Source organism: Cinclus cinclus, chromosome 1 (genome assembly GCF_963662255.1).
Source record: "Cinclus cinclus chromosome 1, bCinCin1.1, whole genome shotgun sequence".
Classification (NCBI taxonomy): Eukaryota; Metazoa; Chordata; class Aves; order Passeriformes; family Cinclidae; genus Cinclus; species Cinclus cinclus.
The window spans coordinates 2,492,253-2,545,976 of NC_085046.1; the positions used below are offsets into that span (position 1 = coordinate 2,492,253).

A 53,724-nucleotide genomic window follows, 5' to 3' on the forward strand; every position below is an offset into this window, starting at 1 on the left:
ATGGATCAGTCCTCAAGCCCTCACATCTGCTGCTATGGACTAATAGCACAGCTGTATCTTTACATATATATAAATATATATGTTTATATATATTTCCTCAGCACCAAGATGCTGAGGAAATGATCTGGGAATGGATTCTTGGGGAAGAAGGTTTAGCAGAGTGGATAAGCTCAGCCTTTTCCCAGATTTCTGCAGAGATCTGTTAAGTGTTTCTTTTCACCAAGGAGAGGAACATTTTATAGATCTTGAGGAAATGGCAAGACCTCAAATCACTTGGAAATTTCAAAATATTTGTTCCTCCAATGACTATTATGTAAACGCAGAGTCCTGCTGAGGAATCGCTCCCCTATGTAGGTCAGGAAAAGGAAAAGCAACTTTGTGTCTCGGTCTTGCAAGGGACAAAAGCAGATTCTGAAAGTGTATTTTTAATTTTCCTGCCTGCTTCCTTCAAGCAGCACCGTGGATTTTCCCAGATGTAGAGAAAACAGCATTTGCAGATATGTACAAAAGTTTATTTTACAAACAGCAACTACTTTGGAATAACAAAATTGCAAAAACATAGAGCAGCGTTAGAAAACCAGCTCAGGGGGACCTTTTCTATCTGAAGCACAATTTAACAGACTTCACTAAGTAAAAATACCCCCAACCCTTCCCCTCAACCCCTCCCCAACCATTCTCTACCTGATGGAATTTCTTTACAAACCTTTGACTAAGGATATGAAAGACTTGAGTGACAGTGCAGTAATTTTTGATAATTACAGTTAATTGTTTGACTGTATTTCTAGTTAACTTTTCCTGGCCTTAAAAAGCCAAATCAGATCTGAAATATGATTAAAATCTGATCCTGGAGCAATATTTTCACTAACAGGTATTGAACAGTAATGGTTATATTTGTATATTTTGTAACATTGTGAACCCTCTAATTCTATTTTCTTAGTAAGGGAAAAGAGTTACAGTTGAACTGAAAATGATGAAACTACAACAAATTTCACTGAAATACTCTTCCAAGACTCTGAGATGGCTGCTGCTGTTAGAAACACATCTGTAAATGTATCCTGACTTGGCTATTAAATGTACTTAATGCTAAAAAGTGTAAGAAGTTTACCAAAGGGTGGAAAGGTTACGTGCACACACTTTGTCACTAAACTCTAAGTGTAGGAAAGGGCTAAGAGCAGAGTTTTGGGTACCTCTAGGAAAGTGAAAAACCTCCATGGCCAATTCAGGTTCAGGAATGGGTGGACAGAAAATGGAGGGAATCATCACCATCTCCCTCTGAACTTGCATTTCGTAATTGTGCCAAAAAAATCATTGAATTTGGGGGAACTTAGTCAAATCAAAGAGAGAAGGAATTGATGCCTCAGCAACAAATTGCCACTTTTAATTTTCAAAGCTACTGGGTCCTGATGAGATTAAGAAAAATCATTTCCAGTATGTGAAAATGAGGAAATGAAAGCATCTGCAGATATTACAGAAAGTTAATAATGGAAACTGTTATGGTACAACAGTGCTCGTTAGCTCTAATCAAACCACGGTTGTTTTGTCACTACAGACCTTAATTTTCAAGTTACATTATGCCATTAAAAAGTCTGGTTCTCAGTACACAACTTTCTAAACCCACCAAAAAAGCTTTACAGATTATTCTAATCAATCAGGATATTGTAAGATTTACTCAATGGTCTGCAGCTTGAATCTATTTTTTTTTTTTTGCAAACCATTTACCTGTAACCCAAGAGTAATTTTTGGTACTAAACTTTACTTTGAAAATATTGTCCATGCTTTTTATGAGGCATCCCAGTGTTTCTGTAGTCCTACGAAAAGTTTAACAACATATACTTCAATATCTGCAATACCAGTATCTGATCTTCCCTGTGGTGAATGGGATACAGAGCTATTATAAAGGAGGTTTCATAAAGGAACCTTTATGGCTGGTTTTCTCAAAAAATTATCATCATGTCACTTTTTGAAAGAGTGCTTTGGACAAACTCATGATACACTCATGGTTTACAACATTCCAAATGTGTTGAAGGATGCCAAGCACTGCAATAGGAACTGAAATCAAAATCAGGAAGTGTTCAGAAACACTTCTTTTAGTCTCTGAAGGACATTGCTGTTTATCACAAAATTCCTCTTTTAAAACATAAGAAGTTTAGACAAGTTGGATATTAAGCTCCAAACTCATTCATCACACTTTTGCTCACTGCTTGTCAGTTTGACAATTCCCCCTGTGCATCAGCTCACCTTTGCCAGCAGAATTCCAGAACATCACAGTTCAGGAGGGATTAAGACAGAGTGTCAGGTTTTGTTTTGCTCACCTATATTCTGTGTAGAATGAAATAATCAACAAACAAGACAGCATGGAAACAGCTTCCAGCAATAAAAAAGCATTTTCATCAACTAGAAATGGCAGCCTTTTTAAGAAATTGACTTCACAGTTTAATAGTTGCTAGCACATCTTTCCTAAGGTGTTTATAAACAGACTTGAAGACAGTCCTGACTGCTGCACCCAAAAAGTGGTGGCAGCAATTCACCTAAGTGTCATTCATGGCTTGGAAAAGCTGATTCAGGGAAACCAAACTGGGTTTTTTAATTATTATTTTGTAAAAGTTGCATTTGACATTAAAAAACATAAAAAATAACATCAGCTGTCGTGCTCAGTCCTCCCCTCTGTAAGCAGAGAGTCGAGTTCACTGTTAAACAGGAAAGTCTCAGCTAATTCAGCAAACAACCTTCACTTGTGACACTGTCAGAAGTTTTTTTTGACTATAACACTGAAAAAAATCTGGAATAGAGTTTCCATCCTCAAAGGAACATTCTCAGCTGTATCTGCTGCTCTCACTGGGGCTCCTGTTGTTGGAGTAGCTGCGATCGCTGTCGCTGTCGGAGCCGTAGGACCTGCAAGGAGAAAAAAAGATTTCAGTGTCTCAAATCTGCAGTTTGAGCTTCAAATTTAAAATTGCATCGTGTCAAAAAATTGCCACAGATAAGAAAACACACCGTTTTTTTTTACAGGATTGTATTTCTTCTAAGTGAAGGATTCATTAAAGGATACTCAAAATGGAAATAATCATTAACTCCATATGATGAAATTTCTGTAACTCAAATCAAACTGTTGGTAACTTCTTGCTTTCTCTGTTACAGCTAAAAACCATCCAAAATTAATGTTTTTATAAAAGCTAATTGAGCTGAGTGAGAAGTGTATTCTAACAAATGGAATTTGACACTGCAAGCAATTCTCAACTACGGTAATTTCACAAATCCTTGATTTATACATTTCATTTTCTTGTTTGAAGGAGGGTCTTAAAATTAGGCCCCATAACTGCAACAGAGGTGTGTTTGTGTGTCTGCAGTGTGGAAATTGTATTTAAAATGTTTTGGCTCTTCCAGACAAATTCCAAGCTCAGCACCTGGCCAAAAGTCAACACAGAGCCCAGATGGCTTCAGACAAGCCACAGGACACGTTCAAATTACACAGAACAAGCTTTCAGAGAATTTCCAGCCTCCTGCCTGCAAGGGAAGCTTTCTAAGTGAAAGGTGAGCATTTCCTAATCCCACACTGAAGCACCTCAACATAATAAAGCAATGGTTTTTAAGTTTATTTCCACATTCTTCATTAAATCTCATTAATTTTCCCTCCAACACAAGATGAAAGTTGTCTTGTGCAAATGGGTGAGAGCAAAGTCCATTAAGAGTTGGTACAAAGCTGTGAAAAAATTCATGAGGACAGGATGAAAATGTAGAGTAGTCTTAAAACCTGATTAATGACTAATAAGGGGCATATTAAAAGGTATAAAACAAATAATCAGAGATATTAAATGTATCTACAACTCTCAATATCTGATCTCTGTGAAATGTGCTCACACTTACATAAATCCTCTGGACTGAGAATAAAATTTATTCTAAACTCATCAGATTTGCAGGTAAAAATCTTCTTTCAAAATACATTCTACAAAGTTAAAAATTAGATGCGGATTGCAGCACAACTTTCAGTTTCCCTTCCAGATTTTTAAGTCCACTTCTCCAGCACAAGCAAGAAGAATTTACCATCCAGTAGAATTCTCTGTATAGCAGGCGGCTTTTAATCCGTAACAGCTTTTAACCCATGAATCTTGAGAGCTATGTGGGGCTTAAGAAACATTAGATATTATTAGAAAAACCCAAATCACACAATCATTAAGGTTGGCAAAGACCTCTGAGATCACCAAGTCCAATGGTTAACCCAGCCCCACTGTCTCCACTATTAAACCATGTCCTCAGTGCCATTTCCATAAGTTTTTAACACTTCCAGGGATGGGCAGTTCATCACTTCCCCTGGAAAAGGTGCTAATTTTGAATACATGGATACAATGAACTGGAAATCAAGTTTTCTTATCCTGGCTGTTTCCCCATCCTCACATTTGGAATGTCAGAACTTCCCACTTCCTCGCTCACACGCACGCTGTGATTTCAATTAGAATTTGGTTTGAATTATGACTTTTGCTGAGTGTATTTCTTGTTTTTATGGGGGAAAGCCAGCACTGTGGCCTTGTTAAACATCCTCTGTTTGTGTTCAACAAATCCTTGTGCACCAAAGCTGGGTAAGACCCACCTGGATCTCCGGTCGTAACTCCGAGATCTCCGGTAGCTGTCACTCCTCTTGCTCCTGCTCCGACTCCTGCTGTAGTAACTGTCATAGGTGTAGGACCTGCTTTAAAGGGGGGAAAATGTAATTGTGAATTCACCATTTCTGGTCTAAAATGCTGTTTTTAAATGCTGGTTTAAAGGATATTTATATAGAGATATGAGGGGCTGTATAGAAATTACTTTCGAGGATGTGGCAAACAATTCTACTCTTCATAAAGGTTTCCACACAAGAACAAATCTTCAAAATAACAGTAAAATTCTCAAATTTTATTAGGAAGACCACACTAAGCATTTATAAAGCTTTGTGCTCTCCCTCTCTCTTTTCTAGTAAAATTCTTGTTTGCTGATACTTCTGAAAAGCAATCAAAGTGATTCCACTTCTAACTCAATTTTATTTAAGAACAAAAAAAAAAAACAAATGTGCTCACTACTACTACTACTTATAGCATTACCTGCAACTGTAATGCCAGGATGGTTTAGTTATTTTCAGCTTTTCAAAGGGTCTTGTGTTCATTTTGCTTTGATTCAAGTTGTCATCATGGTACTGTAATAATAGCTTTAAGTACTACATATCCCTGGTAGGGTCCAAGGCCAGGTTGGATGGGGTTTGGAGCACTCTGGTCTAGGGAAAAGTGCCTCTGCCCATGGCTGGGAGTTGGAACTGGACCATCTTTAAGGCCCTGTCTAACCCAAACCATTCAGGGATTCTGTGAGATAAAAGTAATCTTAATTTTTTTTTAATAAAAAAACATCTATTAATATGTTAAAAATATGTATTACAGTACGCATAATAAAATAGGTAGTACGTATGATATATAATAGTATCATATACAACAATTACAAAATAAAGTCTACTTGAAAGAAATGCAAATAAAAGTACACTCGTACTAAGATGACTTGATGGGCAGCACATTTCCTGTAGAGTTTGTATAAAAGGAAAGTCCATACCTGGATCGACTGTGGTGACCATAGGAACTGCTCCTGGATCGGCTCCTGCTATAGCTCCGACTGACAAAATCCAAACCACACGGGGGTTTTTAGTGAACAGAAAGCAAAAGTGCTGAAGAGGGCAGGGCAGAGGGGGAACAAGAGGAGGAGAGCATGCCTGGCAGAGTGTCCAGCTGGCTGGACTCACCTGCGGCTCTTGTAGCTGTGGTAGGAGCTGCTCCGGCTCCGCGAGCGATCCCTGCTGTACCAGCCCCGGCTCCGGCTCCTCGAATAGCTCCTGGACCTACAAGCAAGGACACAACTGAGGAGAAGAGCAGCAGAAAATGGCAACCAGGAGGAGTTATGAATCTTCAGGTTTCTAGCTAAATGTTTAATCCACACTGGCTAGATGATACAGCCACTGAGTTAATCCAAGGGCTGGAACTCCTCTGCCCTGGAGCCCGGCTGGGAGAGCTCACCTGGAGAGGGGAAGGCTTCAGGGAGAGCTCAGAGCACTTTCCAGGGCCTAAAGGGGCTCCAGGAGAGCTGGAGAGGGGCTTTGGACACGGGATGGAGGGATAGAAAAAGGAGGACACTTCACACTGGCAGAGGGTGCCCAGAATAGCTGTGGCTGCCCCTGAATTCCAGGAAGTGTCCAAAACCAGGCTGGACAGGGCTTGGAGCAGCCTGGGATAGTGGGAGGTGTCCCTGTCCATGGCAGGGGGGTGGAACTGGATGGGCTTTAAGGTGCCTTCCAACCCAAACCACTCTGTAGTTCTGTAAGACAGGACTGCTAAAGAACAAAAACCACAACTTGAAAAGCATTCATTGAAAATATAAGAACATTGAATTGACCAGGGCCAGCTGTGGGAGCAGCACAAGCTTCTCACCTATATGAATATGTAGAACTTCGGGATCGACTTCTCGAGTGGCTGTAGGACATGGACCTTGTTCTGTGTCTGGATTTAGACTCAGATTTACTTCGTGACCTGCTGAGACTCCTGGAAGGGCTGTTGTCATCTCTGCCTGGAGATTCCTCCTCACTGGAACTTTCTTGGTTCCTTGGCCGACGATTTAGCCGGGCTGTTTTCCTCACTTCATCAAAAAGAGACCCAGGCCTTACTTTATTTTTTGCTTTTATTTCAATTCTTAAACCTGCTGGTTTAGGCTCTGGTACTGACACTACATTTTTAACCTCTGTGGCTGTACTAATTGTTGCTGGTTTTAAGTTACCAACACCTTGCAAAGGCTTCCATTTATTGTCAATCATATTGCTTGGTGTATTTTCAGAAATTTCATTTTTAAAACTACAGTCTTTAGCACCAGACACAGGAGCAGAGATATTTTCTTGCCTTCCTGTCTCTTTTTCTTCTTTAATATTAATGAAGTCTCTTATGCTGTTTCCCAGTTTGACAGCATCTTGCTCAGGGGTCTCAACCTGTAACTCTTTTTTTACAGCAGCACTTAAAGGTTTAGCAGTGAGAACGATAGGAGACAAAACATCCACATCCACCTTCCCCGGCGAGTTACGATCCGGAGTACAAATCTCCATGTTGTCATCTGTCTGAATAACATCTTCCAGCCCATTCTGGTTATTTTCTTCAGCTTGTTTAATCTCACTCTTGCAGGCAGCCACGTTTATTCCTGAGTTTAAAATACCAGCTGAAGTGCTTGTTTCAATGGGCTCTTTATTAAGGTTGCTGCGATCTGGCGAGGCCCCACATGTGGTGGTTTTATCTAAAAGGTTTTCATTCGCACACGACTTTTCACCATTTCCCATTTTATCTGTGACTATTTCATCCTTTTCATAAACTTGTTTTTTATCCTTTATGTCCCTGCTAAGCTGCTTTTCTTTTTTATCATCCTTGGTAACCGGCTTGTCATTTATCTCATCGTCCTCTTCTTCCCCAAACTCAAGGGGGGGCTGCCAATGAAACATTTCTTTTCTTTTCTGAACTTTGTGTTTTTTCTCCTTTTTGCCTTTCGATTTTTCTTTTGCTTTTTTGGAATGTGATTTTTTAGGAGTCTTCTTCAAGCCACGTTTGTGTTTTTTTGACTTGCCTCGAGTGTCTGCTGAGCTGGAACAAGAACTCTCAGATTCAGAAGATGACAACTGTTTGCTTGTCTTCCATGCACAGTCAGAGCTCAAGACAGCCTCTGAGGAATTCGACTGTTTTTTTATCCTTTTGGTAACGTTAAGCTCCGTGTCAGACCCTGAGGTGGCCTCTCCTTCTTCTTTCCCAGAGGAGGGTCTGGAGTCTCCCCTGTTACGCTTTGCCTCTCCTCTTTCGGAATTCGACTCCGAGTCCCATTTGCTACCTGAGTAGGATTTACGTTTCGTTTTTGCACCACCTCTGGGCTGCTCCGAGCATTTCTCCTTAGCTGCTTTCATTTTAGAGTGATCAGAATCCTGCTCACCCTTGGCTTTCTCCTCCCCTCTCTCAGAACTTAAGCTGTTTTTATCCTGTTTCTCAGCATCCCCTTCTGATGGAAAGCGGCCTTCTTTTTCTTGGACCGCTTTGGCTTTGGCAGAGCGCTCGCTGTCGGAGGAGAAGTCTGAGGATGACAAACTGTCACTCTCCTTCAACCCTTGGGAAGACTCGTCATAGTCCTTTGGATGCTTGTAAGGCAAAGTGCTCTCAGAGCTCGTTTCCTGCCTCAGTTTGAGGTCCCGAGCTTTGGGATCACTGGATGTGGATTTCCTTTTGCTCCTGCGCCTGTCCTCATCGCTGAGGGAATAGTCGGACGTGGACTCGCTGTACCCCGACCTGTCACTGCGGTACTTACTCGGGGATGGTGACCTGCCAGAAGAAGGAGATTTTGTCCTCGAGCTCGACGGGCTTCTAGACCTTGAGTAAGATCTTGAGTATGAGCGGCTTCGAGAGGATCTGCTCCTGGACCTCGGCCAGCTCTCCGAGCTCCTGTCACTGCGGCCTTTGGAGTAACCGCTCCGATCGCTCTCGGAGCTCCTCTCCTGCTTGCGGTAGGACGAAGAAGTGTTGGCCTCCTTAACGACCACTAAATTGTAATTAGTTTGGGTGGGAATTAAGTGGGTTGTTTTAGCTTTCATCTCCTGAATTCGCTCGTACGATGGCTTCCAAGGCTTCTGCCCAGGTTTCCACCTTGAAGGTGGGGGACTGTCACTTAAGGGTATGACAGGGAGGTTTTCTGGGACAACTGGTGGCACAATAACCTTGTCACTGGGCAGTACCACTGCTCGGACAGGCTCAGCAGTCTTGGTCAGCTTGGCGTCATTTAACCGCGCTGAAATATTTCGTGGAGAATTTGGAACAGTCTTTTGCTGCCTGGGGTTAGAACTTGACCGTGACCTACTTCGAGATCGCGATGATTTAGAGGCTGATCTTGATCTAGAACTTCTTCTGGAGTAAGATCTCGATTTAGATCTAGACCTGGATCTGGACCTGTAGTACGATCGAGACCCTCTGCTTGATGAAGATGACAAGCTCTGGTCTTCCTTATCAGATTTAGACCAGTCTCTCCTGGATGAACGCCTGGAAGACAATGAGGAAGAACGAGTTTTCCTCTCACGATCACAAGAGGATTTTGTCCTCCTGTGGAAAGAATGAGAGGATTCTACATCTGAGGAGGCTGATGTTTTCTTTCTCTTTGTTTGCTTGTGCTTCTTGAAATGCTTCTGCCTTTTAGATTTCTTTTTATGCTTCACCTTCTTCTTCTCTTTCCTGTGCTTCTTGTGATGGCTAGAGTATCTCACAGTGCTTAGATCAGCATAACCATTATGGGACCAGGACCTGGATCTCCGGGATGCACTTCTCTCATCCCATCTGCTTGTACAGGGATCACTCAACCTGGAAAACAAACAGATAAACCCCAGACTAAATACAAATTCTATAAAAAACTTCAGATAAAATTAAGTATTTTTAAACTTACTTAAAATTAAGTTTACATAAACCCTAGCACACCCATTAATAGCAGAGAATTGCTTTGGGGTCCTTACACTCATTTTAAGATATAGAATTGCATCACTTCCAAGAGTTGCTTCTCCCTAAGAAATAAATCAGCCTACACCAGCAAGTTTTGCATATTTTAGGACCTGTGTAAAGAGATTTAAGGTCTTAATTACCAAAGTCTGCAGGACTTTGACCTCTACAACTACAGGATCCTTAAACCACATTTAAACACAAGTTTTAAAACAACTCAGCATGTAAAAATGAATAATCAGAAATATTTTCAATTACTCACTAATAGTTACATATAACATATTTAAGTTTTCCTTTTAAGATTTCTCTCTTGTAATTTGATAAAAACTCATTTAGTATCAAGCCATCAGGAATTTTGGAGAGCTGACTTCCATCCATCACACAGTTTGCAACTGTTGAAAGAACATACAACTAAAACAATAAGGGCTTAGCGGATTCGACTGTTTTACTCCAAAGAAACTGTGTAATCCACTTTGAGGATAAGGAAATCACTGATCCTTAAGGTTGGAAAAGACCTTTGAGATCACAAAGTCCAACCACCAGCAGCACCACCACCTCGTTCAGCACTAAACCATGCCCTCAAGTGCCACATATCCACACGTTTTCTGAACTCTTCCAGGGATGGTGATTCCACATTTCCCTGGGCAGCTTTGTTCCAGTGTTTTCTGTGAAAAAATACCCCATTCCTAATATCCAATCTGAACCTCCCCGGCACAACCTGAGGCGGTTTCCTCTCATCCTGGTAATGACATGGTACATCCATACAATCCATCAGGGTTTGCCAAAGGCCAGGACATTTCAAAGCTGTGTCAGGCTCATCTTACTTGTCTCCTTTGCTCCATTTCTCCCCGCTGGGCGCTCGGTAGGTGCGCAGCCTCTGCATCTCCTCCTTCCAGTGGGGAGGGGTCTCGCTGCTCTCCTCCTCGTCGGACTCGGAGCAGGAGCGGGAGCGCGGCGGGGTGTGATAGCGCTGGGACAGCAAACACACACAGCTGCAGGGAGTGCTCATACACAGCTACTGCTGCTCTGCACACTCAGAGCATTCTGCAAAGCCTGAGAGAGAGGCCAGCAGCTCACCCGGCTTTTTGAAACATGAACGGAAGAATCGAGGAAGAGGCCATGGATTCCTTTTTGGAATAACACCATTACTGCATATAACCACTCTCGTTTCTTTAAGCACAGATGTTTCACTTTAGTCAGACACTTCATGGTTTGTAGGAGTAAAGACAAAAACCCCTTTTCAAAAGTTACTGCTGTTCAACTCTTCAGAAATGGGAATCCAGATTAAGTCAGTTTAAAGCAATTTAAAAAATAGAAAACTGAACACAAAAACTCACAAAAAGCCTCAAAACTCTTTCACAAAAAAAGAGCAATGAAGCCTCACATTTAAAAAATTATGCTTAGGCAGAGCATTTAAGTAGGCAACAAGAGCTACTTGTGCAGCAGAGAAAGAAGTACTCTGCTATTGCTAACTCATTATTTTCCATTACCCAGTGGGATACACACTTAGGTAAATTCTGTGAGGAAATCAGATGCTCCTTGACTCAATAAAAGCACATCTGAATTTGACTCAATTGTTTTGGGTCACTTATGAAAGCAGGAAAAATGGGAGAAAAAATGTGTTGTCCTGCAGAATAAAAATCACAAAGATGCATGTATTTATTTATCCAGGCAATTAGAAAAGTAATTAAGACATCGTTCTTATCTGGGGGGGAAAAAAAAAAAAAAAACCAAGATAACCTGACGTTCCCTACTGTTTCACCTGAAGCAATGACTACTTAAAAACCAGCTTTTACAGAAGAATGGCCTAAAAGATTACAGGGTGTCATGGACCTTCCTAATTCTCACACTTGATAGATACTCTGGAGTCTCGTGGAACCTACAAAGAAGTATTTTGAAAACATCAATGAACTTCACCTGGATAGCAACTGTGCTAATAAAGACTATTCGAGATGGAAGAAAAATGTATTTCTCCAACTGCCAGCCCTAAATGACATCTTTTTTCATTCTTAATTTTGCTGAGAGGGTGCCAAAATGATGGGGAAAAAAAAACAAACAAAAACAAAACAGAAATCTCAGTATCTGGCAGAAGCCAATTCCACTCAGCTTTTTTTCCCTAGGTCTTTATTTACATAGCTATTTCCAAACATTCCATTTAGGCAATTTTTTTTTTTCTCCAAACAATCTTTAAGTAAAAAGACAGCAAGGGGAAGGATGGAAACAAAATGTTACAAAATCAGCCACCTGACATGACTTCAATGCTTTCTAAACTGGATCCTGGAACACGTAAATAAAGTGTCATACAAAACCCTCCAGGGAAATTCAAAGCTCAGAGTCAGGGAAGATACTCTGGGTGAAAGGAAATAAAGAAATAAATAAAATTGTCACATACTATTGTGCCTCTTCCTTTAATTTTTCGTCCAGATTTAGAGACTGATGGTTTCTGGTCAGTCAGAACTGGTGCAGCATCAAGAAGCTTCCTACATAAATTAATGAAGAATGAAGTTACACAGCAAAAAAAAAACCAATTAACTAACAATTAGTTTAAGTTAAAAGTGAGAAATATTCATTGTCTTATTCATTTATTTTCAGACAGAATTCAGTGTTTTTTTCAAGAAACAAAGCAAGAGAGCTCTGCAACAAAAGGCAAACCAACATGTATTTGTTTTCAACCAAATGTGCAGCCTGGTCTCTTGACACAGAAATTAATGCTAACAATGAACTTGCAAAACACTGTCACAAGTGGTTAACTTGGGTTTGGGGCACAAATCCTGAAGACAACATGGACAGAAGTGTTTCAGGATCTCAGCTCAGAATAGGTCACAGGTTCTAAAGCTTTGCTTCTTTCAGCTTGCATAATATTCCCAAAAGTAGTTAGCAAATCTTTGGGAACATGAGTGATGATCCAAGAAAAGACTTACAGGAATCTGTACCATTAAGGGGAACTAAAAAACCCAACACCAAACAAACCCAACACTGATTTTAGAAGTATCTGGCACTGTAATGGGTTACAAAAGCAAGGAAATTTGACAGTGGAGGTACAAAACACACTGAAAATATCTTGTGAACTTGTGACTTCCTTTGTAGCAAAAGAGGATTTTTTTTCTTATTCTCAAACACCAGTAAGTTACAAAATTCCAGGTGATTGATTCAGAACCAGAGTTTCTTCATCAGCTGAAGAAAGACGAAAAATCACCTCTCCCAATCCCAAGTTTCCCTTGCAATCAACCATTTCCTGTGGTTTGCATTGCATGACTACTTCTGAAATGATTCATTAATTGTTTTTAATTGAGTTTAACATCTTTAAACATCAACGAAATCATCTCGAGATTTCACTGAAAACCCCTGGCCCAGGTCCCAAGGAATATCACAAAGGAAACTGTAAAAAGGACAATTAAATAACCTCACGCAGCAATTCTGACACTGCAGTCAGCAGCACCAGGAACAGAATGTTAACAGGAATATTTCATGCACAGTTTTTTCAGCAAGTCAGAATAAAAAGCTCGGAGTTCCTTACGGTTCAGGCTCTACATTGACAACAGGCACATCTCTTCTGAGCAAAAATCTATTTTCAGGCACTGGGGGGATTTCTTCAGGACGTACCACGGGCTTGTCCCGCTTTGTGCTGAGGTCGACTTTGTCGGCGACATCGCTCTTGTCAGAAAGGCTGCTAAGGGAAAGAGCAGGCTGAGAAATCACAGTTAGCAGGAAAAAAAATCCCTTTTCCAACTGGATTCCGAGACAAGATGCAGCAAACTTAAAGCTGGTTTAACAACCAAAATGTGCTCTACAACCCGTTTTATGCTAAAGGGAGGATGGGCTGCTATTACTGGAGAGAAAGTTCAGTTCTTGCTTTACAGCAAATAATTCTGCTTTTCATTTACGACTTGTGAAATATTTTAAAAATCTAATCAAATGTACGTATGAAGTCCTGCAATTTGCCTAAAGTCTCACTTTTACACAGGAATGCTGAGCCCTGAATAGTTTCACGTGCTGGGATTTAGTTATTTCAGCATCACTCTTGCTTCTATCTACAATGATCTTCAATTTCATGGAAAACTCAACGAGCTCAGCTTTAGGGTTTTTTGTTTGTTTACGGAATCACGCACCAAACCCCAAACTTAAAAGCATTTTCATATTTACTGTTTGAGCATTTCATGAAAACAAAGCAGAATTCCCCAGATTTCACTGCAATTGTTGAATTTAAGAGACCAGTCACCGTCTTTGGCTTGAGGTTCGCTTGCACCTTGGATCCTCTTTCTTCCTCTCCTCCTTCCTTCGCTTCCTGGACTGTTTGGTTTTAGCTCTTCTTCTCCTCTTTCTCCTTCTGCTCCTTTCATTCTCAGCCTCGCTCTCAGATGAGGATTCTGAAGAGCTGGATGTACTGGAGGAGGACTCAGAGGCTTCTGAGTCAGAGCAAACTTTCTTCTTCTTCTCCAGAGCTTGAACAGATATTTTCAATTTACACTGTGCACATGTGTGAGCACGTAAAATCACAAAGCACACAATTTTATAGCTGTATAAATACACAAATGGGCCTTTTTAGAGAAGCTCTGAACTTTTTCACAATATTAAATAATCATAATAAAAAGTAATCTGATTGTGCCCAGTCTAAATCCATTTTCCAGCACAGACAGAACACACAAGACAAGCAAAGACCGCTTATAGTAAAAAAAATTAGGTGCTTTTCAAAACAATGCGCAGTTGCAAATCAAAGATTAAAACAAAGAAGTTGCCACCTCAGCTGTGTATTTTTTATTTTTAAAACCTTGTCATTTTCTCTTTTCTGCCTCCTCACACTATTACACTATGGCTCCTCTTGAGCTTCTCTAAAGGACATAAACAACCACTTTATCCTTATGGAAAATCAGAAATTGGGTAGAAAATGCAAACTTTCAACACTCCACTAATTCACAGAAACTGTCCAGACATATATTTAAGATCATTTATTCTCTATGAATCTCCATGAAAAGGAAAATAAGCTTGACCACATATATTGCATATATTAACTTCACAGAATCTTAAAATAAACCTTTGGAAAGTACACAAAATCCAACTTTGTGTCTCCCTCTTTCAAACACAGAAAAATAACTTTGCATTCCTTTTTGTCATGTCAACCTCTAACAGGGGACACACGTTGAGGGCAGAAAATATTTTTTTGTTGCTGTGCCTTCCTCTCCTACAGCAAGATTTATGTTTTACAGGCTTGCAAGAATTAATTAAGATTCTACAGTTTGCCATAATGACTTTTAGCTGTTGGTGGAATTTCTGTACTGTCTGAGAACATGAACATCAGTAATTTTGGGAATGCTGGCACTCACCATCTTTAGCTGACCTGGTGACCAGCACCCCACAGTCAATGACTCGGACATCTGCGTAGGGCCTGCTTGCAGTATCAGTTTTGAGATTTTCTATCTGTTCTATGACTTCAAACCCAGAAATAACCAGTCCAAAGACAACGTGCACACTGCAGAAATAAAGTGTTCACAAAGCACAAAACATCCATGAATCACTGTCATTAATTTCACATTTTAAAAGTCAGTCTCAGGTAGAAACGCTGAGCTCTTAATGCATTAAATAAGATTTTTTCAAATGATTTTAAATTCAACATTGACAACAATGCTGAGGTTTTATGCAATGAGGAACAAAGATCCACTCTGACATCAAGAATTTCCCTCAAATTGAAGCAGTCTCCTCTCCTCTACAAGGGCAGGGTAAACAGCTTATAATTCCTAACCCACCCTTCTATTTTTGCAGTTTTGTGCAACAGGGATCAAAAGCCCATCTATAAACATGACAAAAATCCTCCCCAGAGAAGAAGAATTTATAGATCTCTACAAACCCAGGATAAAATTCCCCCCGGCACTGTAGGGACAGTTAAAATAAAGGAATCCTCGGTTTTGTTCTATGGTACCACATTTCTCTTTTTGTCTTCCATTTGCCCCATGAATTGTAGGCATAAAACATGCCCCAAAAGAGATGACTGCTCAAATATATCAAACTTGGCAATTCAACTCCCAGATTTATGGGCTGATGGCAGCAACAAGTTTTAAAGGAATAATCTCAGGATTTAAGACAATTTAAGATTTTGTCCAGCTTTAGGAAATAAGTTGCGACTTGAAATTTTTATAGAACTGAAACTTTTGTTTTCCATCCTGTCCTATTGTATAATCTTCCACAGAATTAAGGATTTGTTTCCCCATTGTTGTCTACTTTCAATATAACCTTCAAACTTCAGCAATCATTTGAGAAATTGGAAAGTATTCTCACCCATCTAGATGAGGAGCAGGTTTTGTTGTTCTGTTGGACAAACAGCAAGATGGGAAGATGGTAAAATAAAATAAAATCAGGGATTCAGATGAAGTAAAAGAAGAGAATGACACAGAAAAAAAAAGATGAAGGTAAGACAAAAATAGTGAAAAAACACAGTTAAATACATGGAATTAACAAATTAAAATTACAGATTATACACACAGGTTTTCTTAAACTTTTACATGGTATTTGTTTGAAGTTTAGCTAAGTGTGCATACTGAAAGCTGTACCAAGTATCATTTCAGGCATGCAGCAAACAATTCCCAAGTGTCTTTAAATACACATTTAATGAAACTTTACCATTTTTAATCACAGAGAGCAGATACAATTTGGTGATAAATATTAGGTGACCAGTGGGATTTAAATGTTTCTGAGCTTGTTAGCTTCTTAGATTGCAAGGTCACTTTAAAGACAGTTTATTAAAAAAAAAAAAAAAAAAAAAAAAAAGAGTTATGATATGTGATAGATTCTCTGCTTTCCCTCACCTCCCACCACTTCTTTCTCACTCACCATTTACCTGCTTGGCCTCCTGACTTGGAATACAAAGCAATATTTCTGTCTTAAATCATCAAACACTTCAGCTCAAAAACTCACAGGCTTCCCAAAATCAACAGCAGACATTCTGTACCACCTACACTTCACTGAAAAATTCAGATTTCCTCCCTATTTTTCAGCTTCTCACGCTGAGCCTGAATGGAAAATGCAACTGCCTTTTGTATAAATCTTTTGGATTCTAATGCTGCGAATCCTTTTCCAAAAGCAAACTAAAGTTACTTCTCCAAGGGAGCCTGAATTCCTGCTGCACAGGGGATCCTGCTATGCAGGACTACTGAGTAAAGAACATCAGAGCCTGCTCAACTATTGGGGAAGAAATAAAATAGAAATCACTTGGGAAGTTATTTTAATATGTGAAAACATTCTACCTCTCTCTCCTTCCAAGCACTATTGTGCTTTTAAAGCCTACTTTCCCTCTCTCAAAATAAGTAATCAATCACAGGTGATTCATTCTAAATTTACAAGGATACAGATTTGATACAAAGAAGTCAGTTTTTCACTGCTAGAATAAAATATTATTTCTTAAACACTTCCCTCGAGTTTTGAACTATTAGGTCACAAAACACTGCAGTGCTGAACACATCCCAAAAGGTGGAACTGTCAATCAGGAGTGTTTACACTCTTGATTTGTTTTTTAAAGCTCCAAATGTCAACCAGCCCATCCACTTCTGTAACACTGAATAATACAGAAAACTTCTCTGGGTTAACGCAGGGGAATAAATGCTGTTAATGCAATTTTAAATTTCTCAATAGCAGTGGGTGTTCTTTGATTTTTTATCTGCTAACACAGCATATTGCTACAAAGAGAAAAATCCTTGTGGCTTTTGAAGCTCTTGAAGCAAGAGTTAACTGCATTAACAACCTGCTGTTAAGTAAACAGTTTAAGTGGGTTTAATTATGAAGCTGATTTAAAGGGGTGAAAAAACCAGAAGTGGGTTACTTCAATGAAACCAATAGCAGTGAAGACTTAGTGTTTAGAATTAGCTGGAAACAGCAACAGGCTCAAACCCAGGGCTAGGGAGGCTGCAGGTGCTCCTGCCATGCTGCAGAGGATTGGAGACTCAGTAAGCAAATTACCTAAGCAGGAGCTGCCTTTAGACTGGTCCTTACTGAGCAGAGAAAGGGGTGCTTGGGGCATTAAAACCCCTGCAGAGGCTTCCCCATTCCCCTGGCAATTTGAGAGATAAAATGGACAGGGTTTCTCTCCTTGTTCACCAAGAGAGAACACGAGGAGAAGCTCTGTCCCAAAGGGAAACCTTTCAGATGCAGCACAAGGATTTGGTCAGAACAACTTCCCATGAGAAGCAGAGCCCCAAATCCTTGTGGTGCCTTTGAAAGCTTCCTCACCTCAGTCTTAGGGCTGTAATCTGACATTTATTCTTCAAAAGTGCACTTTAAAAAAGCATTTCAAGCTTTTCTGCATCAATCCTTGAATATTTGCTTTGGCTTCAGAACTCAACCAGGAACAAACCTACCTCCTTGTCTTGGCACTATGGAAACCTAAAGTCATGATGAGTTCATCTCCCAAAATATTATTTTATTAGAATATTTCTATATAGAGCTCTCCTCAATTAAACCATTCAAAGTCTGCCTTTCAATAGATACTGCTATGCAAGTTATTTACAGAAGGACAAATACCTTGCTTCACTCAAGTTTCAATACTGCTGAAGAGAAAATAATTTGTTTTTATAAAAGCACGTTCTCACCCACCCCCCCAAACAACCTCAGGCCTAACAAAGGGTTCAATGCACATAACAATATGATCAGAAAAACAAGAAAGATAAAAACAGAAAGAAAAGGAAAGGACACAGCCTTAGAGGAATGAGACATTACCTTTGGAGCGCACGATGTAACACTGTTTCTGTAAATTTTACACAAAAATGGCAGAAATAAATTGTAATACATTTTCAGACAAAACTGAGTCTATGTTTTATTAAATACAAGTTTTAAATTAATATTAATCAAGTTGTATGCAGAAAAAAGGATGCCTAAAAGAGGGCTCTAAATTTTCTTTAGAATACAAGGTATACTTTGAAAACAAAAGTTCTCCTCAAAAACAAAAGAAAACTCAAGACAAAACCTGCTTGCAAAACTACAGCAAAAACAGTTAGAAAGAGAATGCCCCCAGTCCCCTCTAAGTCTCACTCCAGCAAAAAATGCCCAACTTGAAGCAGATGAAAAACCAATTTCTGTGGGTTTATTCACATGCTTGCAGTTCCACAGGGGTTCAAAGGTTCTGCTGAATCCATTCCTAAGCAGAAACTTCCCAGGCTGGCACACAAACGTTTGGATTCACAAAGGAAATGTGCACAGCCAGGAAGTTCACAACTTCAAAGATTTAGTAATTAGCTGACATCCTGCTCTTACTATGAAGTTTTTCTACAACTAAGAAAAATCAGTGCTTTCTCTAAAAGATGTGCATTGATTGCTTCTGTTCAGAATTTTAGAACAAAAACTACATTGCAGGTGCAGAAAAGCCCAAACAGCTGCAGCAGCTGACACTGATTTGTCCTCTGGTGTAATTCTGAGCAGCAGCAATGTTTGAAAACTGCATTATCAGCTGAGCTTATCCACAGCCCCCTCCCCCCCCACCCCCCCCCCAATAAACTACCAGTGATTAATTCTCTGCATAGTCACTGAAATGATATTTTGGTCACTGGTTACACACAAAAGTATCCTGGGAATGTTTTAATTTTTCCATAATCTTTTGATCAAGCTTGCGTGAGAAGTGCACACGTACCAATAATGCTCAAAGATAATGCAACATCAGCCCCTTCCATTTGACACTTTTCCATTTTTGTATCGGTCAACTGTTCAATAATTAGCTCAAAAATAATAATAAAAAAAAGGAAATTAAGTGTTGATTAGAAAAATACCTGGGACACCGGAACGATATGAACTACTTTTAGTGAGCTGGTAACATTCAGAAATAATTGGTAAAATCAAAACAAGAGCCCTCTCAATTTTTTTATTCTTCATTTAGTAGATCAAAGTGGTTCCTTTAGTTCAGTTTATGACCTGGGCATGGCACCACATGTTAAAATACTTTTAAAATAAAAAATCCTGTTTAGTTCTGAGCAAGAAAGCAGAGCTTGAGAGACACATTAAACCAACAACACCCTCAATCAAGAAAAAAACCCTGTCAGTAATAGGAAATGAGACTCAAGTTTTAAATAGCTGTGGAGCAGAGAGGCAAGAACTCCAAGCATTTGAACTGATAAGGAACAGAATCCAGGACTCCTCTTTAGGCTGCACTCAGGGCTTACTCCTCAGCAAACTCCACAGCTGAACAAGGCAATAAAATAATTATTACACAAAACTGCCCTCTTTTAACAAAGAGCTTAGCTTGTTTTGCTTCCTATTGTTGCTTTACTATTCCTTCTGCAGGGGAGCTTGTGGTTTGCTACAAATGTAGCTTGGCAGATTTGGTGTGAGAGGGGAACAGAGCTGAGCACCTGGGAAGATCAGGAGTCTCATTAATGATACTTTATTCCCTCCAATTCACCAGAGCTGCACTATTGTGTACTGTGAATCTCCTCCCTGGCAGGTGGGGAACGGCCACAGGAATGATGGAATGGCTCTAAAGAGACAAGATATTCCCAGATGAGCTGGGCTGAGAAAGGAGCACACAGCTCCAAAACATCACCCGAAGGGATCCAGGCACTGAGCTGGAATATCCAGGGAGAGCCCAGGGTATCAGGGCTCTGTCTGGCCAGTGCTCTAGATGTGCTCCCCCAGTAACTACTGCTGATGTTGGCAGCAGCAATTCAAAGCAGCTACTGGAGATCAGAAACAGAAAAGATTCTGGAGTGGTTCCTGTCAATCTCAAATCCCATCCTAGGGATTCTGCATCTCAGGACCCCCATGGAAACAGGACAGGCGCAGATTAACATCCCCAGTGGTTTTAGAACATTTGCAAAATCACTGAGGGTTCTACAGGAAAATCAAATCAGAGTGGGGCTCCCCCAAAAACACAAAGAGCCAATTTCTAACCTGATGCATTGCAAGTCTCTTCAACACATACCTACAATGAACTGCTTTGGGTAATGAAAACTGAAATTGCAGAATTTCACAAATCTAAAGGGATTCTCTCTGGATCCTTTCTACTGGACTGCAAAGTGCTGTGTTCCTCCAGAGTAGGAAACGTTTCTCAGGCACATGAGAGAACAGACCTGGCCTATTTTACAGCACATGTGCATGGAACTCACCATCCTCCCTCAGCTACACATTCTCCTTCCCACCCAACTGTTGCTCCTACTCAGTTAAGGGGAAAAAAAGGGGAGGAAATTAGTCTACAGGCATTAAACCCAGCACATGAAACTCCACAGACACACTTCTGACTCTTTCCTCCTCTGTGGAACTCTGCCACTGTCCACCAGTGCTTTGATCTCAGTCCATGCTTTTCCCTGAAGCTTCCTAACATCACTTCCACTGCCTTTTGCGTGCCCAGTTCTCATTGCTGCCCATAAATCCTCCAAGCTCTTTCATGCCAGGGAAATTCCTGACTAGTCCAACAAAGCTGATGATTTCTTAGGATGGGTCAGATGGCTGTTTACATTAAAATGAGTCTGGAGATTCTATTTCAAGTAAAACTGACCACTTTAAATCAACTTTCAGGCATTGCAGAGTCTTGTGCCTGGCTTGCTGGTGCAATATGCCAAAGAGACATTTGCTGCCTGATTACTTCATGTAAAGACTCATTCCAAATAAAACTGTTCTCTGGAGAACAGGGAAGTCTGACGAATTAACAGAACTCCTATAGTCAGGATCCTTGCTATTATTATAGCCCTACTTGGACAAACTGTTATAGAAAATCACTTATTTGCACTCCTTATTAGATGTGAACAAGATACAGAGTCCTCATCCCTGGAAACAAATGTAGAGCTCTAAAAAAGCTCAGATGAACTCTCTCCCTTTCTGCAAATTTAATCAATGAATTGAAATATATACAAATATTAAAAAAAAACAATCTGAAGGCAACAACTGAATATTGCCTTTCACGCACTTTTCACGTTAAACATTTGAAGAATATTTTTCCTAATGATGAGCTACAGAGAAACTGAGCATTACTGGGAGTATAAAAAAAACCTCCACATTTTAATTTCAGCTTAAAGTATGAAAGAAGAAAATATTTTATTACAGAAAAGCTCTACAGATGCACTGTGTATTCCCTGAAGTAATCAGACAAATGCCACCCAGCAAGACTAACTGCTTTAATAAACTGCATTTTCAAGGGAAGGCACAAACTGCCTAGACAAAACCTTTAGGAGCTGTTTCCCACTTGGAACCCTGATTCTCTTCCCTGGCTCCAGGGCAGGCTGGTGCCTTTTCAGACATTACAGGTACCCCAGAAAACTACATGGGCAGGCAGGTAAGAGCTCCAGAGCACTCTCATGCTGAGGGCCACAGAGAACACCCCAGGAGCCTAAAGCAGCTCTGGATTCCTGCAGGCAGCTCACGTGGAAGTTTTTGTGTCTCTTACTCTGCCCCAATTCCCACTGAACCCACACATCTCCTTACAGTGATTCTATGGAAAAAAACAGAATTTTTCAAGGAATTTTCATATTTCAAAATACTTCTGTACTTGATGAAAGTGACTTTAAATAATCTTCATTAATTGTCCTGTATTAATTATAATTTGGTATCCAACACAACCTTGGGTTGTTTTGGTGTGTGGGGAGAGACAAAAGTATTTAAATCTGATTGAACAAGCTGAGCCTACCAAGCATCAGGGAAAGAAGATGACTTTGGAATCAAATGCAGGAGAGAAAAGAAACTTTAGAGCCCTCAAATGACAGCTGCTTGACTGATGCGACATCATTAGGTTTTCATGTTTAAAGTTCAGATAAGCTTAAAAATGGAAAATTAAGGCAAGAGGAACCCAAAGGCAAGTCATCGAGTGAAAAATAATAAAGCAATGCCTTCAGAGGGCTTATTAAGCCATGGAGTTGTATTTATATAAACTATTTTCCATATTAGTGTGCACACATATCCTTTCAGATTAGCTGTGATGAAGCACCACATCTAAAATTTTCTTTGAAGGGAACACAAAATAAGCTTTTGAAACAATTTTATCTCTATGGAATGCCTGAACAGCAGTAAGCGTGAAAGACTTTCTTTTAGGTTCCTGTGCATCTTCCATTTTTAGGACATTTTTTAGGAAAACACCTAAAAATGTTTCTTATCTGAGCTACATCATATCATACTGAAGATCTTTTTCAGGCAAAGAAAAAAAAAAAAAACAAGATTATTGAGGACAATTTACTCCTTTACTGAAGACAGGGAAGCGCCATTCATTCTTATCCCCCAAGAAAGATGGCAAAGAAAAAAAAAAAGACATTTTCTAGTTAAGTAACTATGCTAAAACTTACTTTTGAAACCCCAGTGCTGTTTCACCAAGTATTTCTAGACTAAAGTCATCAACCTGTTCTTTCCAAATACAAACTGTTAAATATCAACAGGAGGCAATTTTGAAAAGGGAGTTAACAAAAGGAATAATCACATCAAAAGTTTGCAAGCTTAAAAATACTGATACTCAACCTAAAATACACACCTGGCTTTGAGGAAACCCCCAATTATCAGAGCTGAGTGTTGCACTTACGAGGAAAGGTAAATGTGTTGTCTAGAATTTCTACAATTTCACCGAATGTGGTTACTAGCATGGCTTTTTTTTTTTAAAGGTAACGAAGGAAAAATCTAATTATCAGCACATAATTTTACATGGTGTTGGTATATGTACAAGTTAACAGAATTATGCAGAATATGTATTTAAAAAGCATGTCAGGAACAAACACTCAAAAATATTGATAATAGTAATCACCATAATCAAATAAAAAACCCCAATAAACGAAAGCTCCACTCATTCTCCTCCTAAAAAAACAACAAACAAAACATTCTCCCCAAAAGTAAATCATAAATCATAATTTTTTAAAGAGCAAAACCATACAAACCACCTCTAGATCTCACTCTCCCTTACATATAATATTCATCATTGTCATTTGCAGATAATCTGAGATTTGTGCACACACAAAGGCAAAGAATCTATTTTCTGGCCACTAAGAACTGAACATAAATCGTATTTTTAGGGGAAAAAAAAAGCGACAAAGGAACAACATCCATGGAGCACCAGCTTTAATCCAAACGAATGCCACAATGAAATAGTGACCTCTAACATTTCCTACTGCAGGTCCCTCTCACTCCTAGCCAGGATCAGATGGAGAACATGGACATGGATAATTTAGCAATACCATCTTTCTCATGAACAGCGCTTCTCTGTGTAAGAAAAGCTCCACTGTGGGATCACATCTACTCACATGAAAAATTGGGAACCATTGGTATGTTTCCCTCGGTTTGCCATTGACAAAAGGAACGCTCTGTCATGTTTGAGAATAAAGTTTTCATCTGTTTGAAGAAAAAATATGTTTGTCAGATTTTCCCTGGCAAGGGAGGCAGGTTGTTTTCTTAGTAACTTATGGATGCTCTAAGGAGAAATTCTGCTGCTGCTGGAGAAACGGGAACAGGGTGGAGGAAAAACAACGAGGTTTAAACAAGTCTCTTCAAATTACAGCTGAGACAAAGCTTAGCTTCTTAAAGGAAATGGTGCAGTGCAAACATTCCAATTAAAAATAATTCAAGTCATTATGAGTGTCTTCAATAAACATTCCACTGTGGATTTAAATCCTGAATTGTTTAGGTAGGAACAAGGTTGGCTGAATTACTGACGTTCTAAAGCAAGAATTAACATACATGATACTGTTATTTACACTCCAGATGGAAAGATCAGGAGAAAAAGCTGTTTATTTCCCTGCTATGGCACACTAAAAGATGCCACCTCTCCACTCAAAACTGGAAGCCTCAAAGCATAGAAGGAAAAAAAAAAACAAAAAGCAAAAAACCCACACCTCTCTATACTGAATCTAAGTACAAAAAACATTAAGACTAAACTGAACATGCACTTTATATTGCAGTGAATCAAAGAGGAGTTCTGGTTGTACAGCAGAATATAAAAGCAGATCTTCTCAAGGTCATTTCCAAAGATAAAAAATATGAATTTGAATGTACAAAGCTATTAATTTTTAGCTCACGTATGAGAACACAATCCTGCATATTTAGCACTCACCATGAGAAACAAACCCTGAGTAACTTCTTAGTAAATGGATCTGCTGAAGACTTTCCTTGACTAAAAACTTCAATACCCCCACCCACATCAAACTATGACTCTTTTTAAGAGAAACTTGATTTCATGCATCTAACCAGAGCTACTTGCAACACACACAGAACCAGAGGCTGTAAATAGTCAGTCAGTCTTAACACTTGAATATCACAGCAACCATCTGGTTTTTTCAATAAATAATTGCACTTCTCTAAGTAAATAATTTATAAACTCACCATTTTCCTTCCAACAGATTTTTACAAGAGGTAATTGTACATTTATTTACCAATTCTTTGCAAGGAAAATGACTTGTGTAGCATATAAATAAAGTCAGAAATGAACCCTAAGCACACAAACCTTGAGTAGGGAAGAGGAGGAAAAGGGACATTAACAACAGAAGAAATCACTGTTTAGAGCTGGAATTATGTGGATTGTCTCTCAGAATAAGTCATTAACCCTCAGAAAGGTTAGACACAGAACTCTTCATTTCTCCAAGCAACACAGATATCCATCTACAAAGGGACTTAGCAGTTGTCTATGTATTTACTAGGGAGGGGACAAGGGAACAGAGTTTGAATTTGTGTTACTGAGCTTTTGTCTCTTACCTTTTCATTTTGCAAAAGACCACATTCTCTATAAACAAAAGAATATGTTGACAGTTTTAGGCAGGAAGATAGGAGTTTATTCATGAATAAAGTTGCCTAGCCTCCATGCTGAAAGTCATGTTTAACCAATTATGTTAGCCTTAATTAATTGTCAATTTAAGTTAAATATTAACAAAAAAATTATCTGAAAGTCATGCATATAAAAGGATTTCTCATGCAACATTAGTTTCATGCAAAAGGTGATCTATGAGTGGACCTGTTTTCATTAAGTACTTTGGGAATCAAGACTTGTTTATCTCAGAACTGAACAAAGAATCTGCAAAGATGTATTTGCTCTTACCTTTAAAATAGCCACCATAAATAGATTCACCTCCTTTTCCGTTACCTACACATTAAAAAGAAGCAATTAAAACTTTTTGTTTCATTTATATAAAAGCTGTGCATGACATTCCACCAGCACTTGACTCTCAAAATAGGCTATTCCCCCCCTCAGGCTCATTTGATCAGACCCAGGATTTCAGGACACGGTGAAAACAGACATTTTGGTAAGGACAGGTATTTCAGGAAAGGAACAAAAAATCCTGGGAAACTCCTTCTGGAGACTTTTAAAACATTTCTAGCTCATTCAGTGCTTTATTATTCATTTTAAACTTATTCAAACAGTTACACTCCTGTACCAACAGAACACCACCAGTGTTGTCTCTACTGCAGACACACGAAAAGCAGTTAAGACTAGAGTTTGGATTTGAATTGTTTTAATAAGATGGAATATCATAAAAGCCTTCAGTGAAGGTTAACACACTTTCCTAAACTAATTTTACATCCGTTGAAACATTTTAGAACTTAAAAATTAACAATGAAATGGGTGATCTGTGCTATACTTCATAGCAAATGAAGTATTTTTATGGCACTGCAATACCTGCATGGTATTTTCTGAAGTTATATATTATGAACATATAAATGACAACATTACTGTTCCATTTAAAACTTTGCAGTTTTAAAAGCCCATTTTACCTTCGCTGAAGTCCCCACCCTGAATCATGAAGTTTTTAACCACACGATGGAATGTGGTGCCTTTGTAGCACAGCTTCTTTCCAGTTGTTTTGCCAATTCCTTTTTCACCTGCAAGAAGGTGAAAGAAAAAGAATCTACAGATTGTCACTGAACAAATTCCAAGGGTTTTCCCCTCCCTAGTTTTAATGGACATGGGAGCCGTAACTAAAAGATAACACAGTCCTACCTGATGCCTTTTCACCATCCAGAAGGAGGATCTTTACAAGGGGACTGAGGTGAAAATTAAGTTGTTTCTTAAAAAATTTCCTCCCCTCCTCAGGAAGGAGTGTGTAAATCTACTCAGGATAATTTATAAAAAAAATAATGGTGGCCTATCTGTTTTCTGTGGGCAGAGCTACATTCCTATGCAGGTAGCAGTACTCTTTTCAAACCACTCACACATCTGGATGTGCCAGATGATTCTCAGGAGAAAAGCCAGGAAAACAGGTTTCAACTCTGTATCAATGAGAGCCACACTTGGAAAAGTGGGACTGAACTACTCCAAGCTTCCACACCTTCACCAAATCCATGCACAGTGTCAGGCCACCCTTTAACACCAGCTGCAGATCAGGTGGACTGGTGATCTTTGAGTTAGTGGTCCCAGAACCTCAAGTTTCATTAGCACTTCTTCCAAAATTCAGAAGAGAAGCTGCCCTGGGCTTGTGGATGAGGTCCCAAGGACTGGCAGGGCTGAGGTCCTACATGGTTGGTTCATGAGGGATCTATATTAGTCAAGAGACAGTGGCTTGAGCCTCCCAGAAGGGGGGAGCTGGCAGAATGCAGCAATGAACAGGAAAAGGTTATAATAATACTACTATACACTGTGCAACAGTTAAAATCCCACACTATCCACATGTGCAGGAGCTGCTGTGTACTGAAACATGAAGCAACAGGATAAGTAACAGGAAAAATAACCCAATGTTCAGTTTTATCCCATCACTGGTCAGAGAATAGGTATCTGACACTAGGTTAGAGGACATTTCACCAAATATTCTGCACTCTCAGAAATGCAGGTACACTCATTGCTTCAGGGGACTGTTGGCCCTGGGTAATCTATTACTCTGCCACCCCAAATTAACAGCTCAATCATCCCAAATTTGCCATTCCAAGCCCATCACTGCCAGGATGGGGCAAAGGGCAGTTTAAGGCACAAAACTCACTCAGGGCATTGCTGTTTATTATGCTTCACTCATGGAATGCAACTTACTTACCTGGCTCTCCACACCCATAACCCCAACCCGGGCCTCCTCCTACCCCATTTTTGTTTTCCATGAGTTATGCAAGCAAAGCTATTTATTACAGGGAGGGACACACTGCTCCACAAAGCATGGCCCTCTTTGCTATAGCACTGAAAGCATCTCATCAAACACCACCATGGAATATCTGCCTGCATATTTGGTCATGTTTCAGGATGTCCCTCAGGGCTAAGGAAAATCCCCTTAGAGAATGGGATCCTGCATGGCACTTGAGATGGTGGCCAGAAGTCACAGTCCCTTTTCTTACTCCCCTTTAGGTACTGCCAGTACTTTCCCAGTCAGGTGAAAGACACAGCAGTTGTTAAGAGCTGCAGCAGCACCCTGAGCTCAGACACTTTGCCACAACCACCAGTACAATGCCTGTGAGCTCAGCTTCTCTTTTGTTTCAGGCCAAATACCAGCCTTGTTCCTCTTGCCCTAGACATGCACGAATTTTGTCTGGAAAAGAAAAATCATTGTCTTTGAGCCCCATCTACTTACACCCTTCTTGCCTAAGCAGCTCTTTTTCCATGCACTGCAAATCCCTTAGAAATGGGATGGCAGAAAAGCAGCTGCCCTGTTAACACCTGGGCTGGCAGCTCAATGTGATCCACTTGGAATCAGGTGCCAAGTGGTGCCCATTTGAGATCAGAAGGGGTTCAGCTCCTGACAAAGCACCACAGCAGACAGCCCGTGTTTAATCCATAGGTGGACAGCATCTGCAAGTCCAGCTGCTGGAATTTAAAAGCACGAGCCTTTCTGTCTGGGCAGAAAGGACCTTTCCAGGGGCCAAATCTACTTCTGGCAGCAATGCCAGAATCACCCTGTCCTCCTCCATCTGCCAAAAATACCCCAGCTTGATGATGGCTTTATGCAGATTATATAGTCCAGAATGGCACAGCACACCCTCTCCATCATAATTTACCTCCTCATGTAGGCACAGGCCTTGCACATGGCTGTGGTTTGTACTTGTACAAACAAATAATTATTGGAAACAACAATAAAAATCTGAAATATCAGCTACGTACCCGAGCACAAGCAAAGGAAGTTTTTACAAGTCTTCGGACAAATGTCTGAGAAGAGTTGAAACATAATTCGACCAACTAGAAAATAATTTAAAAAAAAAAATTAGACTTTTAGAGCTGTTTGGAATAAGAAAATCTGCATTAAGTCAATCTGTATGTTCTAAAAATGCAATTTTCTGAGAAAAGGCTATTTTATCAAGCAGAATAAGAAGACATCCTGAGTATGCAATGCATATAGCAAAACACACAGGAAGAAAGAAGTACATAATTGTTAAAAAAAAAAGACATTAAGATTATATAATTATATAATTCCATCCAATTCATCCAAAGTCCTCGAGATTCCACTGTGATTTGAACCTGGAAAGCCAAGCTGATTTACTAGAACAGTTTAATCATGTCAGATCTTTTCCATTTTGAAAATGATTTCCCATAAATACAGGTCCTCAGAGAGCTGGAACAATTCCCTCCCCAATTACTGTGTTTATACAAATACATTAATAATCACATTTCCACAGTTTTCCCTGTGATCATTACCTATAAAGTCCAACTGGCTTAGCTCCATATTGTGCTGAGGATTACAGCTGCATTGGCACTCTTGGCCTAAAATCCTTTAGTTTAAAAAAATCCAGATGAACCAAACAGGGGAGATGAAAGGCAGGCAGGACTAAAGCTCCACTTGCCAAGTACTACGAACCAAATGTTTTCTCTCTGCTATTGGTGGTAGTTGTGCTATGCACCCTCTAAATCTATTAAAATATTGCTGAAGTGTGGTTGACTGTAAAGAAAAGAAAACTGTTTTAAAAGTGGTTTATATTTTCTATTTTATTTTAAAAGATACTGAGATGTATAGTATAAAAAAACCCACAACAAACTGGTCCCAAATGTACGAAACCTTTGAAAAATGCATAATTAATAAAGAAAAAATTGGCATGTCTGCAGGTTGCAAAATAATCCATAGAAGCCACACTGTTGGGCAGAACAACAAGGAGACAAATAATAATTTGTCAATGAGCAGTACACTCTAGTGGTGCACACTGGTAAGACTTCATCATTTGAAAAAGGAACTACTCCAGGAATAACTTCTTTCCTTTAAAGAAGATTTTAAAAAAACTTCAAATGTATTTCATTCAATATTTAGTCACCAAAAAAAAAAAAAAATTGAGAGGCTCCTAAGAAACTGCATTCAATTTTAAGGCTCTGTCCAAATATGTACAATTATAAGATGGTGAATAGCTGGTTCAGAAAGGAAGAAATAAAATGATAGCAGCAGTATTTGATAATCTTAGATAAAAATTCAAGATGCCTTGAGCTGCTGAAAGGTTTGTATCTCATCAGCTGCAGTAAGAATGTTCTCTAATCATTCATCTCTACAGTAGGAAAATCCAAAGGAAATGGGTAGGGAGAGGGTCCAAAGAATGAAGAAATAGAGAATATCCAAAGATCCCCCATCAAACAGCAGTTCTGTAACCACCACAATGACAGGATGGCTATCTGCAAACAAAGAAACCATTCTAAATTGTGAGGACTGAGGATTCCCTACAAGGAACACAACAGAGAAGACAGTTTAGTAGAAGAGTTATCAATTTTCACTATAGCCCAGGAATTCAGGAGAACACAAATCCCATTCTTCTGCTGCAAAAGCACCCAAGTGAACAGCGACTGAGTGCTTTAGAGAGCCACACCCAGATATCAGAGACTCATGGAACAGAATCCCAGACTGGTTTGATTTGGATGGGACTTCAAAGCCCATCCAGTTCCAGCTCCACGGCTGTGGGCAGGGACACCTTCCACTGGCCCAGGCTGCTCCAAGACCTGTCCAGCCTGGCCTTGGACACTTCCAGGGATCCAGGGGCAGCCACAGCTACTCTGGGCACCATGTGCCAGGGCCCCAGCACCCTCACAGGGAGGAATTTCTACCTAATATCTCATATAAACCCATCCTCTTTCAGTTTAACAGCACTCCTTGTCCCATTGCTCCATGCCCATGTGAGACCCTCTCCAGCTCTCCTGGGGCCCCTCTAGGCCCTGCAAGAGACTCTAAGCTCTCCCTGGAGCCTTCTCTTCTCCAGGCTGAACAGCCCTAGCTCTCTGTCTCTGCAGAAGATTCCTGCATTCCCTGTGTGAAATAACACACAACGCTTTCCAGGGAAAAAGCTGTCACTACCCCCATTCTGCTCTCCAGCCCAGCTGCTGCTTCTCCAAGGTGCCAGCTACCAAGTAACTGAGGGCTGTTGGTCCCTGCAGGCTCCAGAAGGGACTTTTACCCTGAGGCATAAACTATAGAAGGATTTTGGTTGCAAGTCCTGCTTACAAACCCACCACATTTAGCACCTGAAGCAGCAGACACCACCACTGTGGTGTTCCACTGAAGAACTCTCTGATGTTCTTGCAGATGACAAGATGGAAAGAGACATTCATAACTGAGGTATCAGTTTTAGCAGTATTTTTCAGCAGTGCATTTCAGTCAATAACAAAGTCTGCCAGGTGCTCATAAAATCACAGAATCATTCCTGCTGGAAAGGACCTGAAATCATCCAGTTCCTTCCACTAGATCAGGTTACTCCATGCCCCATCCAGCCTGGTCTTTTAATGCCCTTTCATCCTACACATTGTAATGCACATATATCCAACATCCAAAGATGACAGATCCGGTTGATAAGATAAGGGCTGTCTCCTCCATAAAACCTGGAGCACTGCTTACCCAGCTCCATCCAGCCACAGAAAACGCTGCTGTCTGCTCCTGAAACACAAACCACACACTGTGCATCCATCTGCTGGGTTACTGTCTGCATTTTACTGCAACTGCATGAATACCATTATCACTGAAAGGTTGTATTTTCCACTGACAAACAGGCAATGAAATGTGCCAGAGAAAGATCAAACCCATTTTCACACCTTGGTCAAAGATGCATGAAGAACGGGTGCTAATAAAAAAATTGACAGAAGTATGTATGATTGGCACCTATAAATCTTTCTCTTGCCTCATCCCTCACAAAAAAGGAAAAAAAATCTCATTTTAAACTTGGAGCTGAGGTATATGCTGATATAACACAGATTAAAAAAGGATTTGAGATGCTACTTATTTCCCCAGATTTAGACACCTCTTCCCTGAAATGATCCACCTTCATTGCAGACAATTTCCAACGCTTTCTTCAGCTTCATTTCCCCCATGCAAAGGTTAAGTGATCTGATGAGGGAAGAGGCTTTCTGTGACTAACCATAATATTTGCACAGTAAATTAAAATAAACAAACAAAAAGCTAAGAAGAGCCAGTCAAGCAGGCAAAAGCTGCTCACAAACCTACCCAGAATCTTCAGTTGGCTTTAAGCAAGAAATGAGCCTGCACAGACAAATCAATTCCAGGCTAAAGTAAAAAATGCTGGGATTACCTTTGCCTATTATTTATGAAACTTGATAAAGTATTATTTGTAAGCAGACTCTGAACTATTTTTTTTTTAAATCAGAGTAAATGGTGAAAGAAATATGTACATTACATACAGCAAGTCTATATATATTACATACTGCATGCCCATATAAAATCTAAGCTGTTTGGAAATTTAATAAAGTGCTCCCTGCAGCTAATGAGCTGCACCGACTAGAGAAGCCAGAAGGCAAAATGACCAAAAATAATCCAATCTCAGAACTAAAAGATGACATTTTTTTCTTTTGTTTTTGAACTCCTTAACAGTTTTCCATCTGAGGAAGAACAAGTACTCGATTCAAATTACATGGTAAAAACTTTAATAAACATTGATTTCAAATGTTAGTGTTTCAAAGGTAAAACCTCCAATTTAGCTGCTTAACTTTTTGAAAAAAAACCTTGGGAGCCAAACATACATTGTTTCAAGTTATCTTCCAAGTAAGGTGAACTGTTTTACTAGATTTTATTATGCTGGACCACACAGGTACCACACAGCTGCACACTCCCAAAACAAATCTGGTTTTTCAAAACTGTAGCTACTGGATTTTAACTTTTCTCAATTTCTTAGAGTAAACCAAACGTGAGATACTTTTCCCAGCCTATCAGCAGGAATATCCTGCTGAAGGAGAAAGCAGGGATTACAACCAGTGAGACAATGATGCACAGCCCAGGATGGCTGCCAAGGGCCCATAGGCTCAGACAGATTTGCATACAAGTTTAAATAACAACTCACTAAAAGGACCCTATTTGAATTTCATTAATTTGTTTATCCCTACATCTGTGAACGCTAAGGCATATGAATTTAAAAACAAAAAAAAAATAAAAACAACTCCTTCAAAGTAGAAATGTGGCTTCAGTTTTCAAGGAAATCAAACCTTAGCGTGGAACAAGAATAGATTTTATTTAAAATACGAGTTTGAAGAATGGATGCCCCAGTTCCCCTGAGCAGTGATGTGTAGCCCTGACACATTAACACTTTGTTAACACCTCCGTGCCCCACCTGCACTCTTTGCAAGGAAAACCTCCATAAACTTCTCTCCCCAGCCCTCTAAGCCCATCCTTCCAGAAACAGCACCTGAAGTTCCCCCCATTTCCTTCTTCCGCGGTCTCCACAAAACCAAACTTATTTCAGTCCTGCACACACCAAACATTCCCTGGGATCGGTTTCCCAGGGATATGGAAGTGAGAGGCAGCACTTGGCCTCCCCCTGGCAGAAGAGGCTGAGCAGTTTTTCTTTCATTTACTGATCCAACTTGTTCCAGACTTCAAGGTGAGACTTCAGGGTACTTCATCCTGCACTGACAACCACTCCACATGATTACTCTGAATAAAATTTTTATTGAATCAATTCCTTTCAAATCTCCTTCTTACCACCCCTGTGAGGGGTTTTCTCCATATGGGATCCCCCTTGGCTCCTGCTGCCCCACACACACAGTGGTTGCCCATGGGCTCATGGACACCCAAAGTTCTGAGCTCTATTTTCTGCCAATATATAACTTTTTCCCTTCTAAAGACTAAAAGTTAATGTGGAGCCAGTTGAGAACACTTTCTGTCTTTAGGAAAGGTAACAAGGCATCACTGGGTCTATTACTGGAGACACAACGGTGTGACTATTGCAGGGGAGCTCATTTCACATAAATTCACAGCAGCTGAAATCCCAAAATACCCCAAACTTCGGGCTAAAGCCACTAGGAAGAGAGAAGTAGGGGAAGACCAGACTGGCTGTTATGAGAAGGGACACACCCCTTCTCATATGAATGAAAGAAACTGAAGTGGAACAAAGCAATGTGCCACGGGTCAAACAGTAACAGAAGACAGGAGGGGAAAAGAAAAAAAAAAAAAAAGAAAAGAGAAATTATTCTATGAATAAGAATGAAACAAAGCAAAACTGAGTACATTTACCAAACCTTATGACGGATGAAGCTACTCAGGGAGTGGGGTGGGGAGGGGAGAAGTGGAAAAAAGATCTTGGATGGCCACAGGAACTGCTAGAGCAGCCAACTGCATCTGTGACATCCTAGTGGGACATCTGTTCCAATTACCACAGTACCTGAAAGGCTGCAGCTTCACAAGGATTTTGCCTTACAGAGTAAAGACAGAATTATTTAAATAGGCATCTGCTGCCATCCCAAAATTCTTGGAATACTGTAAAAAGCCTGAGTTATCCTGAGTGCACACTCTATGTCCCCAAATCCACTGGTGAGAGCCCAAAAGAACGGAGAAGCACTGTTTGTGCCAGTATCAAAATAAATGCTTCTTCCTGATTTGTTTTCCATTTGCCCTTTAAAAATCATGAGCCACAACCTGCATTCATTTAAAAAAAAAAAAAAAAAAAGCTTAACAGGCAACTTATTTAAAAGCAGACTAAATTTAGTTTTAAAAAACACCAAGCCAACAAAGTTTGCCCCACTGCAAGAGGCAAGTACAAACTGGCACCGAGTTTTATCCCAGATTCTGTAGCTGCAATAAAATATGGACACAAAGCTGTAATAAAGCTTCTGGAAGCACAGCCAAAGCACAGATATTCGCTCATGTATTTTCCAAGGATCTCATTAGAGTAAAACTGACCTGGCTTTTAATTGCTACAGGTATCCTGGCACACCCTGGGCAAGCAAAGCCTGCAAGGGGAGAGCCAAGATTTGGCAGCTGCGTGGGGGCAATGCTTTTGGACTCACAGCAACCTACAGTGTGAAAAATGACACAGTTTTGTGTTCTGCAGGCAAAAAGATGCTTCCAGTGCTGCAAGAGGCACATCCCCTTCTCTCTGCATTTTGTGGGGATGTTGCTTCAGCTTTTCAGTGCACACAAGGTGGGGGCAAGGCCTTTTTTCTTGGCTAGCAACAAAATGCAGGGCTGTTCTGCTCCCCACTTCTCCCTACATCTCCTAAAATTGAATAAACGTATCAGCTTATTTATTGATGTCAAAATAAGTAAAATGTTCACTTGGAAATCTGCTGGCAGCTTAGAAGTTAAAATTAATACCTGACTAGTGCTAGCAGGAGAGACCATCTCTCAGAATTAGTGCTTGGTGTCATCTGGAAGCACTGATTTACCACTTGATTCAGCTTTTGAAGGTCATCTTAAAGCTAAGAGAGCAACGTTTAAGCTTTTTAACTGTATCCTCAAATCCTGAGACAGAGTTGCACAGTGAATTTATAAACAGGCATCAGAATAAAGCAGCATGACCAGACAGCACACAAGCCCCAACACCAATTTTACAAACTGGCATTTTTCCTGTAAAAACCCAAGCCATGAGTCAGGTGCAATGAAACCAGCAGGGCTCCAAGTTTGACGTGCAGCTGGGAGATTCCTGTTACTTTCAAGAGAAAATAAATGCAGACAGACACAGACAGAGCCAAAGCCCTGGGTCTGCTCCAGGAAACCCAAGCTCTGCACCACCAAGAACACCAACACTGCAATTCCTCCCTGACAGCTCTATCAGTCACCAAACCCAAATAGGTTTGGGGGGAAAACGAGGTAATCCACTTTCACTCAAGATGCATAGCTCAAGGCTGAGGAGGGGACAAGGCAGGAGGAGAGCTTATGAAATGGGAGCAGCAACCTGTGCAGGGAGAGCAGAGAAAACAGTACAGGGAGAGACCCTTCAGATGGAGTCAGAACAAAAAAAAAAACAAAACAAAACAAAAAAAAAAGCACACTAAACCTAAAAAGATTAACAGCAAATGAGATTGAGAATGAATTGTCTTTGCTCTAAATCAATCCCATTAAGCTACCATTCCTAAGTGGAAACCCACCCAACCTGAAGCAGTTTTAGTTGTCTTAATTTGTAGTAAATTCCACCCAAAATTAAAGACATGGAACATGTTAAAACTCCATTTACATCATCACTTATCTCCTTAGAAGTAATCAGAAAACACAGTGTCAATCAAAATAACTCAGAGAGGAGTTACAACAGCAACAGATTTATAGATACACCCTATCAGGTCTCTGAAGTTAGAAAAGCACCTCTCTTCTGAAACTGTGGTGAAAATAAAACGCTGAAAGGGTTTCAGTTGCATCTGAATGAGGTTGAAATTTGGAATATCTGAAACATAAGCTCTTAATTCAAAGGTTTTCAGAAAAACATTGAAGCAGAAAATGAAAGTGAAAGCGTAATGAAGCCACCACATACATTCATTTTTCCAGAGACAAGTGGTAGCAAGATAAAGCACGGAGTATGTGTCAGACAACGAATATGCATTGATAAATGTGTTTGAAGAGATGAGTGAGAAAATCTCCACTCCCATCTTTACAGAGAGGGGGGAAAACACAAGAGGGAACCAAGCTGCTGTTCAGCATTAAAACTCACAGCCTACCGCCTCTGGGCATTACACTTGTATAGGGAAAATATGGGTTAAAAGATGGGTTTATTTTAATTACTGTTGTTTTTGTTTTTTTTTTTTTAACAGGTCAGCTCATGAGGTGTTCTGTGTTTCTATGACTGAATATCCAATTCTTCCTTTACGTTCAGAAGACGCATTTTGAGCAGGACAAGATTTAGCCCAGATTGGGAACCCCTAAATTCCTTCCCAGTTTTAACTACTGTATGATTAAAAATACTTATAGGAGTAAATACCCAGTTTCCTCACAGCCTGCACCGAATTTCCACAGTTTATAGAAGTGGCATAACAAAACTATAACAGAAAAGGTATTAATACATCACCAGCTTTTTCCCTGCAGAACAGCGTTTATCAGCCCTGCCGAACCTTTACGTTCACGTGTGCAAATAAAAATCGATCTCAAGGGAGAACGAGGAGCATCCAGAACCCCAGAAAACATCCTAAGTTATTAAAAAGTAACTCAGAAATAACGCATCGATGGCCAAACTCGCTGCTAGCGGCTTGGGCCCATCATGCAGGTAAAAAACGCGATTTAAATGCCCCAAACACAGCCTTACCTGGCTCCCTGTTGATCTCTATCTCGAAGAAGCACTGGGGCCGGTCCTGCACCCCCATGGCCGCCCCTCGGCCTCGCCACCTGGACACAAAGCAGAGAAGGAGCCCCCGCGGTCCCTCCCTCCCTCCGTCCGTCCCTCCCTCCTCACCCAGGGGTTCAATTACAGCGGGGCGGCTCCGCCTCAGCCCCGAGCCCGGCGGCGGGGGAAACTCGCTCTGAGGGGAAGCGGTTCCTGCCGCCAGCACGAAACCGAGCTCGGCGCCGTCAGCGCGGCCCATCCCCTTCCTTCCAGCCGCTTCCCCGTACCTCCCCATGGCTCCCTTCCCTTCCCTTCCTGTCCCTCGGGGTTTTACCTGGCGGCTCCAGCGCTTTGTCCCCTCACGGCGCGCCCCCCTCAGCCCCCGCTTTCCCCCTCCCGCCCCGCCGCCAGGCGGCGCCGCCGCCCCCGGCCGCCATTACCCGCCCGGCCCCAATGGCCGCGCCAGGCCACGCCCCCAATGGCCGCGCCAGGCCACGCCCCCTGCCCGCCCTGCCCCGCGCCTTCCCGCCCTCTGCGTGAGGGGGGTCAGCTCGGCCGTGCCGCCTTTAAAATGATGGATGCTTAAGTAATTATAATAATTATAATAACGACAATAATAATAATAGCGGTGTGAAAAATAAATGCGACTCTTAGCTCATGCTTTGCCTGGATGCGGAGGAAGGGGAGTGGAAGGGGGCTCCGCTCCCTCCTAGACATGGCGTGAGCGAGGTTCGCCGTTGCCGCGTTTCAAATGACGAATGTTTTAAAATTAATAAAAAAAAAAAAAATCCAACTCTTAACTCGTGCTTTGCTCCCGTGGGAAGTGTAATTGCCTGTAAGTGGTAGGCTGTGAGTTTTAATCCTGGAAATAGCGGCTCGATTCCCTCTGGTGTTTTCCCGTCTCTGTAAAAATGGGAGTGAAAATTTGCTTGCCCACCTCTGAACGCGGCTCGAGGAGCAGAAAGAGGCTTCACAGAATACATAATGAGAATAAATAGCATTATAAATAACCTTTGCAGACTAAACATAGTGAATAAGTAGCAGAATAAATAACCTTTACAGAATAAATAACCCCCGTGGTGGAGGTATCTCACTGCCCTGACCCCTCACCCTTACGGCCTTGCTGAGGGAACCCACCAGTTCCTTCACCCCTTTAATTTAACCTGTCTAAGACAACTCTCCATGCAAGAAAAGTATTTATGTGAGTATAAATAAGCCCTCAGAAGATTATGGATGGAAAATGTTCACTGCAATGTGTTCCTGGAGGAGAATGTGGCTACCAGCCCACGATCATCCTGCCCTTGCCTCAGCCTTGCCACGTCTTAGAAACTCAAATAAATTTAAACCAAATACATTTTAATGGTTGCCACAGGCCGTAGGTTATTTATTCTGCACTGGGGATTTTGGACCATGCTGGAGTGTGGAAATGGTAACGAGAAATTGAAGCGTCAAACTGCTTAGGAAGGAGCATTAAAACTGTAAATCCTCAGCCTAACACATCCTTCAGGCCAAGTTACTTCACACCAAGGATATCCAGAAGCTTAAAACAGCTTGTTTTATTAATTTAATTGATATAAATACTCTTGTAACAATACCTTTAGTAATTCCAGAAAGAAGTGTTGTTTCTTTCTAAGGAGGAAGGACACTCAGCCCTCAGCACTCAAAAAGCAAATTATTTCCAATGTTTCCCAGAAGTTGTACAAACCAGAACTCTGCAGTAATTTTACCTGGCAGCGGTGTCTGCAATTATGTCCTTGTCTGAGGAGAAATTCAGAGGTTTAAGATGAAAAAAAAACCCAAAAAAACCAAACCCTGCTGAGAATAAAGTAGCAATGCTGAAATCACAGGATGTTTTAGCAGTTGGGAATGCAGCAAAGTGGGATTGTTTTAGATGTAATTTATCTATAGTTTAATGGTTGCTGTCACAATAGTGTTTGAGGCTCTCTTGAAGTTTTAACAGCGAGATTCTGTCATTCTTTATTAGGTCTAATAGTACATGATTGTGCAAGGGGTCCCTCAGGAATCCTGTCACTGGAGCTGTCACGCTGGTTTGCTGGTCCTTGGAGGGATTCTTACAAGGGTAAGCTGTCAAAAAATGTGAAAAAAAAAAGTAGCAAGTCTGGTCCTCAATTATTTAGCTGTGAAATGCTCTTATGAAGTAGAAGGGTGTTATTTGCCTCACTTTTCCATGGTAGCTGAGAAACAAAGCTACTGAGAGGTTGAGTTGTAGGAGGTCTGCTGGAATTCCTTGTCAGGATTAAAATTTGAAAGCACATCTCCTTGATTTCCTTAGTGTTCAAGTAGATTATTAATTCCTTTTCACCTGCAGTTTCTTGCTTTTCTGTCCTCAAAACATGAACTTGCTAAAGGCAGATGAGCAAATAAATAAGCAGAAAGTGTCAAAAAAGACATGGAAATGTGCTGCTTGCTCTTGATGAAAATAGCAAAGATTGTGAGCAATGAAAAAAAAAATTATTTCAAGCCCTGATTATTTTAATAAAGAAGCAAGTAGGAAAGAAGTTCTGATCGCCTGGGAGATAAGCTCTTAAGTTCATGTCTAGGACTAGAGCTGATAAATATGCAGCTTGGTGGAAGAAAGAGATACCCAAAAGAAGAGTTTCCAAAGCACATCTGAGGCCGGTCTTTTGAAGGATGAAACACTGAGTTACAAATGAAGATTTTTTTTTTTCACTCGTGTTCCTCTCTGGGAGCTGCTGCAGATGCTGCTCTGGTCACATCCTGTGTCCATTGAAAGCAGTGACAAAGTCCCCTTTGATGGCAGTGATGGGTGTAGGCTGTGTGAGGGGGATCACCCTCAGCCTGGCTATGAATAATTGCTTCTGTGTCGTTCTAGTTTTTGGTAAGTCGTACATCTGTGAAGTTCCCTCTTTTTATAGGCTAAAATTTTCCTGGTTGTTGTCCAGTCCAAGACACAACTTTTGCACACCCCAAGATCAGTGGATCCAACTTTATCCTACCTCAAATCGACTTTAGAGATTTCTTGGTGGTACTGTTCATGCCTAAGAATGCACACTGACAAATCTTGGCTGGAAGCTGCATTCTTCCCTGAGACAGAGCCCTCTTGATGTGGAAGGTTGAAAAGTAGGAGGCTGCAAAGCTCCAGAGCCTGTGGGCACTTTGGGGTAAAACTGCTTGAACTGGGGCACAGACTTTAATTTCCAAAGAGTCATTGATTGCCTTAATAACTATTAGTTTCCATGTGGCCACGAAAGCTTGAACTAAGCAGCTTTTGTTTAAGTATTTTTAGAGGCTTTTCCTTATCTTTTTTTTTAATTTTATTTTTTATTTTGCAAGTTCCATGCATGGAACCTGAGACTGCAGTGGGAAACGAGCTTTTTCTTCTGAGCAACAAGTTGTTGGTAGAGGGCTGGGTGAAAAACCTCGGCTCTGCTCCTTGGTGCTGAGTATTTTCCTACCTAGTTTGTTACTCAAGGAGGAGAAGGAATTTCCCACAAAGCTTTTCATTATCTGGGTCATTTGGGTTTGGGGGCTGGTGCTCAGAATACTTTGGTGAAACAAATTCGTGGCTGTTCGTTCAAAATCTCACTCTTCACTGTCGCATGCAGATTCTGCTTCAGGAGGAATGCAAAGTGTTGACACCAGGAGAAGAACTGACTCAGAGTTGTTCTTGGGGGTCACTGAGGTTTTGAACATTGAAAGATAAAAAAAGAGCCAGAAAATTCTACATTTAAGTTTTAAAAAACATTGTTACTGAAGAACAGACGAGCACCTGGAGTGTTTTCTTCGGTCAGTCACTCTCAAGCCATTTCTTTGCTATTTGTTATTAAGAGTAAATATTGCAGTCTGGGATAACTGAAAAGGGGCTTTAATTATGCCAAGCCTTAGCGCTGAGCACACTGGAAATTAGAAGTGAAAGGCTGATAGGCAGTTTATCTGTTGAACAAATGGGAACAGCAAAAAGAGGCATCATAAAAAAAAATCCCCAGATCAGCATTTGAGCAAAGGGGAGGAAATAGCACATCTCAAGCAAAACTTTTATCCCTGGGCTTTTTCTGGGAAGCAGCACTGATGTGGGGACACACTTGGACAGGGCACAGGGGTATCTGTAACCTCAGACATCCAAACACTGCCTGTGGTTCTCATCACTCAGGCTTCCCTTTCCCCTGAGATTTCCTGTGAACCCACTTAATACCTGAACCACTGACACACTTCCTGAAGGATTACTGAGCATCCCCCCATCCTGCCCTGAAGCTTTAGGAGTGCTTCCATCCCTGGCATGAGTAGGTGGCCCCATCTGCTATCCAGGCAGTAAACAGAATTTGTTAATGACTGCCCCAGCGTGATAGAAATATCAGCAAGCCATTAATCCATTATGTGTGAATTGCTTAATGGGGTGGGGAGTATTCCTGTGCTTGTGGTTTCTTCAGGCCTTGAAATCTGCATTTCATCTGAGCTGCTTCAGGATGATCTCTGCCTCCACAACTTTCCTGTCTACCTACGTGCTTATTTGCTCCTCTGCCTGCATTAGTATGAGTTCTCCCCAAATAATTTTACAAAGACATATCAATTTTTAAAATATTCTTCTGTGTGTAGATAAAGGGGTTGATAATTTTACACTTCCTTAACTAATAAATACCTGATATGTGGGTCGGTGTCTTGTGAATGTCTCAAGATCACACTCGGTCTGATCCCAACCCCGAAGTGATGAATTATTTTTTTCCTTTACTTCAGGGTGTTATAATTCAAAATTACCAAAAAAAAAAAATTAAAAAAAGCGCCCCGATGTCTTGCTAGCACTCAAAACTATTCTTTATGCACAGGCAGAAGTGTATTACCTCTTATCAGACATGATTTACCCACTCAGTAACACTCAAACTAGGTCAGAACCAAGAGGTTCGTTTCTACAGCGTATAATTAACCAGTGAAACGTGGTGCCGTGGGAGACTGCAGAGGTTAATGATACCATGGCTGGTTCTGCATGTGGAGTCTTGTGTGGAAAGCCAGGAAGTGGGACACACTGCAGAACAGCAGCACAAGGGAGTTTTTACCCTTTCCAACAAAATTAGACTGTTTGTGTTACTGTGTTCTTGCCATCTCCCATCTGTCTCCCTGCTCCCCTTGTCTTCTACTAAATCCTGAGCTCTCGGAGTGGGTGACAATGGAGAGCTTTTGGTAGGGACTTTGACAACCTCTATCGGTCTGCTGTCGGTAAAAGGGATAAGACAATTTTGCCTAAAAGCCTGCTCTTGTTCAGAAGTGACACCGAGGCAGAGATTAGAAATAGAAACCAGTACTGAGCAAGTAGAAAAGGAAAATTCATGTGTATTGCTGGAGGCAGCCACAGCATCCTGTAAGAGGCTTGGTATGAAGTGTAATATCCCCAGGATCATTCCGATTCAAACTAATATTTAATTAATAGCTTTTTGAGGGGAACATGGCACGATGATTCCTCTCTCCTACCTACATTTTCCCTTTCCTTTTCCCCCTGAAGTTTAATTTACCTTTTTTGTCTTTGCATTATTAAAGACGTGCAAACCCGGCTCGATATTCTCACCCAGCACCATCTGAGAACACTCTGTTATGCAGCTTGAAACGCTTGAATCTGAGTCAGCTCAGGTGCTTCAGAGCTTGTTAGCTTTAGCTCAGACAGCTTCTGCAGCTCGGTGCCAGCGCCGCGGCTCGCAGGAGGGATTGTTAATTAGCTGAGATGCAAATATACGCAGAGATTCGGGGCCCTGCCTGGGCTGGGGACCATCAAAGCAGCTCTGCAGAGTGGCAGAGATTCATCACTTTGCTGTGCTGAGCCAGAAATGACTTCACTTAGTGCTGGTGGGGCACCTTGTCACTGCTGTCCCAAACTTCCTGCTCCAGGGGTGTGACATGTAGCACAGAGAGCCTGGAGCTGGCTCTAAGCAGAACCAGCTGAGCTCTGCGTCCCTCCGAGACCCAAACTGGCCTCGGAACAAGTGCAGCTCCATTTGTATGCACTGCTGATCCCGAACCATTAAATCATATGGAAACCACGCTGACTCCACACAAAGCCATCTCGGGGATGGATAAATCCATACAGCTGCCAGTGCTTTAAAAAATAAAGAATTCAAGGCACAGCAGGAAGGGAACTGGATGAAATGTAGTGGCCCCTGTGAGCTGGGAGGTCAAACTAATTGATACAGTGCTTTGTTCTGGTGTTAAAGCGGTGAATCTGCAACTGAGGCTCCAGAGCAGAGAGCGAATAACAGCAAGAGCAGTGCCAGTAAGGAAAAGCTGAGCAGCTGGCAGAGCCATGGCTGCAGCGAGGCAGGGAATTCACAGAGGATCTGAGTAGGCAAAAGGGAAACAGCTCCCTGCTCTTGAATGTGAGGAATGAACAGAGGATCCTGGTAACAAACGAGGGCACCGAAAATTTCAGGTCAGCAGGTCAAGGGAGGTGGTTCTACTCTGTCTTCATGAGACCTCCCCTGGGACTGCCCGGTCCAGCTCTGGAGTCCTCAGCACGAGACAGACATGGATCTATTGAAGCTGGTCCAGAAGAGGCCAGGGAGATGCTCCCAGAGCTGGAACACCTCTTCTCTGGAGCCAGGCTGGGAGAGCTGGGTGTGTTCACCTGGAGGAGAAAAAGCTCTGGGGAGACCTCAGAGCCTCTTTCAGTGCCTAAAGGGGCACCAGGAGAGCTGGAGAGGGAATTTGGAGAAGGGCCTGGAGTGACAGTAATAGGGGGAATGGCTTCAAACAGAGAGGGCAGGGTCAGGTGGGATATTGGGAAGAAATTCTTCCCCGTGAGGGAGGTGAGACCCTGGCACAGGGTGCCCAGAGAAGCTGTGGCTGCCCCTGGATCCCTGGAAGTGTGCAAGGCCAGGTTTGGATGGGGCTTGGAGCAACATGGAATAGTGGAAGGTATCACTGCCCATGTCAGGGGGGTTGGAACAAGATGATCTTTCAGGTCCCTTCCTTCCCAAATAATTCTGTGATTCTATGACCCTGTGAAATTCTGGCTTGTGGGTACAAGCAGGATGGGCTCCTGCAGGGAGTTCTGGCAGAGAAGTGGGCGGTTTCTATTGGAGGAGTGAAGGATTGCCAGGACTGGCACAGTGCCTGCAGAGAACAGCAGTAATAAAACACACAGTGCCTCCTGGTAGCAGTGCTGGTAATACCCATCCAGATGAATATTGATGTTGATATAAATAAAGCTCTATGCAATTACTATCAGCTAAGGTTAGGGAGTTATTATTTTTCCGGATTGAACAATTAAGTGCAGTGTGTGCACTTAGGGATAGAGCAGGTTGGAAGGGAAGGATTGATATTGTCTTCTGCAACATTCAACGCTGGCCACTGGCGGAGACAGGAAACTGCATCGATCTGTTTGGGAATCACAATTTCTCTTTCCTGCAGCAGCAGCAAAATAGCTGTGCTGGGAGTCCAGTGCCTCACTTAATTTGATACGAAAAGATATCTTGGTGGACAGAGATATATAAAACTCTGGCATGATGTAGTGAAAATCTTATTTATGACTCTGCATAGGGACAGTTTGGCTTATGATAAGGCAGGAGCTTATAGTAAAACCTGAATTTAAATATGTAAATAAAATGTGAATCAGGAAGCAGCCAACCTCCATCCTGCTTCCTTCCAGTGCATGCCATAAGTTCCCTCTCAGAGGGAGAAATTAGGATTAGCCATGTGAGAAACCACACACAGAGATTTTGAAAATCATAGAATAGTTTGAGTTGGAACAGACCTTTTTAAAGATCATCTTGTTGCAGGTATCATCTTGTGAGGTATCCTGTACCTGCAGTTTGGATGTCCTGATCAAATCATGTGTTCTTGTCAGTCAAAGACAGATAAGTGTTGCTTTTCTGATAGAGGGTTATGGATCAGCTGAGAAATCATTTCTGTTGCATTCTGCATCACCCTATTAGATTTAGTCCTGGTGCTCAAATCTGCCAAGTGTTTGTCCAGGGGATCTGCGTGGCCTTTGGGAGAGGAATAATGAATAACTAAGCCTTTTACCATCACAATAATAATGAAGTTTTAATGGTGAATTAAGGAACAGAATGAGGGAAAATCCAGCCATGAAGCTGTTGCTGCCAGCTGGTGTCTAACTTGACAGTCAGATGTGGAAGGGTTAATGGATGTGCGTAAATAAAGGAGCGATAAAATCACATCATGTCTATAAACATAAATTAGGATCAGTAGAGGAGTGGCTGCACAGATTCAGTCTCAGATTCTGAGGCAAGAAACAGCTGTAAACCTACATATAGGTTTGTATATAAACCCCATGCAACTAGGGCTGTTCAGCCCAGAGAAAAGGAGGCTCAGAGGGGACTTTTGATCTCTACAATTCCCTGATGGGAGGGTGAAGCCAGCTGGGGGTTGGTCACTTCTCCTAGGGAACAGTGACAGAACGAGAGAAAATGGCCTCAAGTTGCACCAGGGGAAGTTTAGACTGGATATTAGGGAAGATTTCTTCATGGAAAGGGTGGTCAGGTATTGGAACAGGATGCCCAGAGAAGTGGGGCAGCCACCATTCCTGGAAGGATTTAAAAGATGTGTAGAGGTAGTGCTTTGAGACACAATTTAGTGCTGGCCTTGGCAGTGTTAATGGTTGATTTTGATTTTTGAAGATGTTAACAACCTAAACGATTCTATGATTCCTTTCTATGACTCTTTATGCCTAGGCTTTTAGATCCTGGCTACAATAGAAAATTTTTCTCCCACATTCTGTGAAGTGCTGGCCACTTCAATGCTACTGACCAACATCTGCAGAGCTGACCAAACTCAAACCCACAGAACAGAAAAAGGTTTTGAGTGTAATTTCTGACCCAGACACTGATGCACCTGGGTCTAGTTAGAACATATGAGCCAAGGAAAATAACTGGAAAACTTCCTTAAAGGGTATTTAATCCCATCTCCATGGCCACATTTTCTCCTGCATCCCTGCTGGCACTGACAAGTAAGGTGTGGCTGAATCAAATTCTCCCGGTGCTGTAAATAGGACTAATGTGCCCTTTAATTCTGAGGTGAAAACAATTCATTTATTGAAGTAAAACTGTGTCTCTGCCTTAATTATTCTTCCTGTTTTCCTGCTAGAGCACCACATCAATCATTTTCCTTCTCTAAAGTCAACCTCAGCCATTGACTTGTCTCAAACAATTGTAGGATGAACCCGCTGTCAGAACCACCTTCTGCTGCTTGGCCTGACTGAGCTGCCACTGACCCCTGGCAGGAACTCGTTCACACCCTCTCTACACCTTTTATTTGCTGTTCTACTTACAGGGAAATGGAGGGGAAAACCATAAACATAACAAGCATGTAAACAACTCTGCCGGTGAGCAAACAGCTCCGAGGAAGAGCCGTGAAAAATCACACAGAGCAGAGAAAGTCTCCAGAGATAAATGGGACTATTTAGGGCAGCCAGACAGTAATTGCAGCGTTTGCAAAAGTCAGCATGAATATGCTACATTATTCCCAGCAAACATCATGTTTGAGGGACACAGCTCATTTCTGTTCCTGAGGCTGGTGATTTTCTTTTGGTTTGTTCTCTCCCTAATTGAACAGACTTTCCAAATAATTTGCCCGGTGCTTTGGTCTCTCCATTGGAGTTTTATGAGCTGTTACCAGCACTGGTGGGATCTGGTGTGTGAAAATGGAGACAAGTTAATTTGGATTAGATGTAACTTTAATGCTGTTAGTGCCACGGTCAGATGAGCTTTGTCCTAGAAGGGAGGTTTCTGGGAAAAACAATATCTGTGAGCAGAGGCATCATTTGCTGAGAGCAGTGAAATGTGGGCTCTTTGGAGGAAAATGGAGACAACAACATTGACACCGCTTGTAAGCCTGAGCCTGCTTCCCTGACTCCTGGGATTTGTGTAAATGTGAGCACATTGTCATTTTCTACATCCTTCCCTGCTCAATACCCACCAAATATATGTTCTGCAGGATGCAAGGGATGTGTGGGCATTGCTCGGGAAGCAGCTCTCTGGATCAGGCTGCTATGAGGTCTTAAAGGATGTGGGAGCAAGATGGGAAAGTTTCTGTGAGGGTGGGGAGGCCCTGGCACAGGTTGTCCATGGAAGCTGTGGCTGCTCCATCCCTGGAAGTGTCCAAGGCCAGGTTGGATGGGGCTTGGAGCAGCCTGGGATAGTGGAAGGTGTCCCTGCCATGGCACAGTTTCTGTAGTGTCTGCATACATCACCTCCAGATGCTCCTCCCCGAGTCCAACCCCAAAGGATCATAAACCCTAATTAAAGCCTGTAAGAGTTTTAAAGCAAAGACAGCTGGGGTGCTTTTTAAAAAATCCTTTTAGGGATTAATATTTTTGCTCTACTCTCCTGTTATAATATCTACAAAGTACCTTTGCTCTGGGAAGGATTTTCCTTGTTTTCCCATTATCCTAGAACTATGAACCTTAAAACCTCATATTTTACACGTTGTAGTAAAACGCTTCCCTGAAAGTGGTCAAAAAATGGGTTGATGTGGCACTTGGGGACATGGTTTGGGGGTGAACGTGGCAGTGCTGGGTTAATGGTTGGACTTGATAGTCTTAGAGATCTTTTCCAATCGAAATGATTCAGTGAATCCATGAGACATCTCAAAGGTTGCATCCCTGTGGACAGGGACATGAAGCAGGGGTGGAGGAAGCAGTAACACCACTGTTACTCTCCCTTTGATGAGCAGGGTGTGCTACACCAGTAGTGTCACTCTCTGTAGGTGCCAGAGTTCTTCCTCCTGTGTTAATCTTGTCCCCAGGATTCATTAAACAACAGCATTTCAGAGGGGCTGTGAGCTCTGGTGCTCCTGGCTGCTGCTGCCAGACCTCTTCTAATTATCTCATGCCACTTTTGATAAGCTTTTTTAAAAAATTGCTGCTCTCCATTGCTGTGCATTCAGCATGAAGGTGCTCCAGCAGGGTGTTTTGTGGTGGATTATGTTACTCTAAATCACTAATTCTAAAAATCCCCAGGGGGAAAAAGGGTTCTTTGAACATTATAAAACTGCATATTTGCCTACTGCTAATTAGTCAAATATAACCTGCAGTCTGAATCTTCTTGGAGACTGGGGAGAATAAAAATACCCTGAGAGCAGGTGGGGAAGGGTTAACAAAGGAAACTCAGGCTGTGCAATTGAAATATTCCTTCTGGCTTGGAGAAAGCAGGAGCACTCATCAAGCACAGAGGCTCTTTATCTGGTGTGTGACAGTGCCACAGGGGACATCGAGATGCTGCAAACCAAGGTCGTTCCTGCCTCTGGGAAGTGATGCATTCCTACATGCTGGCACTGAGGGAAAAGTGGGACCTCCAGCTCAGCCAGACTGATCAGTGACACAGGTCAGGCAAAAAAAAAAAAATAAAACAAAACAAAACAAAAAAAAAACAAAACAAAAAATACCAAAAAACCACAAAAAACCAAAAAACAAACAAAAAAACCCCAAAGCTGGAAAAGACACAAGTATCAGCACACAAACCCTCAGATACTGAGACGTAATAAGGATGAGGAAATTGTCCCATATGATCTCACTTGGGATTGGATTTTTCCCCAAGTATTTCTTCATATAGTCTGTAGCTTGTCATGTAAGAGGGGGAAGTAAAAATCAGCAACCTGTGGATGGATGGAAGGTGCCTTGAAATTCTTCCTTTTTGAGCTGGGAATCAGGGCAGAAAATGAGACAGTTTTTATGATCAAATCTCACAATGAATTAAGTACATATCCACCCCAAGGATTGCATGGACACCTGCAAACCAGTGAAGATGGTCAGACACTGCTATGGATCTTTATCTGTGGCTATGCTGTGCAGTTGTTGGCATGGCTCTGGGATGCTGTTGGCATCTCCTGACTGACTCAGGCTTGGTCTGAGAGAGCCATGGACCAGCAGAAGGAAGTAGCCCGCCTGTCCTGGGGGGAGAACAGGAGCACAGTTCAGCTGCATCAACAGGAGCCCTGCTCTCAGGTCAGAGGATGAACCCTGACCTTTATTTACAGGTAGAGATACAGTCAATTAGCTTATTGGTGGGGCAGAAAAATGCCTGAGCTTTTAAACCATGTCCTGTCAGTGCTCTCAGCTGCCACAGCACCTCCTGAGGAGGAGGTGCAGCAACGATGGAAGTGGAAGAACTGTTGTAACATTTATTCTGAGTGACCTCATAGTTCCTAAGAAACACCAAAGCTCTCCAGTAATGAATTTGCTGACAATTTTTAAGGCCTGAATATGCTGTGAATTACAGGGGGAAGGGGAACAGAGAGGGGGAGGCTCTGTTTTAAGGAGCACAAAGCTGCAAACAGCTCCCTCACAGTCCTGGTCAGCTGGAGAGGCTCCTGGCCTGTGTCTGGTCTTAAATGTTAATGCAGCGTGACAAGAGGATGTGCAGGGAGAGAGGAGACTTCACTGGGAGCGTGCACGCACCACTGAGCTCTACAGGTTCCTCTCTTCCCTGCAATTGTGACTGCCTGTGCTGGGGGAGCTCTGACAAGGTTCAGCCCTGGCCTTGGGTCCTTCTGCTTTGCTGTGAGTGTGCGGGAGGACCTGTTTGGGGTCTCTTTGCTGTAGTTCAGGAGCTGCACTGAAGCTCATTCCCTTTTCTGGGAGATGCTGAGGTCTCTCCGTGCCCTGCCTTGTGCCTTGCTGATCCTGACATGCTCCTGGCTTCCTGGAGCTGCCCCAATGCTTTGGGTTTCCCTGGCATCTGCTGGACTCTTGGCCACTCTCACTGGACCTGGTGTGCTCTCCTTGCCCAGGTGCTGTGGGACTAAGCCCACACGGGGAGGCTCTTATGGGTTATCACCTGCATTTCCATTTCTCTCCGGGTCACTGCAGCACCCGAGTGTCCCACTCTGTCCTGCCCCATCCTGCACTCTCAGGATTAGGTCTCTGCCTTGGACACAGGATTCTCTCCCTCATTCTCAGGCACAGTCCCAGATGAATGAAGTGACTGCCAATATCTTTCATAGAATCATAGAGTTCTCTGGGCTGGAAGGGATCATCCAGTTTCACCCCCACTGCCATGGCAGGGACACCTTCCACTATCCCAAGCTGCTCAAAGCCCTGTCTAGTCTGGCCTTGGACACTGCCAGGGATCCAGGGGCAGCCACAGTTTCTCTGGGAAACCTGTTCCAGGGCCTCACTGCCCTCAGAGCCAAGAATTTCTTCCCAATATCCCATCTCACCCTGCCCTCTGGCAGTAGGAAAGCTCCTTGTCCTGTCACTCCAGGCTCTTGTCCAAGTCCCTCTCCATTTCTCTTGGAGCCCCTTTAGCTCCTGGAAATTGCTCTAAGGTCTCCCTGGAGCCTTCTGTTCTCCAAGTCTCCCAGCCTGGCTCTAGAGCAGGAGTGCTCCAGCCCTCAGAACGTATTTGTGGCCCTTTGAGAGGGGACAGCAGGGAACAGAAGCCCTGACACTTCATTGAAGGGGACAGAAGCCCTGCCATGTCGCTGCCCTGCTGGCTGCCCTGTTGGTGTGACCCCAGCACAGGCAGAGGCTGTTGGGAACATCTACACAGCATTGCACCCCAAACTGGTGGCTCCTGGACACCTTTGAGGTGAATCTGTCCTCTGAGGGACCATATCTGTGCACCAAGCATTTCACACCTGCTTCTCCAAAGTGGAGCCTTTGTAAGGTGTGGGGACAAACAGCGATGGGAAAGGAGGTGACTGTCACAGCCCTGAGTGCACCGACAGGTTCTGCAGCCTCTTCCCTGCCCCTCCCAGGGCTTTGGCTGCAGGTGCTCAGGGTCAGCCCTGCTGCAGGGCAGCTGTAAGGTTGGATCAGGCTGCTGTGGAAACCCGAGAATTCCTGCTTGGTTTTGCCCATGAACCTGCAGCCCTGGGCCCGAGAGCTCTGTTTCAGCACAATGCCTTGCCCTGGTCCTTGCCTGAGCTGGGGTGCAGATCTGGCTCTGCCTGCCCTGCCTTGCCAAGTTGCCTGCCTCCTGGCAGAGGGATGTAGAAAGTAATATAATAAAATCAAAGCTTATTCCCATTCTGTTCACTTAAGTATTATAATGGCAGGATTCTTTGCCAGTATAAATGTGAAGCTGATTTTTAATTCCCTTTCCAGAGGCATTGTGCCCTCTTAGCCCCTGTTTCACATGGACTGCAAATGGACACAGGATGAAACCTCGGTGATGGAGCTGCATTTAGCAGACAGAAAGCACATCTGGCTTATTGCTTATGCTGTTCAGGTTTTTGAAAGTCAAAGTACTCGGGGCTCCCTGCTGATAAAAATACTCCGAGCTGCTGCTTGACTCCAGGCTGAACGTAACGTGAAACCTCCTCGAAGCTGGAACACTCTCACCTCGTCCTGAACTCCTTGGGTTGCCCCGCCTGTCCCGGGGCTCCGAGCACGGAGCTGGCAGGAGTAGGTGCATCTCCTCTTCCTTCTGGCTCCGCTCTCTCATCTGTCTCACAGCTGCCCTCACCAAAACCATCGTGGCAGAGAGGGACAGGGATGAGCAGCAGGGTGAAAGGAGACTTCAAGCCAGCGGTGTCAGTTTTACCTCCTGTAAAACCTGGGCAGAAAGTGAAAAGCTACAGAGAGCTGCTGAGAGGGTCCCGCTGCTTTCTTTGTCCTTGGGGTGTGAGCCAGGGAGTGGAAGCCCAGAGGCTCCGGGTTTCCTCAGTTTTGATGGGACAGTGACAGCAGGAGCAATGGAAATTATCTGAATGTGAGCCATGATAACATGGCAAAAACAGGAGATTTCAGGGTAAATTCATCATTTAAAACAAAACAAAGCAAAACAAAGCAAAACAAAACAAAACAAAGCAAAACAAAGCAAAACAAAACAAAACAGAACAAAACAACACAACACAACAACAAAAAAAACCCCAAACAACAAACATGGAAAAGAAGGTCAGCATGAATTTGCATACTTCAGTATTGATACAGGGGAAGAAGAGATGTTTCTTTGTGTTGTGGGCAGCTGAACCTTAGAACTCCTTGCCAGAGGTTGTGGAGTGAGGAAGGTTTCTTGGCTTAAAAAGGAATTAAGACAGGATTTTAGAGAGACCTGCTGAGGATTACCAAGTACAAAAACTACATAAGGTTCACAGAATTCTCTGGGATGAAAGTAGTTGGAAGCTCTAGTTCATGTGGGAAATATCACTTATCCTTTCTTTGACATGTGCTTCTAGATACTTTTGAAAACTGCTTACACATTCCATCTGAATCAGTATCCCTGTCCCTTTGCCCTTGTGATAGTATTTATATATTAACAAGAAACCATTAACATGAATATGAAAAAGCAGAATCATTATTCAATGATTCTTCCCACACACATTTAAACTAGCCAAAATTACATTTTTTAAAGGCATTGATGCATTCAGTTCAGGGAGAGCAGTCAGACAAATAGACCTCCCATGTGCTCATCAAATGCTCACAAGATTGAGGATTTGGATTACAAATTATGGCCTGTTCTTCTGCAATAATGTACAGCAAACAGAAAGATTTTATCTCCTGCTACAGTATTAAATACATTGTTCTAGAGGTTAACAAATCTGCTTCCTAAATTCCTGAGAAATGGAAATTTAAGATTTTATTTCCTAAGTTACCCCATCGTGGATGTTTTGGGATGAAATGAGCATTATGATATGATTTGGAGAGTGTCATTACTGTGTGAATGTAGAAATCAGCCAGGGTTTTACACTGATGTAAGGGAACACCTTCCACTATCCCAGGCTGCTCCAAGCCCCATCCAGGCTGGCCTTGGACACTTCCAGGGATCCAGGAGCAGCCACAGCTTCTCTGGGCACCCTGGCATCACCACCCTCTCAGCCAGGAATTCCTTCCCATATTCCATCTAAACCTTCAGATACACAGCAGTGGTTTAACTTCACTACTCAGACACACACAAGGTGCATCCACATACCATAAATAAGCATTTATGAAAGGCACAAACCCTGTCAGAGCTTTGTCTGTCAGACCAGGGTGTACCTTTCCTTCCAGGCAGAGCTATGTGCTATCAGCTGAGTAATTCACAGTTATTTACCTTGGAGCCAGCACTGTGGATTTGTGTCCAGCCCTCCTGCTCACTCAGGAAGCAGTGGTGAAGACATTTGAGCTCTACCAAGCCATTATGTCTATTTTAACACAACCACCAAATACCAACTTGTATTCATCCAGAGGGCTGTCAAGGGTTTTGCATGTCGGTGTGTTGTCTTCTAGTTTAATTTAAATGTTTAGGGAAACTTACAGTATTTTGCCATGCTCTGTTCTTTCCCAGTCATGGCTAGGATCATTAAATCCTAAGAAAATCCCAAAAGCAAGCAATCTAATAAAGCAGTCTTTTGTTCTGAGGCTGGCAGGGTAATTCATACAGGAGATCAGTCAAAAAAAATCACATTCTCCTGAGTGCCATGAGGAGCTGAGTAGATGAGTGCCCTGCCTTTTTCTAACCCCCACATCATGGCAAGAAGTGAATTTGCATTTAGTACAGCCTAAAAACCCACCCAGTGAAATGACTGCAAGGGATTTTCACAGCAAGGCCCTGCTCATGTTGGCTGGCAATTCCCCAGCTCCCTGAGGATTTAGGGAATAATGCCTGAGTTTGTGTGATTCCCTTGGCTGGGCTGCCTGACCCTGCATGTGCCACTTCTAAAGTGTGCTGACCCCATTCCATAGCACCCTGAGGAAGGAAACCTTCAAATATATTCAAACCATGCTGCCATCTCAGAAATGTGCCCTGGGTTTTGTTGTTTTGTTGGTTTTGTTTGCAGTGCTTAACACAGAAAAATTCTCCCAACATTTCAGTGTTCAGTGGTGCAGGTTTTTTTTATGCCTTTTGCCCCAAATACTCAGTCCATGCCTTCCTCTACAGTTTTGTCTTTGACATAAGGATTTTCTGCTTAAAAATGGAAGCAAAGATTGGCTTCAAATTGCCTGGCAAAGCTTCTCATATGGGATACAGATTGTGGCAGCTTATCTGGCTCAAGCCTGTCTGCATGTAAACTTGTTTTCTTTGGAACTTGAGTGGTGCTCTGT

General features: G+C 42.0%; 1 protein-coding gene across 7 annotated transcripts; it reads right to left on the reverse strand.

Annotated features, from left to right (window-relative positions):
- Positions 1–670: 670 nt before the first annotated feature.
- NKTR (natural killer cell triggering receptor) lies at positions 671–36,839 on the reverse strand. Of its 7 annotated transcripts, none has more exons than XM_062505877.1 (16): positions 36,762–36,839; positions 28,447–28,521; positions 26,145–26,252; positions 25,471–25,515; positions 23,687–23,774; positions 15,777–15,806; positions 14,828–14,973; positions 13,726–13,948; positions 13,024–13,173; positions 11,899–11,986; positions 10,331–10,476; positions 6,438–9,374; positions 5,756–5,851; positions 5,569–5,628; positions 4,586–4,684; positions 671–2,892 (listed from the first exon to the last, which is right to left on the reverse strand). In XM_062505877.1, the coding sequence occupies exons 1-16, from the start codon at positions 36,817–36,819 to the stop codon at positions 2,814–2,816; spliced, it is 4,428 nt and encodes a 1,475-aa protein (XP_062361861.1). In that variant the 5' UTR covers positions 36,820–36,839; the 3' UTR covers positions 671–2,813. The 7 variants fall into 7 exon arrangements, with proteins under 7 accessions (XP_062361861.1, XP_062361869.1, XP_062361852.1 ...); XM_062505885.1 differs by having other exon boundaries at positions 4,586–4,681; positions 13,024–13,176; XM_062505868.1 differs by having other exon boundaries at positions 13,024–13,176.
- Positions 36,840–53,724: the final 16,885 nt, after the last annotated feature.

Excerpts from the sequence above, each read along its gene's own strand:
- NKTR (XM_062505868.1), bottom strand. The coding sequence starts at position 36,819 with ATGGGGGTGCAGGACCGGCCCCAGTGCTTCTTCGAGATAGAGATCAAC. Across the intron at positions 13,949-14,827 it reads CACCAGGTCAGCTAAAGATG|CTCTGGAGAAGAAGAAGAAA; the intron begins GTGAGTGCCAGC and ends TATCTGTTCAAG. Across the intron at positions 5,852-6,437 it reads AGTTCTACATATTCATATAG|GTCCAGGAGCTATTCGAGGA; the intron begins GTGAGAAGCTTG and ends CCTTGCTTGTAG.